The sequence below is a fragment of the Ambystoma mexicanum genome, chromosome 1p, assembly GCF_040938575.1.
Source record: "Ambystoma mexicanum isolate Mex_15411 chromosome 1p, UKY_AmexF1_1, whole genome shotgun sequence".
Classification (NCBI taxonomy): domain Eukaryota; kingdom Metazoa; phylum Chordata; class Amphibia; order Caudata; family Ambystomatidae; genus Ambystoma; species Ambystoma mexicanum.
Window position 1 is genome coordinate 1,464,505,177 of NC_090921.1, and position 72,089 is coordinate 1,464,577,265.

Genomic DNA, 72,089 nt, shown 5'->3' on the forward strand with positions numbered 1-72,089 from the left:
GACTCGGGGGGCCTTACTTGGTCAACTCCCCACACCACGATATGGCTTGCCCTGATTAACATGCCCCAGAGCAGTGCTCAGAACTTGCATGGAAAGCCGGAAAGCCTGAAGATGATGAAACTGGTTTCCCGCTGCAGGATGGGATGAGCAGGCGGACAACAGAATTCAACCTGCTGCAGGGAATGCAGGTGGAATTAGCCAGCCTGGCGATTCTGAAGAAAAAAAACAACAGAAGGCCAGAGAGGACAGGGGAAAAGGAAATCGGAGGCAGGCCAGGGCGGGTGGAAGATACCCAACAGGCACCACAGATAGGAAGGAAAGGGAGAAAAGCAGATGGAATGGCAGAGGGAAATCTGGAGCTGTGAAGACAACCACAAACACGGGTAGACACTAGAATCTGGAGTGTTAAGACACATCTTCCCCATGAAGGCAAGGCCTTTTATAGCCCAGCTGGTGCATAGCGTTGTGGCAAGCCAGCAGGTGTTGTTGCTATGGAGGCCGGGGAAAATGCTTCACACCACAACGGTACCAACACCCTGATGCAGAATTACAAAAATGTTGGAGCCCATGGGTCGTGCCTTCCCCGGACTCATGCCACAGCCTTCAGGCCTCCTCTGCCCTGTCTACCCCCTGCCACAAACAGACCTCCTGTCAGGGAGGTGCCACTGATGACCGAGGCGCCACGTGCATCCAGAGCCAAAAAGTAAGGAACCGGTTGAGCACTGGGCGTATCACATATATCACCTTTTTCATTCAAACATGTGTGGAAGTAATTTCTAATGCATGCATATGAATATTAGAAGATGTGCAGAGTATTTAAAATACATTTTCTCTGCATCTCATGACAGATGGTTTGATAAGCATTAGACATGTGGACAACTGTAGGAAGTTGCTTCTGCTTCTAAAGTAATCCACATTGTGTATCTTAAGGCACTTAAAGGTAGTCCAGTCACCGCCGTGCGTGCGTGCGTGCGTGCGTGCGTGCCCGTGTCCTTTTGGTAACCTGAAGTAACACAGATAAATAATTATGTTTGAATACGTGGCCTTTTGGTCTTATAACTTACATGGCCCGCATACTTTTATGTCAGAATTATGTGATACGATATATATGTGACATGGATCACTTAAAACATACGTTATTTAAGTAATTTTTCATTGTGGCCTCTTGTTCTGCCCTTTGGCTTTATAAAGGAGACTGGGGTGTGACCCCAATATCAATTGATTTCATTGTAGTATTTTAACGTGGTAAAATAATATATTTACACACTGAGCCTTATCTTACTGTAGTTAACAAATGTCTTTTGTGTCGTATAACACACAGGTTTAGTTATTGTCTCAATTGCTGAATAAGACATACGTCAACTCGATGGTCCTGAGGAAGGTGTGTCAAATCAAATTCAGAAACGCTGAAACGTACATGTGCAATGTTTTGCACATTTTTTTAAAAAATAGGCTTCGTTGTACAAAACGTACAAATGTTTGTCATTGATTTCTGCATCGACTATTCATTTTCTTTTCATAAATATTTGTATGCCTGATGCTTTTTTCCCTCTAATAGAGGTCTATTCTTTTTGCTGTATACTTGGGGTTAGTTATATGGAAACCTCTTGTTCATTTTAGTTAGATGGTTAGACCGTTTCCGTTCATTAATTGTGTGTATATTTGTAAGACTCTTGTGCATTTAAATAATTAACTTTAAAATGACACCAACTAAATGGGAATAGGATTTTTTTTAATTAAAACATTCTGAATTTGTCTTTTAAGTATGTTAATGACCGTTTGAACCTTTTTTGCACACACATACAGAGTGAGCTTAATGGTCCGAATAGTATCTTTTTGAAAATATATAAATGTAACACTTCAAAATACATAACCATTTGATTCCAGCAGGGATGCAACTGTTGTCTTTGTGTGTATGAAAGAAATCAGCAAGAACAGGGTGGCTGCAAGCGGGAAGAGAAAGCAATGAGCAGGAGCGGCTACAGCTGCTCTAGGGTGGAGGATGGGAAGGCAGGCCAAGGGCCTCGCAGAGATAGGGGTGGGAAGCAAATGGTACCCGAGAATGGGACAATGGGTCAACTCAGGTTCAGGCTCCATTCTGCCAACATGTCTGTTTCAAGTGAAGCCGCTGGTCTCTGGTGCATGCGCACAGACCACAACACTACATGCTCAGACATGCACTCACCACTGCTGTCTTTCCCCCTTCCTTTGCTTTGTGGGTAGGGGGTCGTTTCCCCAAATGCCAGGCAAAGCTCTATCTTGGAAGCAAGTCCCATCCCCTAGCTAGGTGCAGGATCTTGGTTGCCCCTATGATGATCGACAGTCATCCTGGTTTGGTTTTCTTAGATTTCAGTTTAGACGTAACAGCTGGTAGAGCTTCGTTGTTTCGCTCCAGTACTTAATCATGGTTTTGCTGCTTAGCAGCTGAACAGGAGCCCGAATAAACTGATTTTTCCTTTAAAAGAACTTCAGGTAAAATTAAGAGGTATGCTTCAAAAAGATCCAAAGAACAGTCTGGAACTGTAAAAAATGGTTATAAAAATTAGTGGAACTCTCAGCAGTAAAAGAGAAAAGCAGCAGAACTAATTTCCCCGCTCACTTTAACTTCTGCCAGCCTAGAACCTTCCGAACTCATTATATAGTGGAAAATCTGGACGGTTCTGCAAAATCATCAAAAAAATCTATTTTGTTGACAGACGTTACAGAATGGTGAACATCCATCAAACTTAACCGAGTGCAGGCTCTTGACTTAAAACCAACAGAACGACAGGGGTATGTCTCACCCCGGTTAATGGTTCCACTTTCACTGAGGGGATGCATAACAATAATACTGTCGGTGAGGTTCTGAACCTCATGAGGTGCGTTATTAGCATCGCCCGTGTGCCAGTGACTAATTCAAGGTCTAATTACGGTACCTCTCCAACACACTGAACCCAGTGTAGTATCATACAATTCTAAGCACTGAAAAATATTAAGCATTACATTCGTTTATTGAAATATAGTTAAGCCCAAAAGAATAACAACTTTCTTTGGAAAGTCTATTTTTCTTAACTGGATATTGCAAAGGTCAAAAGGAGAGAAAAATCTCCTTTAGCCCGCCTTAAAAGTCTGCCAACCTGCTCACATGCACAAGCAGCCGGGCACAATGTAAATGCAATACAGCATGTTGAATCCATCAACATTGGAATATGATTTTTGCAACAGAAGAATCAGGGTCGTGGACTTGTCTTGGTTTAAGATGCCCCAGGATGATGCCAACTTGCAACGATGATCTAGACGGGTCCGTAGAAACGCCTATACGCCTCATGAAAGCCAATATGATCGGCCAACTCGTCACAGTCTGGGTTCAGCTCACACACCTCGCGGTGGGATTCCAGAGGCGCCCCGTAGACATCATTAACTCTATAGAATAACAAAAGATGCATAAAAAGTTATAAAATAGTGCTAACCAGGGACCATTAAAAAATATAATTGCGAAAAAAGTCATACGGTTTGGGTGAATGGAGACAATCTATACATGTAATTTCCCCCTCGAATTGTATGTGAGGTTCTTTAGTTCACCAATGGATGAAAATACAAATGCCTAAATGCAAACCACCTAGGTAACTGAAGTTAGGCATGAGGATGGTTTACAGCTTTTAAAATGTCCAGGCGTTTTCACCAGAACATTGCCATTCATTCTAACTACCCAATGCAGAAGGCTTCACTTTCAGTAGATTGCTGAAGACACATCCCATACACATGCTGGCTTGTAAAACTATTTCTTTGAATGTTCAACTAAATCTGTTGATATATAAAATTTGTGATCGATATTTTAGCAAGAGTAAATATGTTTTGTGCCCAAGCTACTTATTGGAGGTGCAAAATGAAGTGTTAAAACAGGTGAAATCGCTCTAGCACATACTTTACACCGTATGGTGCAATTATGAACGTAATGGTTAGAATGGCCTAATTTTTAAGGACAATAAATGGGCTCTTATTGCAACTCATGTCACTCTTAATAAATAGTTACTCAGATACATTTAATATTGTTAGAGGCTGTCGTGTAGTCATGGTGATGCATTATGTTAATTGAAGCTTTTTAGGGGCAGAGTGTGATGTTTGAACAAGGCCTACCCTGCAAATGTGAGATATCAAGGAGGTTGAGTGAGAAGAAGGAGCTTCGGCCAGGTAGGGGAACAAATTTGGAAATTTTGAGGAGTTTGGAGGCTAGGAGGTAAAAAGGAACATCACAAGATCACAAGATTGAAGGGTGAGGGAATCAAATGGTGGTTGTAGGAGATGGCCAAGAGTTTGTAGAAGGAAGTCAACATCAGAAGGAGGAAGGAGTATAGAATCTGAGGGGACTGGGGAGACGAATCAATAGGTGGTGGAAGTAGGTGGATATCAGAAACTGGAAGGAGAGAATCGGGAGGCGGTAGTAGCACACCTAAAGGAGAACCTAACCAGTCAGATAAGGAAGGTTTGAGTGGGTAAGCGTAGCCCATGGCATGGGCTAGAGTTGAGATCCCAAACCAAAGGGGCTCAAATCCTCAGTGGGAGGAAGGAGGAAGGAGGAACAAGGGTGTGTCTTGCTATTGAGGAACAGGAGCAGCACAGGAGTAGAAGGTGCTGAGGAGGGTTAGACTCAGGAACCTAGTGCAGGTAGCTCATCGCGGCCCCCCAAATCCTGCGTCTTTGATAATCCAGATGACACCCCCCTCACCCCCACCACTTTCTCCTTAACCAATTGGAAAGGAGAAGAATGTGGCAATGGCTTTAAACCCGGGAGCAGGAACCAAGGAGAAGAATAACTGAGAGGACCAGGAGAGAAGGGTGCTGGAACCCCTTAAATCCAGGACTAAATTAGAAACCCCAAGATGACGGACGATGAAGGGGACAGCAACACTCCTCCCTCTCACTTAAGCCCTACACTAAGAACTCAAAGAAGAGAAGAACCTGAAGAGTATCAAAAACATAGTGTGAGTAATTATAGCCCAAATTAATATCACGTGGTGAACCCCTGAGGGACAAAGGAAAGGAAGGGTGTGCACATCCCTTTAAGCCTGGAGGAAGACATGGGTACGGGAAGACTCATTGCTTTTCTTTATTTGCATTTTTTGTCTTCCTGTTTGTTAATTTGGCCAATCTGTAAACATTTCCCAGAATAAAAGACACCAAGGTAAACTACACTTTCATCTTGGCCTTCTTAAAGGTCTGGTAACCTTTATGACAATATATTAAACACATTTAAGAAGTTATATGAGCTCATTTTCATAGAGCGGAGGTTTTCGGGATATACAATCTTTGCTTCATAGGTATTCCATCCTTTCTAAGCGAGTATTACTTCACCAGATGTCTGCAGAAGGATACCATAAACATAGTTGGGGCTCATTAAAAGTTTGGCAGTAAACAGTAAAAGTGGCAGTAACAGAATTACTGCCACTTTTACGACAATGCCAAATTACCAACGTGTTGCTAATTCCACTGGCAGAATTACCACTGGCAGAATCACTGCAGTGGAATTACAGCCGACATCCGGCAGGATTAGTGCCAGGGCTAATTCTACCGGTGGAATAACTGCCAGAACCATAAATGGTGTTTCGACTGTATTACAAATTGAAAAACAGCTGAATTACCACTGAAGATCGGCAGTAATTCAGCCAATACCACAGTGCAGTTACAATGCTGTGACTTTCCCTCCACTGAAAAGGTGCATGTAAATGCACATAGGTGATTGAAATCAAGTCACAGGTGCACCCAATCCACTCAGGGGGAGTGTATAAGGCCCACACCTTCCCCAAGCACACATCCAAGCAACATGCAGCCACAAGCAGACGCTGATTATGGGATCCACAACTTGATACCAATCATCCAGCTACAGCAGCATACTGGACCCCAGCAGGGAAGGAGACAGGCACCACAAAGACGCAGGAGACATGTGCTGCACAGGGCACCCATTCCACGTGTCCGCCCAATCCCCTAGGACATTGACAGACAACCAATTAGTGATACTCTATCGTTTGGACCGTACCACCATCACAGACCTGCCCACCCTGATCATGGCTGATCTCCAGAGCACCACCCCAATCAGAACTGCCACCCCCACCCCCGGTAAAGCTTCTGTCCAACCTACACTTCTGTGTCATGGGCAAATTCCATAACACTGTTGGGACGCTGCATGGAATGTCAAAGCCAATTTTCTCAAAGGTGCTGGAACAAGTCCTGGATGCGCTCATGAAGCATGCTCATCAGCACATCTCAATGCCAAAGACCCAGGTGCAGATGCACGTAGCAAATGCACGTTTCGATGCCATTGCACAGTTACCTGACATGACCGCAGCAGTGGATTGCACACATGTGGCATTCGTACCCCCAGGCAATGGAGCAGGCATACCAGAACAGGAAACAGTTCCATTAAATGAATGTCCAAATGACATGTGATGCCGACCTCCCAATCAGCCACTGCCGCGCCCGATGCTGTGGTGCCACACATGATGCCATAATACTGAGGGAAAAAGCCTGCCAGGGTACATGGACACACACAGAGGGCAGCGTACCTGGATTGTGGGTAAGTGGTAGTAGTATATCTGACAAAGACATAGCGCAATGACACACACATAGAGAACAGAATGAGAAGTAATGTGAGCAATCTAAAAGTCCCATAATGTATCACCAAGAAAGCAATGAACAAGCGATGTGCCATGACTGACTTACCCCAGTACACAAAATGACCTCAGGTGACTCCACAGGACATAATCAGTGGCACCAAGCAAGGCACCTGTCAAAGTGATTCCCTGCCAATGCATGGTCATGGGGCGGAAGATGGCCTACCACCATCTCCATAGCGTCAACTGCATGGGTGACGTCAGTGCATAGACGAATACATGATGAACGATGTTGCAAACTCTGTGAATGACTGAAAGTGCACTCTGTAGGCCAATGCCCCTCTAACACAATTGATACAAGGTGCATCATCCACATGCACAGAGGAGCGCACATAGGCCAACGGCACAATAGGCCCATACACATGTATCTCGACAAACAAGTGTCCTTGTTTAACACTGCACATTCAATTTCTTGTAGGTGACTCAGGCTATCCACAGTTACCCTTGCTGGTGACATCTGTGAGGAACCTATAATGCCTATAATGAGGGCCACAGAAGGACCAGGACATGCATTCAGCGCACTGTCGGACTGCTGAAGTCTAGATCCAAATGCATTCACCACACAGGTGGTGCACTCATGTACAGTCCTGAGAAAGTGGGTAAAATCGTAGACATATGCACAATGCTGCACAACATGTGCATACGAAAGAACATACAAAGGCTTCCAGGTGAGGACCCTTCTGCCCCTGGCTCTGATGAGGAAGATGTTGCAGGTGAATACAGGGCTCCTCGGGACATACGTGGGGCGGTGAGGCAAGGACGAATGGCCCGCAAGGACCTCACGGACAACATTATTTGACTTAGCACACACGGACCTCTGACATCACTTATGATTCACTGCATGCACATGTATCACCACCACCATAGAATAAACACTGTACATATTGTCTAGACTCAACTGTGATTTATTTTCAAATCAACACACCATTATCCCCAATTCCATCACCAACCCCCACACCCTGATCCCCAATATCATCACCCACCCCACACGATCAGTCTGTCTCACCTGCTGAACCACTAGCTCTTCCTCTTGTCCCCTTTTTGCGTGGGCAGCGGAGCATGAGACATGCAGCGCTGGGAGCACCTGGGCAGTGTGCTGGTCACTGATCCATCAGTGGGGGTGGCTGACACAGAACTAACTGGCTCACTGCCCCCAGAGGTGTTGCATGGTTACCTTGATGTCCCTGGCCATGTGAGACCGAGATTTGTTCAGCAAGCTCCCCCACCCTCTGGCTGATGAGGGTGTTATGTGCATTTGAGTGCACTGTATTCCGGCACAGCCGGTCAATGCACGTTGCGCATTGCCTGTGAATGGCGCAATTGCTCCTGTGCGATGGCACGCATTTCCACCTCTCATTCCTCGATTCTGTCCAGCCGCTCCTAAATGGCTTGCAATGTGGGGCCCTGCACTCACTCAGGAGATAGTTGGGGGCCCATAGCCTCATTGCTAGATGCCGAGCCTACCTGCTCTTCATGGTCATCCGTGTCCCCTGAGTGCTCGAAGTGGAGGGCACGGCAAGATGACAAGGGGGAGGGGGGAGGACTGCATGGGTGAGAGGCTGTGCAGGGGGGAGGAGTCCAGTGAGACATGTCTCACACGAGACTCTGATTGCATGGTGGCAGTGGGTGTGGTGGGTTGGGCACATGCCTGGATATTGTCAGCACTCAGGTCAGATTGTAGTACTCCTGAGTCCCCTTCAGTGGTGGGGGCAGGGGTTGCCCCTGTTGCAGGTGCAGCTACAGCCCCCATAATGGTCAGAGTAGGCAGTTGAATTGTGGCTGGTGTGCCAGTGGCCATGGAGGTGGATGGTACTGTCCCCTTGGATTTGTTTATTTTTGTGACACTCCTCCTCTTGGCTGGGGCATGCCCTGTGGCCTTTGTAGCGCTTGCTGCCGCCGGTGTGCCAGAGGTACTGACACCTTCAGAGGATTCCTGGGTGTCTTGTGTGCCTGTTGGGAGACATGAAAGTGTGCGTCAATACCTTGGTGGAAATGTGTTAGGTGTGTTGTCATGTAGCGTTGTGTGTGCTATGGTGTTACAGGGGGCTGGGCCACCAGGGGGCATACTTCATGTGACTGACAGTATGGCAGTTTACAGCATTGATGTGCATGCATATGGTCAGTGTGGGGGTCGTGCATTGCTTGGACCATGCAGTCATGTGCATCACTGACATACAGGGCAGGACGGATGCTGCTTGTGTATCCTGTAGTACTGTCATCTGAGGGGTGCCCTGCTAGTTGTGGTGGAGTCATGAAGACATACGGTTGGACATTGTCTCCATGGGGGCCTTGCAGCTATTGTTCAGTTGCAGTGGTTGTTAGCTTTGAGACACATGTCCAGTGATGTTCTTTGCTTGACAGGCGTTACCTGTTTGGTACCATGCTTGCTCTGGTGTCTGTGCATGAGTGACTGCTGTGTGGGCCAGGGGTGGTTGTGATGTGTAATGCAGATGTGTGACAGTCCTTATTACTTGCAGTTCGATGGTGGTTGTTTCGTACGTCTTGCCCGTGCCATCGTACTTGATTGGGGGAGCATGGCTTCCATGACTCATGATGTAATGGCTTGCAGTGTCACATGGATGGTTCATGCATTGCCGTGGTTGCTGCAGCCTGGATGCATGGCAGTTTGTGTTTGTCTACGTACTATTAAGGTTGTTCTGGCAATGGGTCCATCATTCACTCATGTATTCACCAGGCTCTCCCTGGGTGCTGGCTTCGGCATCTGCCAAACCCACACCCTCAAGGCCCACCATGTGGAGCATGCTGCTGACCATCTCCTCCCATGGGGTCAGCTGTAGGGGGTCTACTGCTCCTACACCTGTGGCAGCCATCTCCCTGGAGTGGATGAAAATTATGGTGCAGACTCGTGCCACCTCTTCTTCATGTCATCGTTGTCCCGTGGGATATGGCCTACAGCCACCACCTTGGCCCTTATGTCTGCCCAGATGGCATTCTTACGCTGCTGGGCTGTCTTGTGTTGTTGTGACCCATAGAGCTCCTCCAAAAGGGCCACTACCTGCTCTGCTAGGACTGTTAGCTCCTGATTGATGAATTTGGATTTCCGCACTCTCAAATCAGTTACCTTTCACTTGCCTTTCCCTGCAGACATGATTAGGCTTTCCTCTGGGTATGCATGGCACTTCTACAGTTCGATTTTCAATGGATTGTGTTTTTAAAAGGTGGCCACCGCAGTACTGCCTTTCCCTGCGATGACATTATTTCAGCTGGCAGTAATTCCGCTGGCGGAATTAGTGCTGTTTGGCCCAGCGGTGACAGTTATTCTGCCAAATATGGGCGTATTCACTGTTGGGTACTTAGTTTTCAGCTGTAATTCCGCCAGATGCTACCAACAATGGTGGGTGCGCGCTTCCGCCAAGTTCTAATACAGCATTGATTCAGCCCTGCCAAATTTGCAATGAGCCCCAGTGACTCCTAATCTCAACACCCATTCTTCTGTATTCGCCCTGACAGCAGGCTCGGACAGACCTACAGAGCAATAGACAATGACGGAAGTGCCATCCCATGATTCCAGTACGGGCCAGTTTATTTGGCTAGAATGGACCAATTTTTGGTCAGAGTGGGACAGTTTCATGAGTTACTGTGCAAAAATGTTTTCAAATGTTTTATTTGCAACATATTTTACAAAAAACACACCAATTGGTAGCACTGAATTTGAACTGTAATATGTGATTGTGGGCATGGGCGTAAGACATGGGAGACTGGGGGAAAAATCGCCCCCACAATTTTAAGTAGGGGGGAAACAATGGCATTTATCCCCCCAGAATTTGTCTGTTGTGCACAGTGCCACTATCTGCTGCCTATTCCATTTGTAGCCGTCAGCGTGTAAAAGTACAAGTTCTGCAGGCTAAAAGTACTTCTGCTCGCAGCGTGCCATGCGCCTGCACATTTGCTACATGCTGGGGCATGGGTCGGGGAACAAACTGCATGTGCTCCCGCGCAGTGAACTGCTGCGCAGCCTGCATTTGTCCAGTCAGTGTGTGACTCATTGTCAAAGCGAAGTGGAGCAGCCAGGCAGCGACGTGTGCTGACACTGGGCAGGCAGGCTGGGCCGGCCTCCGCAACAGTGTTTGACTGATTAGCGAGGGAGAGAGACTCGACTCGAGCCAAGGTAAGTGAGTACCAGTGTTTGATGTTTTGTGAAAACAAGGGGGGGCAGCGTGAGTGTGTCATGTCGTGTGAGGACGATGGGGTACAGCGTGGGAAGGCCGCGAGTGGGAGGAGATGAATGGAGCATAGAGATGCCACGGAATTTGCCAGAGTGGTATATAGGTTAAGGGTTCCATTCGAACCTCAGCAGAGGCAAGCATTGGCTGTTTGCATTGGTATTGTATGCAGCGCTGCATTCAAGAGAAAGATACGTAAGTGCACTTGTGTGCATTCAGCATCTCCCACCTGAGATTGTTCGTGTAGGCACAGTGCAGTGTGTCCACGTCTGCCCCTCCCCACCTCCATCTCATGAACCATTGTCTTTGGATAAAGCCCGCCGTGTCGCATTCTTTCTCTTACTCCCCGACATAAAATTAGCAACAATTCATTATGTACTATTGAAATACAGGAGATTTCATAAAAGGACGCTACCTCTTACAAGCGGGTATGTGTGTGGCAGGATCATTCAAATAGCGGGCGTTGCCTGACTCCGATTTTCATCCTTCTAAGGAGGAGGATGTGAGTAAAAGTAAGATGGGTAAATATTAAAAGGTGAGGTTTAATCTTATAAGTCAGAACCTTTACAACTCTGGAAGGGCTGGGGTAGAGTCTGCCACATGTAAGGATTTGCATTGCTCAGGCTTTCATACTTTTAAGCATGATATGACATTTATTACGCGCCTTTACAAAAGTGTTTCTAGGCACAACAAGACAAGGTAGGGAAGACAGAGGGAGGACAAAACCACAGTCTTACTAGGCCTTGTGTCATTTATATATTGTGCAAGTGCGGGGAAGAGGGAGGGTAGAAGTGCCAGGAGGAGAGGGGGATAACATAACAACATTAAAATCAGCACTTGCGAATTTTCATGACAGCCCAGGGTTCCTCAAAAGCCAACAGGACTCAGGTATAGCCATTCTTCATTTTCAGGCCAATGATTAGCCCATTTAAAGGCATTTTACTTCTGGCATCCACTGAAAAGGCCATTCTAACTAAGCCATTTTAATTGCGCCTTTCAACCCTCAGTTGTTGCTGTTGAAATGTGGAGTGCTGGGAGCAGGTAAAACACACTCATGTCTCCCAATATGTGAATACTAGAAAGAAGACCCCTTCATCTATCTTACTGGGGTTGGAACCACACACGCCGACAGGCACAAACACACCTACACACCCACACACCCTGTAGCCAGGGGCCGGCCTCAGCCCTGGTAGTGCACGGGGAAAAACAAAATGTGTGTACACCCCCCCCTCCTCAAGGCTGCAGGGGCACCAAATGTGGGGTTGCGCTGCCACACCAGCACAGGGCCTTTCAAATGTTGCCCTGTGCTGGTGTAGCAGCGAAGTTCTAGTAAAATGAAAAGCCTTGGGGTGACTGGGTGTATTTGAAATCATTGTAGAACGGCATTGGCAGAGCTCTATGGATGTGTCGGCAACCCGATACCAGTGCATACTGCAGGTTAGGCAAGAGGTCCTTTGTGTAAGCCCTGTGGATCTCTCACGACTGTGATAACAGAATGCACTTAAAGGCAGGATATGACGGTATTGCAAACGCTCTGCAGACGTCTCTATACTGGGAGACAGGTGTGGAAAGAAGCACATTGAGGGAGCATGTGCATTTTCATCCAGGGAGCATTTTCTTCTTGTTTTATACAGTGATGATATATGTAATTTAAAACATACTGCTATTTTAATTTTGTAATTTTGTGAAAAGTCAAGTTCTTTGACTAAAACACAATAAATAAATAAATAAAAAGCAAAGTCCCCAAGGAGCCCCCCCAGATTTTATGTGTCTCCTAACCCCCTGATTGTGGGACATTTTTTCATTGGTATCTGGACTGATGTTATGCCTCAGTCCATCGCTGGTAGTTCATCTTCATCCATTACACCTTTCCCCAGCGATAATATATGAAGGGAGACACATTAGCTCAGAGGTTAGAGCGTGGGTTCAATAATGATAAGGATGCAGATTCAGCTACTACTGTCCAAACTAGATGTACGAATAAGGTGGTCCTTTGGCTTGCCACGCACTTCACACACAAGATATGCTCGGTCTTCTATATTTATGAAGATAACAACCTTGGCATATCACAAGGGGGGAACCTGCATTCCTTTGATGTGGCCAGAGTATTATTAATCTACACAGAGTTTATGGCTACCGCCTGGGGTTGTTTAGTGAGCAAGTGAATGGGAATACGGTAAATGCAACTACAATCAGCAGATGGATCAAAGCTGCGATCATGGTGTGCCATGCCAAGGAGCAGCTCAGTGGAAATACACCCGATGGGTGGCGTCATACTGGGTCAAGGAAGAAGGTATTGTAATGATGCCCATCTGTAATGCTGCCACATGGGTATCACCCCCGACTTTTGTGCAACAGTACAGACTTCTCTCAGTGAGGCCTGTCGGCAGAGTTTGGACATGTGTGCTGTCATCCTCTACTTGAGTGAGGTGAGTACATTATTTGTATCTTCTGGCACCAAACTATGAGTCTTAATCATGTGTCACTTGGGGGTGTGTCCTAACAGTGTGTGTTTTGTAAGAGTGTATGTCATAGGAGCATGTGACATAGGAGCACATGACATAGGGGTGTGTGTCATGAGAGTGTGTGTCAAGAGAGTGCATGTCATAAGAGCGTGCGTCGTAAGAGCGTTTGTCGTAAGAGCATGTTTTGTGAAAGCATGTGTTGGTAAGGGTGTGTGTCATAGGAGTGTGTGTCATAGGAGGGGTGTCAGAGAAGCGTTGTTGGAAGAGTGTGTTATAGGAGCGTTGTCTAAGGAGTGCATGTCATAGGAGCATGTGTCTTAGGAGTACATGCAGTAAAAGTATGTATCATTGGAGCGTGTGTCGTTATAGCGTGTGTCATTGAAGTGTGTGTCATAGGAGCATGTATGGTAGGACTGTGTGGTAGAATCACATGTCATAGGGGTGTGTGTCACAGGAGCGTGTGTTGTAGAAGTGTGTGTCGTAGAAGTGTGTGTCGTAGAAGCATGTGTCAAAAGTGTGTGTTGTAGGGGTATGTGTCACAGAAGCACGTGTCAAAGAAGTGTGTGTCATAGGAGCACATGTCTTAAGAGTACATGTCGCAGGAGCATGTGTTGTTAGCCTTTGTGGTGTAAGGTGTATGAGTGGAAGGTCGATAAGTGCATGGCACATAAGTAGCATATGAGTACTAGTTATTAAATCATAAAATGCACCTGTGCTATATGCCTCCTATATGTATCCTATAAAAGTCAGCCATTACTTTAATATGAGGATTCAGGACATGCAAATTGTGCAATGTAGGAACTATGAACCTCATAGACCTCTTTTTGGACAGTTTGTATCAAAGATGCACATTCATGAAATCTCCTGAAAACTGACGTCAAAGTCAGAGTGTGAGTAATCTACTTATCCTCCAAGTACATTTTGTGTAGAAGCAGTACATTGATTCTGAGCATGTGTGATGTACATATTCTACATGTACATGTTCATTTTGTAAAGAAGCTGTACATTGATTATGAGCGTGTCGAAATAGCATAACAGCATGTTGTATAAATGTGTCGTTAGTCTGCGTTTTACAATCATGCGTGGTAATAGTGTGTGCCATTTGTGTGTCGTAGGAGTATGTTATTGGAGTGTGTGACTTAGGAACATGTATCAGAAGAGTGTGTGTCATAGTAGCTTGCGTTATAGGAGCCCATGCCGTAGGAGCACATGTCATAGACGCATGTGTCATAGAAGCATGTGGTGTAGGAGCACATGTTGTAGAAGCTCGTGGTGTTAGGCCACACCAGCACAGGGCCTTTCAAATGTTGCCCCATGCTGGTGTAGCAGCGACGTTCTAGTAAAATGAAAAGCCTTGGGATGACTGGGTGTATTTGAAATCATTGTAGAGGGGCATTGGCAGAGCTCTATGGATGTGTCGGCAACCGGATACCAGTGCATACTGCAGGTTAGGCATGAGGTACTTCGTGTAAGCCCTGTGGATCTTGTAGGAGTATGCAAAATAAGAGTGTATTTTAGGACCATGTGCCATAGGAGCATGTGTTGTAGGAGCTCATATCGTAGGAGCATGTATCATAGAGCGTATGTAGTAATAGTGTGTTTTGTTGAAGCATGTGTCATAGGATGGTGTGTTGTAGGAGCTTGTGTCTCGTTTTACAGTTCGTACATGTAAACAATTTAGTCAGTCCTGACTTTTATGCGAGTTTTCTGATGTATATTAATGTACTGTGAAGGCATCATGAACCAAGACACAGACAACAGATTCAAAGGTCAAAATAAAATGATTTATCAAATCAAATGTCAGGATGGTAAAAGGCCTAACTTGCCCTATGCTAAGGTGGGATTTCCCTACCTGAATGAAACTAAGGAAAGTCTGAGTTAAAGAGTTCAACTTAATAGTCAGTCTGAGTCCAAAACCTATCCTTTCCATCACAACTAAAGCTAACCAATGTGTAAAGATGTTAATAATAAAAGAAATGGTGATTAACACAAAGTTCTGAGCCTCTTCCAGCTCTTGTCTCCTTTTCAGCACTGTGAAGGCATAATGAAGGACACAGACAACAGACCTTAAGTTCAAATAAAAGATATTTATTAAACTTAAATGTCAGGATGGTTGAAAGCCTAATTTGCCCTATGCTATGGTCGGATTTCTCTACCTGAATGAAACTAAGGAAAGTCTGAGTTAAAGAGTTCAACTTAATAGTCAGTCTGAGTCCAAAACCTATCCTTGCCATCGCAACTAGAACCAATAAATGTGTAGGGATATCAAAGTCAAAAGTAACAGTGCCTAACACAAAGTTCTGAGCCTTCTTCCAGCTCACAGCTTTTTTTCAGATCCCCTTCCCCAAGCATATGAAAGTTCTCCACAAGCATATGAAAGTTCCATTAACAAAAAGTCTCAAAGTTTACCTTCTCCAGTTCAAGGTAATATAGTTCAAAAACAATCTTTGGGGTTCCCTTCCCCAAGCTTTAAGTTGCACAATCCAAACAAAAAGGGTCAAGGTACTTTGTTCCCAAGAGAACAAGTTTAATACCTAAAGCCTGAGGACTGCCTTCCCCAAGGCTGCACTTGTTCAGTCTTTTCAAAAGTGTTGCAGTGGTTTTGTTGGGCTTGCTTCATGGTGTCCTTTAGTTTTCACCATTCAGGGCTTTCTGGTCTAGGCGCAGTTATCAGACCGCACGGTCTACCCATCACAAGTCGCACAACCAGCGTCCCTGGGCTCCTTAGCCCAAATGCAGGGGCCTTGGCACAGGCACCTGTGCACCAAGTCACCTTCACTTGACTCCTTTTATTGGCCTCTTGGCTTTAAGGTGTACTTTTATATTCCTCTGGCTTCTCCTTGGTTGCCTCGTGGCTCTGTCACCATGTATCGCACACCCCTTGTCAAGTTGTAGCTTTGCCACACTGCACAGACCTTAAAGTTAATGGTTTGGGCTTCCTTCAGCCTTTAATATATTCAACTTTCAGGTTAAATGTAACTCGTTGTGCAACATAGACTCGTTATGGTTGAATTTCAGGTCAGAGTTCAAAAGTGGTTTTATGTTGCATAATTATATTCTGTTTGAACTGTACACTTGTCCTCTTCAAAGCCAAATTATTAGTGACTTAGATATTCAATGTGTTTCTATGTCTAAATGTTAAGTTTTCATATAGTTATGCATTCAATATATATTTCTTTCAGCTCCAGAAGCCAGGAAATCTACTGGTGCAAGCCTCATTCGCTCACTGCATCGTTTCACCTTTGCGCCAACACCTCCAACGCTTGTTTTCAGCTGCAGACTGAGTCCTCAGGGTTCGACACTCTCCAGCAGCTCCTGCTGCTTGTGCCGAGCTTTGGAGGCTTTAATGCTCAGGGAAATTACAATGCCCGTTCACTTCAGGACCCACAAGTCCTTCGGGTCTTTTTCCAGCATCCTGGTTCTTCCTCCTGGACCACCATGCCTGCCCCCTCACATGGGTCTCCTGCTGCTCCTCCACACTCAGGTCTCCCTATTGCTCCTCTCTTAGCAGCTAAGAGAGGAGCAATAGGGAGACCTGAGTGTGGAGGACAGGCTGCAGGTGTGAAACCCTGATTGGCCCTGCCTGTCCTTGATTAGAGGGACATGCCTGACCCTAACAGTTCCTTGCAGGCATCTTCTTCATCCCAGTACTAAAGTAGTTAAAAGAGGTAATCTTCATCACTCTCAGATGCCTCTGCTTCGTCTCAGTACTGGCAGGTGTTGTATGTGAAGAAATGGGGGAAACTGGCTTGTAATAGCCCATACAAGTTGGGGGTGGGGCTAGGTTGATCATCACTAGGAAAGGAGGGTACCATGTCTCACCCATTTTACATTTAACCCTTTTTGCTCTTTTCCTGGTATGTCTGGACTGGGGGTATTTCATATATTTTTCCTGGCCAATGGGACATGGATAACAATATCCCATAATTGCTCTTGGAGTAGAGGTTTCTTCCTGAAAGGGAAGTGTGGCATATTGCATCTCACCCGAGTATGTCTCACTCCCAACCCCAAAGGACTTTCCACCCAGGTAATCCTTCCCCGCTTCTCCACCCCCAGGGTCAGGATCCAATACCAATGGGTTTTCCCTGGCCACCTGAGAAGAGGACCCAAGGGGAGTAGAAGTGAGAATACCCTCAGGTTTCTCACAGCTCCCGCTCTTCAAGTTCAAGAAAGTTCCACAAAAGTCTCAAGATTACCTTTTTCAAGAAGATTACCTTTTTCACATTCAAGGCAATACAGTTCTGCACAATCCTCAGAGTTCCCTTCCTCAAGTTCCAAGCAACACAGTTCAAAAGAAAAGTGTCTTGAGGCTTCGCTCTCCAGACAACATTTGCAGTTCCTCAAGTCTCAGGGTTCCGTTCCCCAAGAGCTTAACTCAGCCACTTGTCTCTGTCTTTTCAAAAAATATCAACACAACTCTGTCAACCTTACCCTGCGTCTGGATTGCATCACCAGTTCATTTATAGGGCTTCAGGCCACTGGTCTAGGCACAGTTGTCAGACCACATGGTCCACCCATCACAGATTGTGCAACCAGGAACCCTAGGCTCTCCAGCCCACACAGGTTTTTCTGTACTTGGCCCTGTGTACAGAGTCCCATTCACTTAGTTTCTCTTTGTTGGCATCTTGGCTTTATGTGCAGTTGTCCACTCTTCTGGCTTCTCCTGGTTTGCCATAACGTGTCACACACCTCTTGCCAGTCTTTGGCTTTGCTGCACTACATCTATTCATAAAGTTCACTTTTGCTGGTCTTGTCCATGCCCCACCTTTCTATGGCACTCGTTCACACTTGCGCTCTTTTCCATAGTTTGCTTTCACATGGGCACTTTCTCTTTGGCTGTCATCTGCTGTTTGCTTTGCCTATAAAGTTGTATTCAATTCAGTATTCAATATGCTTAATTTCAAGTTTTCATTCAGTTCGGTATTCAATATGCATAATTCAACTTGGTTTCAAGTTTTAATTCAATTCGGTACTTCGTTACTTATGCGCAGCCCGCTAGTAGCGCCCTGATTTTACGTGGCTTTCCATGAAACTCACCAGTCCTCAGCATTCATCTCTGGTGGCTCCTGCTGCTTCCTTTCTGCTCGTAAGGCCGCAGGCTGCCTTGCACACGCCGGCAACTCTGCTGCCTCTGCACGGACATGGAAGGCGTTCTTTCTTCTTTCCTGCTCGCTCGCAGCTCCAGCTGCTCGTTCTCCAACACAGAGGCTCCCAAACCTGCTGCAGCCTAACAGCCCAACTTGCCTTGTGCTCCACAGGTCCTCTGGGATTTCGGCCGGCGTACTGGCTCCCTCAGAGATCCCACCACGGCTGCCTCCTCACGAAAAGAGTCCCCTGCCGGTCTCTCCCACACAACCCTCCCTGTTGCTCTCTCTGCTGTTCTCTGGCTCTTTATACACCTGCACCCATTTTAAAAGTTTGCAGGTGTGATTCTCAATTGAGCTTGTCTGACAATATTTAAAGGCACAATATTTAAAGGGACATGCCTGACCCTCGCAGTACTCTGAAGGCATCTTCCTCGTCCCAGTACTAGAGTGGTAAAATGGGGTTTAAGTGTTCATTCTTCTCAGTCGCCTCTTCCTCATCCCAGTACTGTAAGAGATAAAATTGAGGGAAATGAGGGGAGCTGGCTCACAGTAGCCTTTAAAGGACAGGCGAGAGTGAGGTTGATCTTCAATAGGAAAAGGGGCAGCTATGTAATTTGTGGGTTACATGGGGTCGCAACTGCGACCCCAGAGGTCTCCCTTGCTACCCAAGTGCTCTCCCTAGCTATCCCTGTGGTCTCCCTTGCTACCCCTAAAAAAATGTTTGGTAAAAATGACTTTGTTTTTTTTGTTGTTTTAAGTGTAAGCTTCTGGGCTGTGGCCAGCATCATGTGGCTCTTTGTGTCTGGAGTGGATAGCTTTCTTGTTCAAGCCTCTTAGAAAACATGGGGTTCCACAAGTGTAACACTTTGAGCAGTGACCCTAAATAACAAACAATAGGAATAACAAATAATGTGTCTTTCTAGAATTCTATACAATCGGACGCAGGCATCTCTGGCCAAGTACTGGACTGGTTTCATGCCTTTTTGGCAGACCAGTCTCAGTCAGTATCTCTGCCCCCTTTCTGTTCGCAACCTGTGCTGTTATCGTGCGGGGTCCCTCAGGGATCTGCACTGTCCCCCATCTTATTGAATATGTATATTCGGCCGCTCCTTCTTATTCTGTCACATGGATTCAGATATTACTCCTATGCCGATGACACACAGATCTTCGTCCGTCTCAACCTTACCTGTGCTGACACTGCGATCCGGCTCAGGAGATGTCTGGAAGATCTGGGCTCATGGATGGCGGCTAACTGGCTGAAGCTCAATGGTTCCAAGACTGAGGTGCTGGTCGTAGGCACCCCTAATCCTCTCTCCTTCTGGACATCTGAGTTTTGGCCAGCCTCGCTGAGCCCCTGTCCCGCGCCCTCTGCTTCAGTGAAAAACCTGGGGATCACACTGTCATCTTCTCTTATCTATGGCACACCAAGTGGGTGCCCTATGCAAATCCGGACACTTTAAATTACGCATATTGCGCAAAGTGCTTCCTTTTGTTCCAGCCAAATATCATGCTCCAGTGGTGGCCGTGTTGGTGCTGAGCACCACAGATTACTGTAATTCGCTCTATCTGGGACAGCCACGCTATCTTACAAACAGGCTTCAGTTACTTCAAAACGCTGCTGCCAGATCAGTGCTTCTCCCCCCTTTTTGAACACACATGTCCCCGCTGCTTAGGCAGCTGCGCTGGCTTCCGATTGAGAAGAGGTTCCTTTTTAAATCTATGTGTCGTGCACTGCGCTTTTTATAAGCACGGTGCAGAATACATTCAGGCAAAATGATAATGATGTGTTATTCATATAGCGCCTTAATCCAAAGGGCTTTACAGAGCACATATTTACATAAAATATCACCCAACCAAAATTGGTACTCATTTATCGACCTCGGAAGGATGAAAGGTTGAGTTCGCCTTGCCGGGATTCGAACCTGCGACCTTCAGATCACACGCATATCGCAGCAGCGAGTGCTCAAACCGCTGAGCTATCTTACTGGCATACATGTTCCCTCTCGCCCTTTGCGGTCTCATTCTGCCCTTTTGGTCTCTGTCCCTCGTTTCAGACTCACGCATTGGCGGACATGCATTTTCAGTGACCACTGCAAAAGCCTGGAATGATCTCCCACTTTATCTTCGAGCGTTTGATGATCATCTGACCTTTCGCCAGGCTCTGAAGACCTATTTGTATTAGGCTTTTTCCCACTGCCGCTGTCCTTCCGCTCTACTTAGCGTCATGGTGCCCTTGGGCGTACGTGCGCTTTAGAAATAAATATAACATAGCATAATTGCTAGACTCATTAAAGGTTTATTTCAGGCACACTTCATGGGGTGAGTCACTGATTTAGTCTGTTCTTAAACACCTCAACTCAGCCTTTCATACTTCTGAGGTCGATAAAGGAGTACCAACACAGGTTGGGTGATGTTGTATGTATATTTGTTCTATATAAAGCGCTTAAGCGTAAGTGCTGTATAATAACACATCATTATCATTTGGTCTTGGACGTCTGCTTGCATTCACAGTAATTTGGTAATATGGGCCTATACACACTTATTAATGATACATATGGTGATCCATTCTTGTATGAAATGTGTATCACCTTATATCTTAACCATATTTTTTGTAGTGTCCTTAGGAGCAAGGCTATGTGATGCCACTTCCTGTTTTGTTAAGGGGTGAAAGGTTGTGTTGCATTGCTTCCCATGATGTCACTTTGGGGGAGGGTCAAATGACATCACTTCCTGTGCTGTCATCAGAGGTCAAGGGTTGTGTGATGTCACTTCCGCTACCACTGGCATTTTGGTAAAATGATGTCCCTGAAAAGGGGGATACCATGTCTCACATGTTTTATCCTTGACCCCTGTCTTCTTCACCCTCTTTCTGGTTCTTCTAGAGTGGTAGTATCTTTGGGCATTTTCCGGGTCAGTGGGATAGGGATAGCAATATCCCATAGCTCCCTCTGGTGTATAGGGTTCTCCCTGAAAGGGAAATGCAGAATACTGTGTCTCGCCTGAGGACATCCCACTCCCACTCCCCAAGCACCCTCCACCCAGGTGATCCTCCCTCACTTCTCCACCTCCAGGGTCGGGATCCAAGAGCACAGGTTTTACCCTGGACACCTGAGAAGAGGACCCAAGTGGATTAGACTTGGTTAAGCTCTCTAGTTACTCACAGTACATATACAAAATGTTCATCTCCCACAAGTATGTGTAGCGTTAGTATATACAATGTCACTTCATTTTGCTCATGCACTGTATGCCTCCTATACATATGCAAGCTCACATTAAAGTGAACTCTGTCATGTGATTGATTTTCAATATGTGCAAGAGGCACATATGACTTTTACTCTGGCCTGCTTAGGTTCGGGCTGCCTGTGCCGCTACCAGCAACGTATGCCCCCGACTCGGGGGGGTTATTGATGTGTGTTTCCAGGAGATGTAAATTGCATTATGTACAAACTGTGAAACTCATACACCTCTTTGAACAGTACACATGAAATATGCATAATGCATTATATCTCCTGAAAACTGACATCACAATGAGTCTGGAAAGAGCGGGTGGTACACAGTGTATTCTCGTCGGCTCTTCCAGCCACCTGATTGGCTGGGCTCCCTTCCCCTGGTGCAAATGTACAAACTGTGACACTCATACACCTCTTTCTACAGTTCATATGAAATATGCACATTCATTCTGCGCATGCTTCAAATATAGACATATTTAAATCGTTAATATGGCCAAGGCGAGTTTCAAAATGATCTTTCATGGCACCAATTCCAGACGAAATGTATGTGCATGCAAAATATTGAGAAAATCGATATGGCCCATTTTTAAGATATTTGAGCCGAATTTGTTTTTTCCCTGTGGGAAAACCCCACCTTAAAAGCTGTTCAAAACACGATCAATGAAAAAAAATGTAAAACATGAAGCTGTTCATTAAACATTCTGAAATGTTTCATGCATAAACTGCTACCCTGAAATATTCAGGTGGATTTTTTTTCCAATTTATTCATGGAAGGGTTTAGGCATTAATAGGAAAAACTATTTTACGAAACTCCATAGGCAATTGGCCTTAAACTTAAACTATGCCATGCGCTAGCGTGATGGCGTAATCTATGAGCATGTAGTATAAATTAAACTTTGGGGAAACTGGAGTACAGGTAAGCACTATGGAAATTAAAAAAGGTATTGAGGTGGCATAGTACTGTGATTCCAATACAATTCCCAACCTGGCTCTCATGTCTCGCCATTGAGGAGGACTATCTAGTAAGAAGTGACTTGAATTTTTGATTTGTGTACCCAGACTAGGTTGTTTTCTATACATGTTACAAGATTAGAGTTTAGGCAAATACTCATAGAAGATTTGGTGAGAAAATGTATGTAGCTCCTTATGCACAGACTCGGTGGGAATTTCAGGACTGAAAGCAGTCGAATCGAAAGCACCAACTTGCGAGGCTTTATCTAACCAAAATTGCACCTGCTGTTAATTTGACGTCGAGCAGCTGGACTGATCAGCAAATTGGGCCATTAATATCAGGGACTTAAGGTGTCGAGATTAACATAAAAAGACAAAATAAACAACAGAGGTAAAAATGTTCCAAGGATTACTGCATCGTTTGGAATAGAGATCTAAAGTAGAAATTCAACTGCCAACATTTGGGCCCTTCACCAGTAAGAGGGGCGACCCCAACTTCTTGAAAAGGTTACCTGTTGGGCGCAATGTTCTTCCTCACTCTCTTCGCAAATGCGTTTGCAGAGTCGCTTTTGGAAATGAAAGCTATAACAGAAGATATAGTCATATAAGAAAAGAAGCGCCATCACATTTAAAGTGTTTGCCCATGGTTTAATGCATTCAATACATTTGCTTTCTTGCAAAAAGGAAATGTGGATTCGACTGGAGCTTTGTGCCTCGGTCTATACATATCATTCTTTCCATGATATCTGACACAGAAATTCCAGTCGATGACCATTAGTGTGCTGGTCCTGTAAAAATGCCGGAATAAACGCTGGTAATACCTGCTCTGACATTTTGACCGGAATGGTACACTCTAAGTTTGCCTGTTGGGGCTCTGATCCACCGGCAGGCCTGACCTGCCGGTAGTTCAGGCCCCTACCGGCAAATAGTTGCTGCCATCACCGGCACCGGTAATACCGGTGCCGGTGATGGCAGTAACCCCATTCCATGGAGTCCTCTGGGACTCCATTGAATGGGAATTTACTGCCATTGCCGGCATCCATAATATCCTGGTAATACCAGGAGCCCATAACGGTAAGGCAAGTTTGCCGGTAACTTGACGGAATTACCCGCGGGTTACCGGCAAACTCATAATGAGCCCCTAAGTGTGATTAAGACGACAACCAGACAACAGGATATCTTTCTCATTGTGTAAGGGATTAGGGGAAGGATGCAAGGAATTTGGCCACAATCCCCTAAAATCACTTTTGATGTGCACCTCCCATATCCTTCCACCTTATATGACGTGTCTCTTCCCTCTAATACAAAGTGACCCTTACAGCGTTCCCTTTCTCCCCAGCTAGACTTGTGCTATAAAAATAAAGAATAATAATAACAAAATAATATATTTTATAGCTGCAATTGCCAAAAGGTAGCCTTGGAGTGAGGTGGGCTGCATCCCTCCAGATAATATTACCAAAAAAAAAGGAAGAACGTGGTGCATTTCTAAAGTGCCTCTAGACAAATTCGTCAAAAAGAACAGATTCTACCGAACCAACAACTGCACGAGGGTTTTGTGGTATTGTGCCAAATCATGTTCACGATGAAAAAACAATGTGCACCGAATTCTTAAGAGGATAGCTCGATTTTACAAACCGCTTGCTGATGTGAGGTAAAGTTATTTGTAGCTTCCTCAATGATGCTTTGTTCAACCGGTAACTGATTTGATGGTTGGCATCTAAAGTTACTTAACCATTTCTTTTCATTGCTTGGCATTTAAGTGCACATAAAAAATGCTTCAATTATATCTGAAAATATTTAGCAATTGTTTTATGTGAATAAACGTTCTGAAGCAGCAGGTAAGTGTATGTGAGTTAAAACATGTTTACACATAGATGGATAGGCTTGTTTGCCACATAAGCACAAGGGTGTTCACTATAACGAATGCAAAGGCTTGCATGGCCATATTCAAAATTAATGGCCTTTCTTAAGCGCTGACTAAGCAAGCAAAGCATTTACAGAATGCCCACTTTAAGCATTTACTAAGCTTTACCCAGGCATGAAAAAGGCACGAAAGAATTAAATTACACAACTCATGTGCAATAGTGGTGTAGGGTGAATAAAGAGCATAAAAACCTTTCACGCCTTTCATTCATACCACATTTTTCAATTATTTTCATGGCAGAGAAGTGGGGCAGAATGCAACTTGTGTTTCCACTGCACGCTTCCTGTCCGCCATACAAATGCTCGAGCATTTACGCCGGCATGGATTTTCAGCATAAAGCAGGAGGACCCCATAGGGATCCATTGTAAATGCTACCTGCTATGCCTGCATTTACAATTACAATTCAACACTGCTTGACATGCGACCACATCGGGCAACGTTTAATTGTAAACACTGCTTACAATGCCCACATGGTAAGCAGCGTTTACCCACTTTGCAGGCTGGAGTGTAAAATTGCATGGCAAAAGACAGTGGGCCTCATTACAAGTTTGCTGGTAAGCTTGCCAGTATCATAGTTACCGAACCGGCAAACTACGAGTTGCACTAGCGGGTGCCTTTCTGCCTGCCAGGTCTGACCTGCCGGGCAGAGTGGCACCCGCGAGCACCGCATGTCGGAAGCACCGGCACCATTGTGAATGGTACCGGTGCATCCACCTCCCCATTCCCATTGCGCCCTACTAGGCATAAATGGGAATGGGGAGCATTTTCTTCCGGTGCCCGCAAATGGGCAAATACCGGGTCCAGTGGGGCCGGAATGCCCCAGTAGTTGCCCATTCGCATGGTGCTGGAAAAAATCATAAGTTTGGCGGCAGCATGCCGGTTTTACCAGCGAGGCTACCGCCAAACTTGTAATGAGGCCCAGTGTACACCATTTACTCTGCACGTTTTCACTCAGCCATGCATATGACGAAAATGTGGCTGCTGGGATCTGGCTATCCCAAATTAAAACAAAAAGGAGCTCCATATTGTCTGTATGCTGATTTGAAAATGTCAAGCAAAATTTCAAGCAAATGGATTGAGCTGCTTCTAAAATGCCTATTTAGCTAGTGCTATGCAAGTAAACATTTATTATGACCATATAATTTTAGAATGTATTAAACATTTTCACTGTATGATACATGATAATGAGCAACAGTGAATATTTTAAAAGTTGCCTAGTCAAAGTTTAAGAATATATAAACTGATTGTAGGAGAGAAATACTTCACTGCTTTGGGGACTGTTAATGAAACATTCACCTGCTTGATAAGGACTTAATACATGTTAATCAAGCATTTGGGCCTCATTACGAGTCCAGCGGTAACACTGCCGCTGCTACCTGTGGTGTTGCCGGACTCGTGACATTTTACTGGCACCTAGCTTGCCTGTGCCACTGGGACATTACAAGGCCCATCGGACGGCCAAGCTAGGTGCTGGTAAATGTTGTTCCCCATTCCTGTAGAGTCCCAATAGGACTCCATGGGAATGGATTCACGGAAGTGCTGGCACCGTTGCTACCTGTCTGGTGCAGCGACCCCGGCAGGCAAACTTGTAATTTGCAGGTCTGGAAACAAGGGTGCCAGTGAGCTTACCGGCACCCTTGTTTCCGGACCGGCAAGGTCAGAATGAGGCCCTTTGCCTTTGACTAGGCGGGTAAGGTTATCTGCTCCCTCTGCCTGGTATAGTCTATTGTGTCAGAGGAGTCATCTTAGAGCAGCTGCGCCGTCCTGTCAGGATTCCATAGAAACGGCTCCATTTTGGAGAGGCTTAACAAGACTCCAGTGTACTCACCTTCAGAGCGTTGGGACCCTGCTGTGTTGCTGGCTTCATCTGACACTGCAAAAAAAGTTAGAGAAAAGCACAATTCATAACAGAAAACAAACGTGTCGTTTTTTACATTAATTTATATGCATACTTTCAGCCATGATCCATACCATTAACATCTGACTGCTGTACAACGAAACTAAAGCAAATAAGTCATAAAACATAACACATCTTAAAATACAAATGTTACCCATGACAAATCAAAAATAGCTAGCTCTACCCGGTGTACCATACGTCAATCTGGCACTCAGTCTCACCCTGTCTCGAATGACTTGTTTCATGGGGTAACCTGAATGGTCGGCATGACTTAGTAATGCAGACCATTCAGTTGTTCCCTATGGAGCAATGTCATATGATTGCATGCAGTATTAACGCACGCACTAATAGTGGATAGTGTAATGCTTTTATGAGGTGGTAATTACCTCCATACAAATAGAAACACAATTTGTATATTGGCAGTGCAAGTAAACAGAAATACTGCCTGTTTTACAGTTACCACCAATCTTGTAGTCAGTGACTCAATTTCTTTTGATCAGGTTGAGAGCCGGTTTGTTAGAGCCACCCCAGCCGTTGCTGACAGCCGTGCGACTGGAGAAAAAGCCAGATATCTTGAACAGGGTGGGGACGGAGACTTTGTTTTTTGCATTAGCAACTATTTAAAAAAATAATATTATTTAACTGTACTAACACTGTAAAACGTCTCTCTTTTTAACATTTTATAATGTTTATTTCTAATGGTCCATTCCGGTACATTTTGTAGTCCCATTAGGCATATTACACTTATTATACTGAGCAAATCACATTATCAAAAACTAGAATAACCATATAAATTATTTTCTGAAAGAAGGTTATATTTTCATTATAGACAGTCTGCTACACTCATAGTATATCTTTCAAAATATCTATATGAGCAAGGGGAAGAGGCAAATAGCTCCAGTGTGGGTTCCAGCCTGCATTGTATAAAGGTTTAGGAACAAAAGAAGGACTGCAGAACTTTATATTTGACAAACACATGTGAGGTAAAAGGGGTGAATGAAGTGGTGCAGCTCGAATTTCACAATAGGATGGGCCTAAGGAGTAGTTCCCCTTAACCTAACGTAGATATGCTTAATTCATCACTGATTTCTTTTGCACTTTCCTGGAAACAGGCCAGCGTTTGAGATTTTATAGACAATCTTGATTGAATTTTAAATAGCATATATTAATTTTACCCAACTAAATACTATCCATTTTATCAACTGCCGAAGAATTAATGACGAGAAGAGCTCTGCCAGAATTTGAACATCTCCATGCAGTCTCTTCAAAGATCTCTGAAGAGTTATATCCATGCGAACATTGCCAAATGGGATGACTACTCTAAAATGGCCTATCTTCCCACTGCTCTTCCAGCCAGCCTCCCTCTATTCCCCCTTTTGGGTACAGTGCTGTATTGCTTGCTTGCTTGCTAGGTTTGTGCTACATAAATCCCATACACACATAGAAAAGGTTTTTCGCATCTGCTGCACAACATTGCTCTGCATGTAAAATAAGCACTGCAGGTGACTTTTCTAAAGCTTGTAATGTAGTCAAACCACTGCCCCATTTCATCACACAGCTACTGCAGTCCCACTTTTTTAAAAATACAAATGGGCTGAAACAGACTATTCAATTCATACCATGGAAGTCCTAGCATTGTCAGATCGTGTCCTTTTGGAGTCCTGTGTAGTTTATGAATACAGGACTTCCATAATGAAACAGAACTCCTAAGTCATAAATACAGTATTACAAGTACCAAAATGCAATATGGTAAAAGTCTAAATGCCAGGACTAGTTGATTATTTCAGACGTGGCATGGAACAACTTAAGATCTTTCAGAATGTAGACACACTCCTGAAGAGTCTACGTGATAAAGTCAAATGCTTGTCGTCCTTTTTGATACTGTCATGCAACTTGTTTATATGGAAGGATTCCGTGAAACGGCGGTCTATTTTTTTATGAAAATACAATAAAGATGTTTATCAAGAACATTGCAGCGTTCGTCTTCTTACTGGATCAGGACATGAGTTGATTTAACTTTCTAAGCGTTTGTTTCTTGCTGTGAGTCCCCTACCCTGTCTGACAATTCGCTGTTGAGATGGTCATATTCCCTTAGAAAAAAAGTGTGACTTGTGGGAAGCCACAGCACAAAAAAAGCAAGACAAATTTGGACCAAATAGGAAACAACTTGGGCATGAAGTTTTGATTCGATTTCCAGGATTGATTTGGGGTAAATCCATCTAGTAGTTTTTAAAATATTCGACTGGGAAGGGGATGCCCCCTGCTCCCCCTAAAAATAGCTAGATCTCCAATGCTGCTTTGCAGCACAGGGGCTGAGATGCTTTTCCAGAAATGTTTTACTAAATATCTATTGCTAATCATTTTTGACATACTGGATGGATTTGGATGAAATATTTCCAATGTTTGTAAAGCCCCCCATCCCCCCAAATCATATATTTTGGGAACAATACATAAAAAAATGACGAAGTTATTGAGAAATCAAAAAAGCACAGTTTGTTTTCAGCCTACTCCCATTCATGTTCCAATAGAGAAAAAGTGCAGTTTTTGAACAGCTGTAGCGCGAAAACCACTGGGCAAATTTGGACCAAAAAAGAGACAACTTGGGCACAAAGCATTGACTTAATTTCCTTGACTAATTTGGGGTAAATCTATCTAGTCGTTTTTTAAATATTTGACGGAGAAGGTGGTGCCCCTGCTCCTTAAAATGTTTATATCGGCTTTGGTATTTTGCAAAGCAAAATGTTTGTGTAGGGCCCCCAAACTGGAAATTTTGGGAACAATTCATTAAAAATGTATGTTAATAAGAAATCATAGAAATGCCGTCTCAGCCTATTCCCATTCATTTTCCCTTGAGAAAAAGTGCAGTTTTTTAAAAGCTGTAGCGCCAAAACCGCTGGGCATATTTGGACCAAATAAGAAACAATTGCAGCAGAGAGGCTGAGAGACTTTCAGAAATGAAAACGTGCCATTTGTTTTTTGCTCGATGCAAGCAATTCCCACACTAATACCAGGGAAAACCGAAAATGAAAGAACTCAAAACGCTATTTGGAGAAGGAAAAGGGATGGTATCAAGCTTTAAAATGAACTCTTTCATGACCCTAGAGTCTAATAACCTTTTCGACTTCAGAAAGAGACTCAAAATTCTTCTATTTATGTAGTCGCTCCTAGGGGAACACTGCTTGTTTTGAACAGCAGTGCTTAAATGAACAAGCCGTAGGCGCTATATAAATAGCAATCGCAGTCAAATAAGGCTAGAGGTCGGGAGTGGGAAAGAGGATTTCGGGGTTGGTTCAGGAGCCATTTATGGGTAGAAAATATTCGGTTTATCTGTGGAAGTCTGTTTATCTGTGGAAGTCCGCAGGAACCTCACAAGGTTATCGCAGCAATGCAGCAAGATGCGCCCAGAAAACAATATGCGTCACATTAAGTGATGAGTGATGGTAGTAATGGGAGAGGGTTAGAGAGGGAAAAAGCAAATGTGTGGAGTGATGGGACCTGGAAAAAAAGAAAGGGGACACATGTTGAATGCCTGTAAGTATTTATAATTCCTAGAATTTTTCCCATGATCATGGGAATTGGCAGCAATTTCTGTTATTGGAAATGATTATTGTGAAATTATTGTAGGAATAAGGAGTTAGAAAGAAAGGGTTTAACATCTGCAGTGCCTACATCTACTGGACAGAAGGAAATGTGTGTTTTGTAACAAATTAATGGTGTGCCATGGCTCGTGGCCACAGCTAATGGGCCCAAAAGAAAGCTATTGGAGCCACATGTACAGAGGCCACGGCTGAAGGCCATGGTTACTGAGACATCAAGAAATTATGCAACATGTTCAGCCGTGACCACTGGCCATTGGTGAAGGCCATGGCTAGTTGGCCCAAAAGAAAACTATTGGTGCAACAGGTAGATCAAAGGCCATGGCTAATGGGCCCTGAGGAAACAATGGTATAACAAAACCCTTGAAATTTAGTGAAAAAACATTAGTTAAGATAGAGTTACGTGATCAGATTTAACACAACAAAACCTCTGAAATTCAGCACTCGCATTTCAAGCAAGTACACCTTAATTATGCACCCCCTGTTGCTAAGTGTATGACCACAATGATGACATCACAAATGGCATCACTGGTAATATCCAGAATTACATCACACATGACATCACTAATGGTGTCACTAATGACATTATACATAACATCACTGATTGGATCAATAATTACATCATTTATGACATTATTGAATATATAAGTTAGAATATCTTTGTTCACCGTTTTTTGATACATATTTTTTTACAATTAACAATAATAACTATTGATATGGAACAATGCACTAATACAGAAGCATCATATGATTACGTGAGGAGCATTCATTTGTAGGTACATATCAACTTAAAATGTCAAATAAAAAATATGTAACGTTATACAAATGGTTTGAATTTCATGTATTAGTAAACAATTACAATACTTAATTTCACGGAAAGTACCCGATTCAGTTAAATCTCTTTCAGGTATTTCAAACGTGATATAGTAAGTGTTTGTAGTAGTAAAATAAATAATAGATAGAAGGAGAAACATGTTTAATAGTAACTTATGAAAATAGTAAATGTACACATTTAAATTTACAATCATCCTTACATTAAATAAAAAAATGTTTTTCTAATTTATATGTTTTCTACAATAAATTATCACATATAATAGAAAGCATGTGACGGTGTCCATTGTGGTAGTATAGAATCTAAGAATTCAAACTTTGGTTAATATACAAAATAAATCTGTTAGTTACACTACTTAATTACATTTAAAGATACGAAATGAAGGTTAGAAACTAAATATTTAATTATAGACATGACAAAAATACTAATATTTTTTGTTGTTTCTTTTGAAAACAAATTTCCAATATAGCAGATTACCTTCCAAGTACGTACTACTTATATACTACTCTACAATGTAATAATGTCTGCATGTACGTACAATTGTGCACTGTACACTACATTTAAAGAAACAAGGACGGAATACAATGTACTGTTTAAATACGAAATATGGACATATATGTTATGTAACAAAACAGAGTTGCCATATTCCAAAATGTAATTAATCAAACTAGTGACATCAGTGTTGTCATGTATGAGTGATGTCATTATTGGCCATGGCTAGTGGGCCCCTAAGAAACCTATGAGTGCAATGTGTACAGTGACCAAGGCCGAAGGCTGTGGCCAGTAGCCTAAGGACATGGCTAGTGGGCCTCAAACAAGCTTATTGGAGCAACATGTACAATGGGCACAGCTGGACGTATGTGGTGTGTACAAAAGTAACATGTTTGGTGTTCCTGTCTCCATGTTAAAACACATATTCTCTTCTATAAATGTATTACTGTGAAAAGAGGTAATAGATGGCGTCGTTTCTCCTTCAATAGCTCTCAGATCTCTCTGAAGAGGAAGGTGGTGATCTTGAAGAAGAATATTTCCTCCAATTCATAAATTTTAAGTTAGATTTGGATTGGAATGTATTAATTCATCCCAGTTTGTAGACCTTCTGATCACTTTTAAACTGTCTTTGCTTTTTCATTTTTAGTTATGTTTTAAAGTGTAAAAGCATTTCTTTCATGGTAGTTCAAGAGCTCTGTCTGCCTGATGAAACAGTTTAGCTATCAAATCATTAGATGTGCTCGTTAGTTGTTGTGTTGGGTGTCTTACAGAGCTTCACCCCTTGAGCTATCTTATTGCATATCAAACATTTATGGGATTATTCACTCCTCTCCTAAATTCAGCTAACAACTTGTACATGTTGACAACATTTAGGGTGTAATTAGAATTAATTATTTTTAAAAATATTATTCCGTATTTCTTGACCGGAAAGCATGAAAAACAGTTTGTTAGGTTAAAACATACTAGGACTATGCTATGCTGGTTGCAAGTAGTAAACACAGCCGATGTTTCAATAGCTCCCAGCAAGTGCAAAAACCAGTTTACCACTGAATTGCCCATGGTGGTAAAAGAATACCACCAGTGAAGCCTATTACAAAAAAGTATGATGCCTATAAAACGTGTGACTGAAAATAAGATGGGGTCTGAGCTGGTTTTAAAAATGTCTTATCAATCACCTGCACTGCAAATGGTGTGTCATGTGTTGTTGCATAGGATCATGTAATCACAAGGAAGTACTTTTTTATTTTAGAGGTCCTGCCCTACCTCTAGAATGCATCTTTTGGTTTTGCAGGTGGTGATACATTTTTACAGCTTGTGAAATGCATGGTGTTGCAGGAGATGCTGAAATATATATCTCCTCTGGGGGTGTTTGTACCTCTGGTGGTAGTTATCACTGAGTGATCTATTAAAGGCTGTAATATGGGATCTGCGTGAAATGACTGAATGCAAAAGTCAGACTACAAAAAGTCTGACCTTATTTATTTTTCTTCATGTTTCCGCAAATATATATGTGTGCGGAGACCCTCCACAGCCCCCCACCTTACCCCTATACATTTTTATTAACTTTACCCCCCACATATATATCTGCGGAAAAAACGGTGGTCAGACTTTTGGGGGTCAGACTTTTTGCCCTCGGTCATTTTGTCCTATTCCGTGATATGGCAGTATTTCATACTGCAAACGGTGTACCAGAATACCAAATGTCAGATGTCTTTACCACTGCAGCAGAATTTGCTGCATGAGGCCCATTTTATTTTGCAAGCTTTCAGAAAGGCCTAGATCCGCAAAGGCAGGCGCTTCTCATTCAAATTAAATTGATTGTCCCCAGTGGCAAAGGCAGCTTTTGGTGCAAGGAAGAGCGGCTATCTCCCGAAGTCTAAATGATTCATGGGTAGGGCCTCACATGGGGGTAGATGTTTTCTTGGAGGGTCCTAAACAACGGTCAAGTCCTAAAAATTAAAGTGGTTGGCAGAGGTGTTGCTAGGGAGTAGCGGGGCGGGGGGTGGTCTATATCACCAGGTCTTTTGGTTGTAGCCCCGGATAGAAGCTCTGGGGCTACAACCAAAAGGCCAGCTAGCCCCGAGTCCCGTTGGTCCTGACATTAGTGCAGCCCCAGATCTTTTCCAGACCTAGCAACACCCCTGGTGGGGGGGGACTAATCAACAAACGCAATGGGATGTGACGTCAACAGAAATTAGCATATCAAGGCGAAATATGCACATTTAATTAAATTGGCTTTGCATAACCACCCAAATTGAACAGGACGAACGGCATTTGACTTTCATAAAATCAACACACACACAAAAGCAAGACAGGACATTTTCTTCTAGTAGTGTTTTTGAAAACGTTAAAAGGTGTGCATGTTTTAAATTCCAAGAACCAATACAAATGTTTTCCCTGGAACATGCAGTACCGAAATGGGACATTTCACATTTAGTTGTTAGTTATTTTTCATCAGGTTATATAGTGCAGTGGTGAAGTGTCGGGCCTAAGGTTTCATCGCTGAGGTCGACTTTAATTCATAAATTCAAAGAGGACATCCAATGTTTCTCTTTTAGCTAGGGGGGACTGAGTCCACTCTCTGAATAAAGTGACTGGACTCTGACACCCCTCCCCCCCGCCCCGCCCCTTGTGCACCCTTGCCTTGAGTCCTGGCATTAAATATTTCCACAAATGTGCGTGTCAAATCTGCGCAAAGTCACGTGTTTGGGCCTTGAACGCTGGTCCACTGAGGTGGGCCTGGAAGCCATGCCCCTTTCTCTCACCACCGCAGCCCAGCCCCTTAAGCCACCCAGGCGTTCCACCCAGGCGTTCCTCCAGTGAAACAGCAACAACTGGTTTTCTCACCCATGACTATTGCTTTGATCGACCGCACTGGCCTAGCACGGAGCCGCGAGTAGGGCAAGTGAATCTTTTACTGAAGGCCTCTTTCTCACATTGAATCCAAGCCCAACAGGACTTTGATATGCTTGATTTCAACCTGTATTTTGATGTCCCCTTGTTTTAATTTGAATGTTTAATGGGCTACTATGAATTGCCATGTTTTAACACACTCACTAAGCATATACATTGCATCGAACCTGACAAGATAATAGATATCTGTCGTGGCCTAATAGCTAGTATCGTTCTTTTGCACTTTTGTACGCCTTGCACTTTAAGCACTACAAGCACCCTGAAGCCTGGGTAAAAGTCTGTGCAGACAGACACCTGTGGTGATTTAACCACTAGCATTGCTTTTTGCACTTATGCATCTTTGCATCTTAAGCACTACAATAACTTTAAACCCAGGCCAAAGCTTGTCAAGCTAGATTCTGTGGGGGGTATAATAGTTTTACGATCTTGTACTTTAAACACCATAAGCACCTCAATCCTGGGCCAAAGTCTGCTCAGCTGGGTGGGGTTAACCCAAGGACCCATTTCAAGTTTGCTGGAGGAAGCCCGCTGGAGCCTGTGTTGAGGCAGTTTGGTGCTAGAGTTGGTGATGGCGATTGGAAGTAAGTGTTGAAACAGAGCAGAACGACACAATTCACACCAGCCAGGGGCCCGAGAAGAACAGGGTGAATGACGCCCCGATTCAGGAGGTCAACATTCTGATCAATGAGATTGAGGTCCTCCTGGATGATATCGACCAGGTGGAAAGGGAGAAACAGGGGAAGCCACCTGGTATGAGGAGGGGCAGGTCAATAGAGGAGGGGGCGACTGCGAAAAAGGAGGTGACTAGGGCGAAACTGCAGCAAAGTGCCACTGCCACTTGCCAAATCCAAACCAGCGGGGAGAGAGGGGGTGCCAAACCAAATTTTTTCCCCTTTGAATTGCACCCAGCAACAAGTGTAGGGAGCGTTCCATTATCCCAACAACTGGATGAGGTTGGAAACAATATCCCCGGTCAGCAACCTGAAACCTCCCCACCCCTATATTTGCTATTGATGAAGCCGGCCCCACTGCAACCCGCTTTCTGCCCTTCGTGGAGCCATCACCAACAGAGGCGACTAGCAATGAGAGGGCTGAGCCTTCCACCTTGCGGGACAGTGATGCCACAATCATCGAAAATGGGGGAAAAAAAATCAGGTATATGCAAGACCATTGAAATGCCTATCACATCAGAGGTGCCTCATGGTTGCGGTCGATACTTTTGCCAAGACTGCCAGTTGGTGAGGCAAGAAATGGCTTAAAAAAAGTTTTAGATATGAAAGCCGAGATGGAACTAATGATCCAGAAGCTAGTGGAATTGAGTGATGCATGCACACCAAAAAACACCATAGCCTGTCCAGTGGAGACAGGACAACCACCATCCAACACGCATCTCACATCAATTAAACAGGTGATAGAGAGACATGTCAAAACCCACCCATACCTTCATGACCAGCCATCATATGCAGGCGAGCCTATCACAAGAGACCAATGCCAACCTAGTAAAAGATGACCAGAATGACCACAAACATCTAACGCGCCAGGCTGAGGTCAGTAGATATCCTGTTAATAAGGCCACACGTCGCGAGGCAAATCATTTAGTTTATATGACCGAGATTAAATAGGGGAAGCATGGAAGACAGAGAGAGCCTATTAAACAAGCACATACATTGGATATGGCATAGAAAACATTGCATCTCATTGGTTAGAGCACATATAGTTGATATGTGTCTCATTAATTCTGAAAACCCTGAAGACCCGGATTATATAAAGATCACCTTGATCAATGGGCACCTAAAATCAGGCTTGTTGTAAATCAATTTTCGGGTTACATCAGGTATCAGATTTACAGATTAAACTAAGGGGATCCACCGCAAAATACTCCATTGATAGGCAAGTGCAATATGGCCCCCTACAAATGCAACTCCAGTTAACTCTACAGGGGAACTCCTAACCCCCAGGATTCCTACTTGCCACCCCTCGCCTTAATTATCTGGCCAAGTAGATATTGCAAACCACTGGGCCAAGCCAGCTCCAGCCCCAAAGATATTAATGTGGCATCATGGAACATTGCGGGACTAGCCAAACATATGGATGATCAGGAGTGGGCGACATTTATAATAAGTTTCGATATAATATATCTCCAAGAAACAAGGGCCACAAAACAACACACTTTGGAGGGGTATTCCACCTTTATGGTTCCTGCTTCTGGGCCTTAGAGCAAAGTGGGGCATCCAAGTGGAGGGCTATGTACATGGGTCAGCAAAGGTCTGAATGCCCAGGTTAAAATACTGGATTCGGACTCTCCTCATCTTCAATGCCTCCTTACTGAGATAAAAAAAGAGCAGTACATTATTAATTTGTAATGTCTATAATAGACCATATGGTCAAGAAGGCATGGATATTCTTAACAAACTGGAGTGGCTAATGGAGGAAGGGGAGCGTGAAAATAGTTGTAAACCTCTGGTGATAACCCTGGGGGACATGACCCTCCCATTTGAACCATCCAATGAGCTGATTGAATTAATGGAAGAAGAGGATGCCATGTGGGTCATCCCACAAATAGTAGGGCCAACGAAGAAAACATCTTAGGAATATGCCAAACAGATGGCATAATTGTTCTTTAAATTAGGTTGCAGGTGTAATGGGCCTTTACCACCAGATATCCCTCTATCCCTGACCTTTCTCAGTGGGGATAGAAATAGCCCCACTGATTAGATACTAGAGGATATGGCAAATTGGAAAACTACGAAATTCCTGGAAATCTTTATGAGTGGGGGGGGGCAACCATGACTATTGCTATTGAATCTGTGACTCATATATCCCCTATACAGACGCAGGCCCGGTGCCCTTCCAACAACAAGAGAAGATAAACATGGGAGGATTGTCCGCTAAAAACTACCTTCTCATCAGCATACTGGGAAATATTACCAATCTTAGGAACTGTAATGTCCCCAGATGTGGTGAACAACTGTATTATAACAACGGCTACAACAATCCCTGCTGCTCTTGCTCCTTTCTTCTCTAAATCTGCTGATCTTGTGGTGGGGGTACAAAGTGCCAGAGTTAGTTGGTATCACCATGAGTGCAGAATAACAAAGACCAACCTAGTGAAGGCCCTCAAAGACCGAGGCGGGTGGATAGAGAAAGTAATAAAATAAAGAAAGAAATATAAGTCAATAGAACAGAGGAAAAACAGAATGAAAGTGATGGAATTATGGGAATCCCTCAATAAAGCTTCAATTGAGAAAAAAAAACAAAAGAATTTTGGAGGATAGTGTCAAAATCATTCAAACCAGAACCCGATCCAAGTGGCCATCACTGAAAATACCTGGCTTGACCATTTTTCAGGTCTTTATCATGAACCAAGGTCGGATTTCCCGGCCTGGGGGAGCGATTTTACCAATCTTGTGGCCAATGGCTTTGATCCATCATTGTTAGAATTATGACAGGAGGAGGTATTCAAAGCAATTTGTCCTGACAGGGGAAGGGCACGACGTGAGGAAGTACGAAGAATACCGAGCCAAATGGAGTCGTAGTCCCACAAGAGGAGACCAGACACGAACGACCGTCGCAAATACTCGGCTGACGAACCAGAGGTCTTCTCACCGCGAGGTCCCCATAATAGAACCAGGTATAGCCCGTCGGTCCACTCTACCTCAAGACACCACGGGCAGCAATGAAGCGAAAGGAAACGAGACAACTCCCAGCCACAAAGAAGACTTAACAGCTACACAAATAGCATGAATCAACTGACAGCTACCGGATCTCTGGGTGCTCCGGTTAATCTCAACAAAGACCCGTCTTCAACTGGCCCATGGCACTGGCTAAAAGGAGCCCTTTCCACGAGCAGGAGTAAATAGCAATCATCTAACGGAGCCAGACCTCCATCTCTCAAAAAGTCGTTGTCACTAGCCTCATGGAACACCAGAGGGCACGCCCACTTAACGGATCCCAACAGTGAGGACTTGGGCCGCTTTGATATTCTATGTCTGCAAGAGACGTGGCTCCTAGAGAAACCATCCATGGATGGATTTGAGATTGAGACTTCCCCGGCGGTTAGGGGCCTTCAAGGGCGCCCCTTGGCAGACTTACTCATCGCCGTGAAAACAGGCCACAATTTAAGGATTGTCAGTACCATTGTGAGATCCTACGGGCTACTGGCATGTGTCATCGAATGGACACACCTTATGGAACCATCAAACCAATGGTCGGTGACCAACTTGGCAATCGTAACTGTATACTGGAACCCGCAAAGGACGTCGTCTACCGCCTTCTGCCAATCCATGGTTGAAACTATCGACACAATTGTTATCGAGTGGAAAATTGACCATTTCATAATTTGAGGAGACTTGAACGCCAATTGTCCCCACCCAAAAGGAGCTTTGCCGAAACCAGCAGCTGCTGTATCAACGGAAATGAGAGGAGAGGCCTGGATGAAACTGATGTCGGCCAGGAACATACAAAACGCGGCATGGATCAAAGACTGGCATCCGCAAATTCCAACCTGGGAAAGAGGTTCTTCAACGGCTACGTTGGACTATATCTTTATTTCCGAACTTATGTCCACAGAGATCGAAAGCTTTGAGGTGATCAAAACGTTCCCTAGTGACCATAACATGTTCACCCTTACCTGGTCCTCCATTTCTCAAGAAAACCCCTCCTATACATTGTCAGTGGAAGCAAATCCCCAGCATACGCGCCTTCGCCTGACGGCTGCCAGCGTCAGAGCGATGACTCGACAATATATCACCAGTGTGGACGATACAACACCGGACGACCTACTCCGGAGACCCAACTACATCCCCCTTCTAACTAAATACAAGTCTAGCCAGAAGAAGGGTCAGAAGCCTAACGGTACCTTCAACCACTCCTATGACAAAGTCATAGCAGAAAAGAAGAAGGATCTGAGAAAAATGAAGCGTGCTGCCAAAGCCGAGAACACCATCCTGGGCTGGGAAATGTGGGCAAAAGAAAAGAAAAGCTACAAATCATGGATAAGACTACAGAGGGCCACATTATACCAAATCGACGCAGAAACCATGATGAGAACGATGGCGTCTAAAAAATCTGCTGACTTCTGGGCCCTGATCAACACCTCGCAAGGCGATACAAGAGCCAACATGATCAATGCCGTTCCGGCAGCCACCTGGGTTGATTTCTTCACTAAGCTCTTTGCTACTCCACCTACAACTGCAACCCCAGACCCAGAACCGAACCAAAGCCCATGGGTTGATGTCTCGAAAAAAGCTGACATCTTTGACTGTATTCAAAAGCTCAAAACATCGAGAGCTCTGGGACCTGATGGGCTTACAAATACGGACTTAAAAAAACATACTGCGGAGTGGACAGATTTCATCAGTCTCCTGTTCGCGCATTGCAGAGCAACCAGACTGATACCATCGTCATGGACGGAAGCTGTTGTGATTCCGATCTTCAAAAAGGGAAGCAGAGAAGATCCTGCCAACTATAGGCCGATAGCCCTACTAGATATCATGGGCAAACTTTTCGCTACGCTTCTTCTCGACCACTTTCGGCGCTGGGCCAAAACCGCCCCTTGTGAAGACCGATTCCAGACGGGCTTCAAGAAGAACGGCGGGACGGGAGTGAACATCCTCATTCTCAGCATTCTTAAGGCCAAGATAAAGCGGGGGGCACCAACTACCTACGTAGCCTTTATAGACCTGTCGCAGGCTTTCGACAGAGTCGACAGAACGTGTCTATGGAAAAAGCTACAGGGATGGAGCTGCCCAGATAACATCCTTCAACCGATCATAGCTCTCCACTCAAAGACCACTCTATGTGTCCGCTTGAACAAACAAGGCTCTCTTACAAACGAAATTCCAGCAGAAAGAGGAGTGAAACAGGGCTGCCCGTTGGCGCCTGCACTCTTCGTAGCTTTTCTGGGAGACTTCCAAGAATCCGAAACAACGGTTCGCAGCTTTCCGCCAAAGCTGGGCAGCATCGAGCTGTCCCGGATCCTCTACGCTGACGACATGATCCTCTTGGACCAGACGCAAATAGGCCTTCAACGCCAACTCGACAACTTGGCAGACTACATGGCCGTCAACAACCTCACGATAAACAACGCTAAGACAAAAATGATGATCTTTGCCAAGAATCCAAGAGCGAAAAAAACACAGTATTCTTGGTCAGTGAACAATTGCCGTATTGAAGTTGTTCCCCATTTTAAATACTTGGGAACTTACATCGATGTGTCATCCAAGGAAACTAAAATGCAACTGCATCTTTGGGAGAAAGCGAAAAATCTAACCTCGCAAATGAAGATGATCGATCGCAAGTTCGGCAAATTTTCCTGGAATCCCACAATCAACTTCTATAAGGGGAAAGTAGTCCCGGCACTCACATATGGTATGGAGGCCACGATCAACATGCCCAGCTCAATTTGGCCTAAGCTAGAGGGCTACATTTGGAAAACAACTTTGTCTCCCGAACTCTATTCCTATTGCAGCCCTCAGAAGAGAGTTGGGATTACTCTCGCTGGAAGCAACGGTCGCCGTCGCCTCTCTGGATATCTTCAGAAAGACTCTCATCCAAAACGGTCTCCCAATTTTCAATATTATCAATAAGGAGCTGGAATCGACAAAATGCCCGGAGATCAAGAAGTGGATCTCCTCTCAAGAAAAAAATCTACATGAAGTGGCTTGCTCTACAGAGGGCCTGAAAAACAACCTACAAAGAGTGTCACAAAAATTGAAAAACCAAGACTGGATCTCTACAGGTGAGCAAGCCAGAGCGATCACATTTTTAAATCACCTGCCACCGACATACAGCAGCCTCAAATCGCCTCTGGCCTACTGTGAAAAATTTCCAAACAGAAAGCTACGAACCTTCTTCCTAAGAGCAAGACTGAATCTGCTCCACACAAGAGAAATCATGAGGCTAAGAAACCAGGCCGCGGTAACCACGTGCAGGTTGTGTCAGGTTGAGGGTGTTACGGAGTAAATTCGTCATCTCCTACTAAACTGTCACATTCTCAAAGCTGAACGCCTGGCTTACTTGGAACCCCTATGGGGCAACTCTGTTCTGGTGGAAGAAGACACATGGTGGTGCCGCCTCATCTCGGGCGAAAAAACACTCTGTGCTGTAGCTACCTCCAAACTCTTGGAAGTGGCCTTTACAAAAATAAATGCTAAAGAGCATGCTTATCCAGCGGATCACATCTCGGCCCTCCCGAGTATGCAAGAAATATCCGAGATGTAACGCACCAGGGCGGCTAAAGATGACAAGTCACACACCTAGACCCTGTGGACCTCAACAGTACGACTTAAACGCAATCAACTTTGAACACTCTGTTAATGATTGCACGAACTACCTTACTTGCAAGATAGTAGCAGTATACGTGGTGAGTTCTGCGTTGACTCATCCTTGTAAAAATCATTTCCTTTGATTTTACACAAGTAACAAAAAAAAAAAAGCAATTTGTAGCCAGTCCGGTGGAAAAGCCCCAGGTCCCGACCTTGTGCCAGTGAACCGGTTTATGAGCAAAACAGCAATATGGATACCATATATATGGTCATGATTCAATGCCATGCTTAAGACAGGCCACAAAACCCCTAATGGCAAGTGGCAGAGATCGTACCCATTTTCAAAAAACTGGGCCCGTGTGACCCTGGGAAATATAGGTTGATCTCCCTACTAGATGCTAGTAGCAAAATCTTCGGCAAAACCCTCCAAAAGAACAAGAAAAGTGGGTAACGGAAGCTAATGCCTTAAGCCACCTCCAGCCAGGCTTTATCAAAGGTGTGAGTACTATGGACCAGGTCTTTAGACTTGTACTATCACCATGTACATAAGTGGCCATTAAAGGTGGCAACCTGCACTTACTCTACATTGATTTAAGAGCTTCTGTTCATAGCATACCCAGATCGGCACTATGGGGACCGTTCCTAGCCAAAGACGTACCTCTTCCTCTATTGAAGGCATAATGGATTTGTCTGAAGGGCCATTGGCAAAGGTGAGAAGGGGTCTTGCTGGGGAGACCACGGGGAACTTTCTAGTTGAGACGGGAGTTAGGCGATGCTGTATACTTGCTCCACTCCTTTTCCACCTCATCTTTGATGGTTTATTGACGGAATTCCCCATGAATGCCTCGGATGCACCATCCATTGGGGGTGTAAAGATTGGCATCCTTTGTTTTGCCGACGACGTGGTCATCATGTCTCGAACCCCATCAGGTCTAAGAAAACATGCAGACCATTTTGTTACACTCCGCACAGAGAAAGGCTACTTACCTGGCCATTGCCTGGAGGAGAAGAGAAATGTGTCTGTATACTATGCCTTAATTAGGAAACTTCTAAAAACTAAAATAGTCTAAGATGCTGATTACACTAGTTCAACTTTTATGCATCAGGAATGAAATCTAAATGCTTTTAGGAGTTGGTTTTGTAAAAAGTATCGCCTTAGTGTAATCTGGAATGGGTTGAGTCAGAAATACTTGATGACTAATTTGTAATTATTCTGTGATTGTACTCGGTACATTTTTATGATTTTGATATATGCTTGTGTTTCAAATTGGCAATTTTTTATCTTTTTTTGTAATACTTTTATGGCTAACCGCGGAAATAAAGTAATATTGATTGAAATTAGCACGACCGACCGATCATAGCCAAAAAAGATTGGGGTACCAAGAACATTATCTGTAATATATGTGCTGAATGATGAACTTCAGCAAACGGGATAAAGCGCCATACAATTGTCTAGGGAAACATGATTAGCAGTGCTGGCACAGATGGGTTGTGGCATCAGCTTCATGCGTGTGGTTTAAAGTGGCCATTGCTGGCAGAAATACGATGTGGCAGCAGCTTCACCCATGAGATTTAAAGTTGATGGTCACTTTAAAGCACATGCAGGAAGCTGATGCTACAACCTATCTATGCTAGAAATGGTCTCTATGAATCACATGCAGTAAGCTGGTGGCACAACCTATTACTGCCAGCAGTCTGTGGAAGGGATTTAAAGCGACCGTTCACCAAACCTGCACACACACATGCACTGCACTTATATATGCAGACACACCCTCACACACTGATTCTAACATACATACACGCATGCACAGCTACAGACTCTCACTCAACTAATTTTACACACACACGCACACACGCAGAATGCATTACATTCAACCACACACACACAAGCATTCATACACAACACACAACCACAAAACACATACATTTACCTTAGGTCTTCTCCTTCTCTTCTGTCACTGCACGCCACCAAAATTAGGCAAATTTGGGCTTGCGTGCCAAAGAAGGACTTGGAAACCTGAAGCCGCAGGGTATTGAAGTCCTTTGGGGGTACACAGGTGCCGCAATGCACACTGCGGTGCACCACTAACAGGTTTATTTTTTACATTTCATGATTGGCGCTCAATCACTGATATTTTAAAAAGAAAACAACCCTGTGAGTGGAGTGCCAACGTGTGCATGCAGCGAACCACTCAAAGTGTTTTTTTTGTCTGTGTTTTTTAAATATCAGGGATGCCACCCAACTCTGAGTGCCAGCTCTGCAGGAAGGATGGAGGTGCATCAGGGAGCAGCCAGGGGGGTGGCCAACCCTCCTGCCCTACCTGGCTTTACCCCAATTACCCCTTTAAAAAGAAATTAAACAATTGTCCATTTCATCTCTACCTTGCCTGCGCTTGCAGATGCTCTTCTTCCTTCTTCACTGTGAGCACGAGGCGGTATCCTTAAACGGAGCTCCCAGCATCACCAGGTAAGCACAGTGGGCTCTGCTGTTGTATATTGCGCAATTTTTCATGCGCACCGACGATGACTGCACACGTGGCCCTAATTTGTCCATCAGGCTTTTTTCATCAATTTGTGTGCAGCTAAGATCATTTTGGAGTCAGTGCTGCAGTCAGATTACCCTTATTGCCCAGTGGGGCTGTTCACTATTGAGGCCTTTTTTCACTCTTAAATATGTCTGCCGCCATTGTAGTGCTTGCAGGCAGCAGAGTGCCTCATCTACCATCATCTGTGGCTGCTGTCTCATTGGCTGATCTGCATCCTATATCCAAATGGAGAGCCAGCAGGTGAGAGCCGGCTCACCTATCAAGGCCCTCTCTCTAAGGCCCCTGCCTGGCCCTGTCTGGCACCGGAAGGAGCCTCCTAACCCTGTGCCTCTAGCCAATCTCTCCCAAAATGAAAACACAAGGACTGAGACCACTGCACACCTTTGCCAATGATCAATATCTTGACTCTGAATGTGCTTGCGTAAGCAACTTGCTTTCACATTGGCCTTGACCACACACACCCTTTTTGCTTCCTGCTCCTCTCCCACCTGCCTAACTGTAACCTCCATTCATAGCATCATTTGTAATAGACATCCCGTTATGCCACCTACTAATGCTCCCTGCGGTTTGGTACTGTTATCTTAAGGCCCTACTTCAAAAAATATTACTTCCATTTGGACTCTCAGGTGTGCTTTTCCAACTGTGCATCCTCCATTTTCTACTGCTTTTTAGTACTCCCTGGCAAATTCAAATTTAGATGTGCTTTTCCAACTGCATCCTCCATCTTGTACTGCTTTTTAGTGCTCTATCGCAAATTCGAATTTAGGTTTGCTTTTCCAATCTGTTAATGATCTTTCAACCTGGACATTCCAGGGTGCCCATTGCTATTGCTTACTTGACCGCCTAGGGAGTTTCTACAGTTGCATAGTGCCTCTATCCCTCTCCCCTGCAATTCCCCTATTTCCGCCTACCCTATCGGTCTCTGCCCCTCTGGTGCTCTCTGTCTCCCCTATCTTTTCAAATTGCTTCTCCATCACCTATGCTCCTTCTCTCACGAAGTCTGGATGGAATACATTTAAAAAGGCACTCCTGAGATTCAACCCTGGTCTGCCCATTGCAGACACCTACATCAATGCTTCCTCAAGAAAGACTATCACTGACATTCTCTTTGCTGTTCCTTCTTCTGACTCATGGATTCTGCCCTCTGCCCTTTCTCTTCCTCACCCATTACTAGTGGTACCAGATGGGAAGTGCTCTTGGCTCACTTTGCATCTTCCAAATGCACCATTAATGTCCATCACAATGGCACTATCATGGCCAGGGCTCTCAGCCCAACCTCCTCCTTCTTGACAGGAGTCGTCCAACTCCCTTTAACCTCTCCCCCTCTCCGGCCACCCCTCCATCCCACATCACAAGTATCCCACCCCCCCAGTGGTGTCCCCCCATCCCTGTGCCCCCCTTGCAAATCATTTAAAAGGGGCAACCAGCTTCACTTAGTTACTCTCAATTTACGATCTGCTATCAAACACTCCTCTGACATATGTCACCTCCTTGAAGACCTTGACGTCCTTACTCTCACTTAGAAGTGGTTCAAGGCGAGCTCTGTCAATGCTTTTGACACTCTTCTCCCTGAGGGCTACAAGATCCTGTCCAATCCCATGCCGTCCAGACCTGGTGGTGGAGTGGCTCTGATCTTCCCTGAGTGGGTTCCTGTCTCTATCATCCCTACTCAATCCTACTCCTCCCTTGAAAGCCTATGCAGGATTTGTGTCTCACCTAATTCTCTCATACTTTCCTACCATCTACAGGTCCATGGGCCGACCTCCCTCTTCCTCTCAGAATGGACGGACCTGTCCTCCTCTCTTCTTGCCTCCTCCCCCAAACGTATCTTCCTTGGAGACTTTAACATCCATCTCGACTCCCCTGATGTTGCTACTGCACCTTTTCCAGACCTCTGCGACTCCCTTTCCCTCACTATCCTTCTCTCTGGCCCAACCCACTCTGTCGGACACACATTGGATGCTCTCATCTCATCAAACATCTCCCTCTCCAACCCTCTTACTACCCCTCTCTCCTCGTCGGACCACTCTCTCCTCTCTTCCCACTTTGACCTCCCCTGTCTTTTGATGATGCCTACACCTGCTCTGCCAGTGTCCTCCTCTGTCATTCGACCGATGAGGCGTGTGTCAGTTGTTGCATTTGCCTCTTCCTTCTTCCTGCCTCCTCCCCTTTCTTTTCACTCTCCTGACTCTGTTCTTGCTAACCTCCATCACCAACACCCTGGACATACTTGCCCCTGTCATGAGGATCCGCAGGAAGCCTGCCTCCAAATGCAACTCTTGGTATGATTCCAACCTGGCAGCTTTGAAACACAAGTGCAAGGCTGCAGAGCGGAAGTGGCAGGCATCTAACTCATCCACTGACAAACTGGCCTGCCGCCTACTCCAAAGGCAATATCATCTCACATCTACTCTAACAAAAGGGCTCATGTCCAAGCCCACATCTCTGGAGCCTTCAATAACACAGCTGAACTTTTTAAAATATGCCAGGAGCTTGCCAATCCTACTTCAGTCTCCACCACCCCTTCTCCCTCTCAGGCCTTCTGCACTGTGCTGGCCTCCCACTTCTCCTCCAAAACTCTGGATATTCTGTCCTCTCTGATCTCTGCTCCCCCCCTAAACAACCCATCTCTTGACTCCCTTGGCCCCTTCTCTCACCCATACTCTCCTCCTTCTCTCCCATTGCACCAGACAAGATCTCTAGAGTTGCCCGTTCTATGAAACTCTCCTCCAAACGGGTGCTCCCCTGCTCCTCCAGAACCATCAAGGACAGTATTGCCTCTCTTGCCCCAGTCTTGGCTGACCTCTGCAACCATTCCTTCACCACTGGCTCCTTCAGACAACCCTTTAAGCACTCTCTTGTGTACCCTCTCATAAAAAGCTGTCTGAAGACCCTTCCTGCCCGGCTAACTATCGCCATATTTCCTTCACCCCTTTTTGGGCAAATTCATGAAGAAGCTGCTTATCCCACAACTGACCCTCCACACCAAATTGGCTGGCTGCCTCCATGACCACCAGTCTGGTTTCTGGGCATCCAGAGGCACGAAACTGCTCTCCTGAAAACCAGTGAAGACCTGCTCTCTAACCTGGACTCTAACACACTGTCTGTTCTGAACCTCCTTAATCTGTCTTCTGCCTTTGACACAGTCAACCACTCCATCCTCATCAACCTTCTCCATGATACCCTAGGCATCACAGACCAGACACTGGCGTGGTTGACCTCTTTCCTTTCAAACAGACCCTCCCAAATGCAAATGGGTCCTTTTCTCTCCTCCACCTCACTCTCTACCTGTGGCGTTCCTCGGGCCTCTATCCTATTGCCATGGCTCTTCAACATCTACTTGCCCCTCTGGCACACTTGATCTCCACCTTCTCCCCTCATTTCCAGTATTTCAAAGTTGACGCATAACTCTCCTTCAAGCTGCCATCATCTACATCCTGCCCTCTCATACCTGAAGGCCTGGCTGCTACTCAGGCATGTTGCTCTGCCAATGATCTCTGCCTTAATGCCAGTAAGACAGAGCTCCTCCTCCTCCTCCTCCCTTTCCTCACCTTGCCCCAGAAGCTCAACATCTCCAGAGCCCTGGTTCACTTTAGGCTGGACTACTGCAACATCTTCCTCAATCTGCCTCTTCCCTCCCTTCACACCCTTCAACTAATCCATAGTAGACTCTGAGACTTATCCTTGGCCTCAAGCCCAGGGCTGTATCTCTCCAACCCTAAAATCTCTCCACTGGCACCCGGTGACTTCAAGGATCAAATTTGAGACGCTTTGCATCATCCACAAGGCTGTCTGGGGCCTGGGACCTCTCTATATCCAGCTTTCCCTCCCTAAATACTTCCCTGCCAGAGTCCTTCAGTCCTCTGGCTCCAGCTCTCTGCAGGTCAAATGTTTTTACAAACAGAGAGTGGGAGAGTGGGAGGTAAATCCCTTTCCTAGCCTGGTTCCGCCCTCTCGAACGGCCTTCCTGCCCGCCTCAGACTTAAGCCGGATCTTCTTAAGTTCCGGAAACTTCTCAAGACTTAACTTTTCGCCTATTCCTTTCCTCTCCCCTGCCCGTACTAACATTCCATCTGCATCTGCAACTGGGGCCTGGTCTCTTCAGAGTTATACAGGGGCTAGACCACCCCCCTACCAGTCCGCCCAGCATCCCTTGCCAGCACTGCCCTCAGACTTCCTTCCCCAGACTAGCCCTAACCTCGTCCACCCTGCCCCCCGCACTTACCCTCCTTTCCCTCTCCCTTTTTCCCCTGACACTTGCCTTCTTGCCCCCCCCACACTTGCCCTATGTCCCTCTCCCTTGGGCAGCTCACTCCTGCACTTCTCCCTCTACTCCGAACCCCTGCACTTACCACCTTGTTCTTGCACTTGCACGGTAGGATTGCCACAAGTCCAATTTAACCGTTTGTTGTTGTTCTTCCTATGTTCCCCTCCCCCATTTTATCTTGTGTTGCCTGGAAACACTTGTGTATAGGCGCCATACAACTGTCCAATAAAACAAAGTGCGGAAGCTCCTCTACTGAGAAGGAACATGGGTCATATACCCTATTCTATGGAATGTATTCCACTCAGGAAATGCAAATGGATATTTTTCCTCTGTGAAAGGTACAGTGAGCTAAAGCATGGTTGTAGACCCTCCCGAGTGGGCACCTTCCCATAGAACAGGTTATTTAGCCGTGCTTGTTCTCACTAGAGGGGCTCCCAGTCTTTTTTGTGAATGTTTGGGACTTGGGTTTTTACTCTAGGTTACACAGGTTAATCTAGATATGATCCACTGTGCTTAGAGAGGTGCTGCTTCACCTCACTGAGCAGGCCCAATAAAGCTGAAACACGTGTCTGGGGTTGCTGTTGGTACTCTTGTTCAGAAGGGAATTGCCTAGCATTTCGGTGCTGCACTGCCCAAGTGGGTGGGACCAGCCTGATCTGAAAGGGGATATTGTTCCTCTGTGAAAGGCATAGTGAGCTAAAGCATGGTTGTAGATACCCCCCCATCCTCCCGAATGGGCGGCTTCCCATAAAACAGGTTATTTGTCCATGTTCGTTCTCAGTAGAGGGGCTCTGGAATGGACGGTGCTGGGGGAGAATCAGCCAGTAGCAAAGGGAACTTATGTGAGGGTGAAGGCTGGTGAGGTCAGAACTAGCCAGAGGAGGATGAGGGTACTAGGTGGCACTCATTGCTAAAGGCAGAGGTTTGGCGTGAAGCCTCGATATGAGGGGTTGTGCCCACGGCGGGAGGAGGAACAAATGTATGGTGGGGCTATGAGGTGAGCCTTGACCAGAACAGGAACAGAGGGGGCAAGGGGTAGACATCAGGACACCAAACAAGGGAGGTGATAAAACCCTTAACAGTCCTCTGAGGAAGCTAAACCCAAACACCAGGATGCTTCCCTGCCCGTGGACATAAAGCTTCAGCTACTGTTATACCTTGTGGAAAGATGTTGCAACAATTACAGAGCCTGGAGCTAGTGACCTCTTAACAGTAGCAGTTGAGAGCACAGGGAGAAATTGATGGGAAACAAGATTTTAAAAGACAGTGGTAGCAAACCTTCGACTTGTGACCATTTAAGAGATTCCCTTTTGTATGTTTTGAACTGATCCAACTGTGGAGAGATGATGATTGCCATGTATTTCAATCTCAGAGGAAGTTTGGGGACAGATATGGAGTAGGGGACATAAGGCTTCTAAATGGTCACGATCAAAGAATCAGTCTATAAGATCTGCGTTAGATCGTACCTTACCCCACAGTGCATCCATAGAAAAACCAAGCAATCCTCGTCTTTATGCTAGAGAAATTGTGCTAGGGAAGGGGACTTGAGCCACATGTGGTGGTTCTGCCCGAAGACTCAACTATTTTGAAATGAGATACTAGGATACGTTAAAGAAATAACTGCGGTACTATTGCCTATGGACCCATTGGTAGTGGCGCTGTGGCGTAACGGAGTTATGCAGCCAGCGAGCCCGAACGACTTTGCTCACATACCTACTGACCGCAGCTAGAATGGTTTTGGCCCAGTGCTGGAAATCTGTAGTAGGGATGATTGTCGCACTATGGTTGGTGAAAATATGGGGGTCTTGGCCATGGAGAAAGGTTGGGCCTTATCCAATGGTAATTATCATAAATGTCTTAAAGTGTGGTTGCCTCTTCACGAAATGGGGGTGGAAAGAGAACCCCATTTCTATAAACCATTGCTTACGACGGATTTCTCAATACCTTGATATGCAATAGAGCTAGGGGGAAAGGGTATGGTTAAAGAGGGGAAAGGATTGCTAAATAAAAGGAGATATAAAACATTCTGGATGAAAGCATAATGGAAGGGGAAATCATGAAATATTGGAGATTGTGAGCCACCGCCAGGCCAGCTAAGTTGTTTTTGTTCTAATGTAGTTAAATTGTTTAAATTCTGGGATCACCGAAAGTTCAAGATACATGATGTGACGACTTGTATTACCATCACTAATTATGTGATACCTGGAACATAAATAAAGCTTTCCAAAAAACAAGATGGTCACTCTGCAAAGGGATGCAAGGAGAGATGTCTTCAGGGGTGGCAACTGCGGCCCCTGAGGTCTCCCTTGCTACCCTAAAAGAAAAAATGTTTTCTCTTTTATTTTACTGCAAGGTCCTGGGCTGTGGTCAGCGGCATGGAGCTCATTGCTTCTGGAGTGGCTGGCTTTCTTTTTCTGGCCTCTTTAATAAAAAATAAAAAAAAAAAGTTTAAAAAAAGAACAGGGGTTCCACAAGTCTAAGACAAGTCTAAGACTTTCAGCAGTGACCCTAAATAAGAAACAATGGGAATACCAAATAATTTGTCTTTCTAGAATTCTATACAATAATTGGTAGACTCATTAAAGGTTTATTTCAGGCACACTTCAGGGGGTGAGTCACTGATTTAGTCTGTTCTTAAACACCTCAACTCAGCCTTTCATCCTTCTGAGGTTGATAAATGAGTACCAACTCAGGCTGGGTGCTATTGTATGTATATTTTTTCTATATGAAGCGCTTAAGCATAAATGCTATATAATAGCACATCATTATCATTTGGCCATGGACGTATGCTTGCATTCACAGTTATTTGGTAATATGGGCCTGTACGCACTGATCTTAACGATACATATGGCGATCCATTCTTGTATGAAATGCATATCACATTATAGTGATATTGTAACCATATTTGTCGCAGTGTGCTTAGGAACAATGCTATGTGATGGCACTTCCTGTTTTGTCAAGGGTCGAAAGGTCGTGTTCCATCGCTTCCCGCGATATCACTTTGCGTGGAGATGGAGAAGTAGGGGTTGGGAGGGAGCAGGATAGGCCCCAGACGGCAAAAAAACAATAAGCATTGGCAGAGTGGTACAGAGGCTGCATACGAATGCAGGCTAATACGGTAGATGTAATCCCACTTTCCGAGGCTCCTGGGTGTTCGTGCAATTTGGGTTTGGGTCTATTAGACCTAAAACATTTGATCGAATTTATTTGACCCCTCAACCTAATCTATACCCTTAGCCACCCCCATATATATATTTAATTAAATTTCACCGGATAAAAGGTCAAAGGAATTCGATCAAATGTTTAGGTCAAATGTTTTTAGGTTAATTATGCTAATCCCACATTTGATATGTTGTTTCTCTTGTTGAAAGTGTAGTCACGATTGGGATTGCTTCTCGATCTGTGATATCTTGCCAGGGTCAATGCTGTGAGATGTGCGAGGCCGCCGTTCGTGGGACTGTTGCGCGTGTGCACCACAAGGCCTTCCCTGCTTTTAGGCTCAGCAGACTCCTTTTTGCCACCCTCCCCCCACGGTATGGTTCAGCAGTGTGTACAAACATCATAACAGGGAAGGTGGTGGTACAAGTTCACACATCTGCTGGCACCAACTCCTCCAGAAATGGCAAAGCTCTATTTTGGTTGCCTACTAGGGGTCAACCCGTTCGGCAAACCCGAACACCAAGGAACTTAGGATATGCACCTCAGGGAAGTCTGACGGGGTGGCCTGCCACTCGTACCTGACCGGTAAAAGGTGTGTGCATTGCCTTGCACTTAAGTAAAAAGAAATCTCGGCGCGTCCATCGAGGTGTGGCGGCATCTTGCAGGTATTCGCTTAATATGGATACATATGGCCAAAGTCCCCACAGGTTTGACCCTCTACTGTGGCACAGGCCAGCTGTGGCGTCTTTATTGCCTATGTGCGCCATTACTGTGTCTGCGTATTGAATCTGTGTGTATTATGTAGGGGGGACGAGGCCCTTCACCCACTCACTCCACAAAGATTGTGAAGGTCTTCCACAACTCACACACACTGTATTCATTTTGCTAGATTACTCCTCAGGTGCCACAGTACCCAGGAGCCCGCAGGCAACTGTACCCCACTTGTAAAGAGCTCGGGCTAATGTCCAGTGTGTGTCAGTGGAGCAACCAGTAGAATGTATACATCTGCCATCACTGTACAGACCAGGCAATGAGCCGCGCCTCTTCAGTAAAGGGCTCTGACCTTCGCAGACGCACCTGCTGTATTGGCAGCATGGGATTGGCTGTTGTAGACTGATCTACAATAGAAAGGGAAGAGTACTTCGGCTGGGCAAGGTGAAATGGCGGAGATGGAGGCGGGCAGCCAGTGGCTCCGTCCATGTTCTACATGCAATGTCAAGCCAGCAGCTTTCACACAGCCTAATGGCGTGCAGGGCTGGGGGCTAGGGGAGGCTGTGCCCTGGCCCCACTACACTGGCTATGCCATCCATGTGGATGAAAGGTGGATTTCTTTCTCTAAGCAAGAGGGCGGGAATTTTAGTCATTTAGGGAAGGGCCGTGCGTTGGGGTGAAGTGGAGGATAAAAGAAAAGATGGACGACCCTCTGGTCTGTGTGACTTGGTCAGAGTCCTGACCATGTCAGTGGGTTCACGGACCCCTCTCAACCTGGGGTAGATGCCTAGCTGGGTGTAAGCCCAAGCGCACCATCCCTCAAAGGTGGGGATGGGTAGTTGGGGGTACGCGGGGGGGGCGGGTCAGTCCCACCGCAGCCTCATGTGTCATGCATGTTAACAATGATACCACCCATTGTTGCACTATACCGCCAAACTAGTTTTCTGGCTCGAGTTCTCGTTTGCTGCTTTCAGAACTGCATCTCCCAAAATGCAATTGGGTGCCACCAAGAAAACCCAAACTGGAATCCGGAGAATTGAGTCAAGAACGGAAATGGAATTAACTGGGATTTCTCTTTCCAAACAGGCATGACACCCAACACCAGCCACACCAACCCCAGATGTACCACAGGCGAATGGAGTGGGAACAGAAAACAGAGTGAGAAGAGACTGCAGGGGAGAGTGAGAGATGCAGAGATCCTCCCCAAACCGAATTGGCAGCATAACTCACCATCACAAGAAGAAAACCATGAGAAAAGCAAGCATCCTGAGCACCAGGCTATTGAGATTGAAAAAGAGGCTGAGCTAAGAGGGGTTTTCACAGCTGTGCTCTGGTGTAGCCCAGCCCCTATTTAAAGACTAGGCACAGTTTGTGGTGAGCACCAAGGGGAGATGATTCAAACCAAGAGGAGAGCATTATAAAAGCAGTGAATGAGAGACAGAGTGAGGTTGCTGGGGTGAAGTCAAAGAGGGAATGGAGGCGGACAGAGAGACCAGGCGAGGCCAGACAGTGCAGTGGAATGATGAAGAGTTGGTGGAGAAGTTGGAGCAGATTAAAGGTTCAGGTATTGGTTCTGATGGTGAGTTGCGCTGTTTTGGTAAGAGTAAAGCAGTGAGTGAGAGTGTGTTTTCGGGGGTGCTTGTATAAGTAAGTGGAGTGTATGAGATAGGAGTGAGGGTAGTAGGTAGTGTGAAAGGGCTTGGGTATTTGGAGAGTGGGAGGTTAGTAGAGCAGGGTGAGCAAGGCACCATATCCCTTGGTATGGAGTGAGAGGAGAGGTGAGAGTAGTGGAGCGAGGAAAGGTGAGAGAGTAGGAGAGTGAGGAAGGGCGAGAGTAGCAGAGTGAGGAGGAGTGAGAGTAGCAGAGTGAGGAGGAGTGAGAGTAGCAGAGTGAGGAAGGGTGAGAGAAGCAGAGTGAGGTGGAGTGAGAGCAGCAGAGCGAGGAGAGGTGGGAAAAGCAAAGTGAGGAGTGTTGAGTGTAGAGGAGTGAGGAAAGGTGAGAGAGTAGCAGAGTGGGGAGTCGCGGGGGAGTAGCAGAGTGAGGAGAGGAGGGAGAAGCAAAGTGAGGAGGGTTGAGTGTGGAAGAGTGAGGACGGGTGAGAGTGAGTGCGGATTGTGAAAGTGACAGGAGAGAGGGACAAAAGGTGAGAAAGAGGAGAGGGGATATTGGAGCAGAGTAGGAGAGGAAGAAGAGAGGAGTTGTAAGATTAGGGACAGGACAGAAAGAGCAAGTGTGGGAGCGAGTGCAAGGGGAAGGGTGTCTGTTGACAGCACAAATCAGAACACTGATACTCCTGTCGAGAAGCTTTTCTGATTATCTCAGCTGACATCCGAGACGATGAAATAGACCATCTATCAAGCCCTTGGTAGAGATGGGGGTTATGTGCTCTGAGCTTGCCTGCCAACTCTCCGCTTGTGTAGCGCAGATATACATCACTGCAAAAGAACAGCCCCCTTTACGGAAAACACATGCAGTAAATACCCGTATGCCACAATGAGCCGGCGGTGAAAAGAGGCAGTATTTGCAAATACCTTCTGCTTTTTACGACGAGTATTGCCACAATCATAATCAGGTCTTAGTAGTCACTCACTTAATAGTCTTCACAGACCAAACATGTATTGTCTACCTGCAACAGACATTTGTTTTCAGTCCTGGATATGTCAAAGTTTTAAACTTTAATGTTAGATGAATTGTGAAAACGTATCACTTTTATGTTTCGGGGTATATAATCCTGTTTGCTATCTGGTTATATGGTCTCTATTGAAATCGTTTACCTACAAAGAGAACATAAACCACATAAACTGCCACCGCATACTTGTGACACAGCCTGCACTCCGCTTCCTCCATACTCAATGTTGGAAGACACGAGTACTGAGGCCTAGAGAGGAGCACGCATGTTCCCAGGACTGCACAATTTGGTGAAGTGGAGAAGCTGCGATTAGAATTCAGTGGCCCAATTACACAAGCTACTGCTGTGCTTCTGCTGCCATAGCAACATAATGGCAACACGTTATATCTCGCCGATGGCTTAGGGGGCAGGTGTATTGCCTTAGCAGACGAGTACCACCAGGGGTCCCCCTGTTAAGGCGTGAGTGCTTCCCAGCAGAGCCCCCTCATGCCACGCCAGGACAGCACAGCTGCACAGCCGCCCTGCATCTGATCTAAGAACAGACTGCCTCGGTAATCTAAGGGGCAGGCTAATGGAGTGCTTTGCAGAGGATCTCACTTATTCTTCAAGTGCAGAAGTGAAGATTAGAATCCTGGTCCCCAGGGAACAGAACTGACAGCTTGCCTGCTACAGCACATTTCTTGATTATGAGAAAGTAAGCTGGTCGGATAATAAAGAAGGAAGCCTGGGCAGCAGAAAAGCACAAGGGAGAGCGTGATGGTGTCCTGCTGCCCCCTCGCTATGGCTTGGGGGACTGCCGCTCCTGAAGCAATTCTTACCTGCTTGGCAGAGACTCAGGGCAGCAAGCGCCAACACGGTTGCCAGGATCAGAACCTTCATCTCGCCTCCTACTCGTCTTTTCCAGCCTCTTAAGGTTGTTGCCCCGGCACCGGCTGGAACCTAGCTGCCATTTATATAATCTGCTGTCCATCCTAGCTTGGCAGATCCGGGCCAAGACCCGCCCATACTCCCGTGATTGCAGAGGCTGGACGCGCCAGGAGCAGCACTAGGGCCAAACGCCTACCACTCCAACTGCCACATAAAAGTGGGAACACGAATTCGTCAATTTCATGGAAATGTATCTTGCAAAGCTAGCCAAGAATGATTGCTGGAAATAGAAATGGTGTGGAGATGTTCCAATACAGTGTTGTGGCAACACCACTATACTTAAGGTCACGTGAGGCTTTACATAAGACGACTATGAACAAAAAGTCATCTGGAACCTTTGACCTCGTCCATGAAACTTTACCAAAGTTGTCAAGCAAGTAATCTGGGCACGTTCGAATACTCAAGCTAAGGTTAGGGATTTTTTGGGGATGTTTTCATTTCAAAAGAAAGGAATATTGATAAATGTGATTTTTTGCACTGGGTTTTCTATAGACCTTAAAAACGCCCCATTTCATTACACATGTCAAAAACGTGTTAATTTCTGTGATTTTCAGCATACATCAAGCCCTTCCCAAAATCAGAGCATACAAATTTAAGATATTCTTTTTTTCAAATCTCAAAAATGTACCTATGATTCAAACTTGCACGCTAAACTCTGAATAAAAAAAGGAATACGCACATTTGTAGATGACACATGTGCATGCAATCCCATACAACCACCACCACCACCACCACCACCACCACCACCACAACGCTTTGCGGAGAGTAGGCAACCACAATCCACTCAGAATACAAGTGAGCACAATGGGCACAGACAACACGCACAGGCAGTAGGCCCTGAAGGAGTTTGTGCAAACATGTAAGCACACACACCTGCTAACACAAGTACTATGCATCCGCAAAGACAAAGCGCAATACACACAAATCTGGGTTAAGGAATGCACACAAGCACAAATCACTCAGTCGGAATATGCAGACGCACATTACTTGAAAGCACAGAGGAAGCTCATTTTCTATTAAACGTAAATTGCCTGAAGGGGACAGCTTCGTTTGCACTTATGTGCAAACAGGTCCCTCCCGGGCAATTGTCATCATATGCACGTCAGAGAATAAAGAGACAGCGCCAAACTCTCTACACATTTCTCTGTTTGCACTCCGCAGCGCAAATAGAGCAAACGCTGCCTGCCATTTACGCACAGTAGGCAGCATTTACACGGATCTGGTGCAAAAAGCAGGCAGTTTCCATAGGAAATCCTTGGTTTCACGTCAGCATGAAAATCTCATGCTGGCGTGAAAGCGAGTTGTTTTTGAAGTCGGAGTGCAAACGGGAGGCGGAAACGTAACTCCTGTTATGCCCCCACCCGCCACCTTCAGAAACAATGAAGATCTCCAGAGTGTGAATGGAGGTGTGAAGACAGGCGTAACTGAACTGCGTTATGCCCGTCTTCAGTCCCTCCAATTACCCTTCGGGTAATTGACCTCCAATATGTACACACAGTATATACATGCCACACACACTTACATGATCTGCCCATGGCATTTAAGTACAGGTATGACGCTCAGAATATCCATAGGCACATGCATGATTGGAATACAAAGGAGACCAACAGAACATAAGGTCACAATAAGTAAATGTAATCAGATCACTGTACAACATGTGAGGAGTCAACAAATGCGAGGCAGAGAACTGTTTGATATTTGTTCAAAATATGCCATTTTAGTAGAACAGAAATAATATCAAAACACCTCACTTGCCCTACTCTTCTGTGGGTTTCCCTACCTAACAGAACTAAGGGAAAACATTCTAACACAGAAGTTCTGCCATCAAATACAAAAGAAAATATAAGGCACTACAATTAGCATCAATAATGACATTCACAAGATACTGGTAACCTTTTAGCAATCTGGGTGAACTTCCTTTGCCAGGACAATGTTCAAAAGAATATAAGGACAATCCACATCGGTAGTAAATTCTCAGATCAGTTCTTGGAAAGTCAACATCCAGGTAAAGATGTGTCAACCGCAGTTCCATAGAATAACAAGTTCTTCTTCTAATGGACTAAAGACCTTCCACTCTTTCAGAATAGCATCAATGCTTTTCTTTGGCCACAATGCCCTTTGACCAATTCCATTTATCCAAGAAGACTTGACACAGTTCAAAAAGAAATATAACTTTCAGAATGTTAATGGAGAAAAAGTCTTGGTTAACAATTATTATTTGTCTATTCAGGTTAGAAAGAATGGTAGATATATTTGTCAGGATGACTTCTCAGTTCTGTAGCTTCTGCTTCAACAACTTCCCTTCTACCACTGTTTACTATGTGGACATTCTCCTTGGTCCCATAGCATTCCACTTCACTTGGGCTACTGCAGTCCTGCATCTACTGACAACCCAAATATACCACCACAGCTTCAGTACTTTATGTTTTAAAGACCGGTTTGGACAAGATTCACTTTAAGGCACTGCAACACCTTAAAATAGGCAAGGCACTTTTACTCTGAACATCTCTTCAAAAGACGCAGCCTCTTTGCCTCTCGTCTATCTACAACTGTGACCATTTCAGTATGGTATACAAGCAGCAGGGTTTCCCTTCCCCAACTTTGCCTTCACTTCTTTGCCGATGTCAACCACACAATTACCCAGAAGGCTTGTTGTCACTCTTGGCTTCTGATAATGCTTGCACACTTGCATCTTAGGCAAGTTTGATCTTCTATTGGGTTTACAATAATTATTAGAACAGTTTCTGGCTTTGAGGAAGGCTGCTTCACTCTCAATAGGGGAATACCCTACATTTGGAAAATACTTGCACTCTCTCCAACTTCAGATATAGAATTAAACACTTGAATTCTTCTAGGAACAATGATGGTTTGTTTAAAAAAAGAGGTAAAGTTCACTCTTCACTTTGAAAACGAAACTAGGCACTCACAACCACTTCTTAATGAAGTTTAAAGACTTTAAGTGTTTAACAATGGTGTTTCACAAGGAAAGTTCTGCTTAACGAGAGACACGCGACCAATCATGTTCACACTTCATTTGGGGAACAGAATTAGGTACACACGACCACTCCTTCATGAAGTTAAAAGGCTTCAAGGGTTTAACAATGGTTTTTTGTAACATTCAGCTTCTACGCAAGTAAAATAAACCTTTCCATTCACACACGGGTGCTATTTTCCACTGTTCTCTTGTTAGAAAATGCATCAAACATTTTCAGCTCCCTTCTACTTCTACGCAAATGAAGAATAGATGGGATACTCTTGCCGGCAATGCTCGTGTGCATGGAATCAGAATGCCAGGTTTGACTCACTAGCTTCTGCCATCCGTGTTTTGCAGGTTGCTTGACTTCCACAACTTCGGGCAAAACTTCTACTGCTTCTGAATTCACAGGGACTCACACCATTCTTCTGCTCAGGTGTCTCTGGTCCGGCCACTCAATCAAGGATTCCCTCTCGGTCTTGAGACATGCGACTCATCCACAGCTCCTTGCATTGGTCTCTGACACACCTGCCGCCCAGCAACCACGGCAATCAGGCTCACATGTGGAAAGACAGCCTCGGTGCACGCCTTCCGCTGCACAGCCTCTGCACTTCAGAGTTTGGGGGAACAGGACCCTCTCAGAACAAGCATGAGACATCTGCTGCATCCACCTTGCAGCGTCCCTCTGATTCTCTCACTTCTAAAAGGTTTGCCAGCTCTGTGCCGTCTTCCTTCAGTTTCTGCTACTACTGCACACACTGCAGTCACAGTTTCAGCTCCTTCCTATTGCCTGCACATGAAGGGGCCTTTATGCCTCCTGGATTCCTTCAGGTGTGGGCTGTTAGGTTTAATTGCCTGACTACTACTGCAATATGCCTCTTCATGTAGTGCCCTACAGCAATGTTAATTCTTGTAGGTGTTTGCTTGACTTTAAGGGCATGTATACTTCCCTTAAGGTCATTCAAAATTAAACCTTTAGAATTTGTTGTTACAGGGGACGACAATGTATTCAAGGCAACATTTCTAGATTCCTTTACATCATACCATTGGGAGTAAGGAGGATGTTTATCCTGAAATACTTAAAAGGCTCTTTCTATTTGTAAGGTTTTCTAAGATTTTCTTATACTTGTGTCAAGAACCCCAGATTTTATATGTGGGTCAAGGACGTTATAATGACAATGAGCCATTACCTGTTTTGGTAACCTGGAAATGTTTTCCTTACCAAAGGACAGATATTGTATCTCATCCCACGGGATCTCCTCACCACACTGGGTCTTGTCTACTCCCAGGTGATCCTTCCGCACCACTCCCAAGGTCAGGATCAGGAAGAGTCTGCTTTCCCCTGGACATCTGGGAGGAGACGTTAGGCAGGGTTTCAGTAAGGGATCCATAGGATTCTTCACAAAAATATGTACACACACAATTTAACTCTGCACAGCCAATAGTCTTGCAATGTGCACATAGAAGACAAAGACTCTGCAATGCCAACATACAACATGCTCCCAATTTACATTAGCATGGAAATTACCCTTGCAGTGAGCAATTATAAATGAACACAGATGTACTATCAGGAAGACAACACAAAGACACAAAATTAAAAGAGGAAAAAACATTCTTTCAAAAGAGATCTCCAAATGGGAATGTCAATGTTAATGTATACAACATCAAAATTAACTGTTTCCCTGTGAAGTCAGACATTGGACGCTGGAAAATGGGACTGGGATGGCCCACGGGACCTTGTAGCCACCACCCGCTCTGTGATGCAGCTCCTAAAGGGTATATTTGCAGAGGGTCCCTTAGGCGCCACAGTCCACCTCCAGTCTACTATTTATGGTCACCTCCATGGACCTTAAACTACCAGGGACAGCATGAGACTGACCAGAAGAGAGGGGTGACCCCTGTAGAAAATATAAGTCAAGGCACTGAGTCGTTATAGCACATGTCTGATATGCAATTATTAATGATCTTCAGGGGTACAGGGATGAGCAATGAATAAGGCTCCTATACAGAAGTGATTCCAATGAAAAGTGTGAAGCAGGCACCGTCTGATAGTTATAGCTCCTTCCCGTCTCAGGAAAGCGCACGCCAAGGGCAGGCTAGTCTCTTCAGGAGGTGTGTGCGCTAGTACAGAAGCAGACCAAACAAAAAGTACTGTGGTACCAACATTTTAAAAATGTTTGACCACGGTTCTATAAAAATATGGCACTTTAATCAATCTAACAAACTAATCAAAAATCCTGCAACCCACTCTTATAAATGAAAACACAGAGAATCCAGGCTTAAGCATAAAATGGGAAATCTCATTGGAAGACACGGGTGGACAGGCAATATCCTCAGCAGTAATGTCAAAGTCACTGATGTCTTTAAAAAGATAGAGAGTTGGGTCCTAAAAGTCACTAGCACCCTTTAAGGCAGGAATGGGGACAACACCACTTCAAATGCTTTACTTTGGGTTTAACAGTCACAAGACAGGCTTCTAGGTACTTTTGATGGGAAGAGTCAGCAGCATTGAGACATTTCGAGTTAGCAATTCCCACTGAATTGTAGTGTCCAGACAGTCGAGTCAGCTCAACATGGTTCAACGATGCACTGCAGTAGTGTAGCTGTTATCAGCTCAAATCGGATGAAGAAACCAAGTGGTAATGGGTCATGTCAGTGCCCTGAATCAGTCAAGTCAGCTCGTAGGGGTTCTTAAATGGTGATCATCTGGAAGACGCTGGAGTGCAGGTAGGCGATAGGTTGAGTCAAAGGCTTGACAGCGGATCAAAAAAGTGAGGATTGTGAAAGACAACGCCAGGTGCTTGCAGTGGCTCAAAAAGCACCTCAAAGTGGTCAGGCTGGTTCGAGAACATGCTTTACTTCTAAGTGCTTGGATGACCCCATCTAGGTTTCACAAAGGCACAAAGTAAGTACTTTCTTCTGCACCTCTCAGCCAAGAAATTATGTAGAGAGCACTTGCAGGGCTCTGTCACCTCCTATTCTGGGTAACACTGGTTCCAGATGCAGTAGGCCTTGTCAAGCCAGCTAGTCATTCCAAATATTCCTTTGGGGTGGTTATGAGGAAGAAATTGCCTCTTCCATGGATAGATTGGTCTTCATCTCTATAGCAGAAAACATTGAAACAACTGTATTTCCAAACATGATGCAGATTAACCCTTTGGTTGTTTCTGTTACTTTGCTTTACCTACTGACTGACTGTGAAACTGCGAGAACCAGAATTTTCACGGCAGTGACTGCGGGTATTTGCCTCGGAGCCGCCCACCATGCCCAACTTAAAAACAGGGAGGTGCTGAAGCAGTGCTTCAGCGGCACGACACAGCATGACTGCAGAGCTTTGGCGGCGGGAAATCGCTGCTCGCCCTGCACGCATAGCACGTCGCCATCATGCCGTCAGGCAGAAAGGCAATGGAAGGCATTGGATTTGCAACAGGATTACCTGGAGGAAACAAATCAGCACCATCGGTAGATCAGGGGGAGGCAGCTTTGGTGGAAGAGATCAAACCTTCTTTGGAAGCAGGTTGTAGCTATCCTTTTCGACATCTGCAAACTTGTCCTGCCAAGGTAAATAAGGGACAAATGAAGATTAAATTTGCAGATGATTCAGGTATAACATCTAATACAATCAGTAACTTCTTTGCGGTTGATGGAAAAGATAAATATTTAAAATCCAAACCTTTGAATTTCTCTTCTTCGCTGGCCTGTCATGGAAGTAAAATGACTGAGAACTTGGAAAAAGTTTTAAATCTACCAGAAGATGAGGTGGTTAACAAAGTGTGCAACTCTTCTATTATGAAAATGCCCTCAGCCAAGTCTCAGTCAGGAGAAGAGAGTCAAATGAAAAAGATAAGCGATGAATTGGAACATTTGCTGGTTGGAATTGATTCTAATATCAACGATGTTCAGACAACAGACTCCAATGTCTCAACTGTTATGTACATAGGTCGCCGGGAGCGAATCTCTCAGTTGATCATGATAAGGATGTTCCTTTACTATCTCAGGAATTATTCTTTGAGTCAAATCTAACTTTAGAATCTTTGACTGTCTGGGGAAATCTAATTAATATAACAAATAGTTATAGAGCAAATGACATCTTGCCACTACTAAATTCTCAGGCAGTTAATAGAAAAGTGTCAATATATAATAATTTAGAAAATAATGTACATAGTAGAAATGAATCGTGGGTCAGCAATCAGGAGAGTGAAATAATCCTAACGCAAAACCTGGCTTTGGAACAATTGCTGGCAGCGGTTATTGAAAAATGTGATAATATTGAGGTAAACCTTAACACACAAGCTGAAGAATTGAGAGAACATAGTGGGAAATAAGTACATGGAATGAACCTAGGGAGAAATGTGTCCTATTGGAGAATAAACTAGACAATCATATGAGGGGCTCACGCAGATGTGCCTGGGTATCTCAACTGGCACATCCAAAATTGTTGCCCATGTGGAAAACTCAGTTCAATTTGTAAATGATGATAATTGGGACACAATGACAATGAGAATAAGTAATGATGCTAGAGCAATTGAGAGGGAGCACATTTTCTGTTAGAGGGGGGAAAAGAGGAAACCGAGAAAAAGGCTCGTTGTCCACCAAGCTATTAAGTACAACAACCCTAAAGAAGGGAAAAAGATGGAAGATATCATTGCATCCAACTGTGATAAAATGATTCTGATGGAAGACATTGTTGGGAAATATGTGGTGGTGGATCTGAGGACAATGAAAGAGGGGGTTGATAGTTGTTGAATGGCTAAAAAAAATGTGTCTCAAAATGCGATAATGTGAATAATCTTGTTATTGAGGAAGAAAATTGACCGGGTATTGAAATGTTAGAAGATGACATGATCTATGATGACAGAGAGAGTATAACGGAAAATAAAGAGGGGAAGAGCAAAGATATTACAACATATATGACTAAGATGGTTGTGACAGATTCCCTAGTGAAATCGATGGATAATACAAGGGCTGATAAGGAGCAGGGAGGTGGAGGTAATGGAGTATCATGTAATGATAAATTGAACACCCGTGAGGAGGAGAAAGGTCAAAGCCCAGCTAAGTATTTGATTAAAGTGACAGTGGGAAAGATGACGGTAGGAAATAGAGAAGTCGAAGAAGTAGAACATTCAGCTCTTCAACGTAGCCACATTTTGACTGCTAGAACCCATCCCATGATTAATTAGAGGGCGTGTTGGTGAATATATTTTAGAGCATCATACCTTTAAGAATGGTTTCTAGTAATGATATACAGTGGCGCCCCCAGATATTTCGACAAGGGGTGGCTCACGGGAAATCTTGGGTTAGCAAACCAAACAAACAAATGGGCAGGTGGGTGCTGGTAGGCTGGCCGGAGGCGGGTGGGCAATGTTTTTATAAGGGTGCTGTGGCTCCCCCTGGTGGCACCACTGATGATATACTAGTTTTTGATCAAGTGGAGGATAGTTTAATGCCCATTTCTTTTTTATTTTTTTATGGAACGCTTCACGAATTTGCCTGTCATCCTTGCGCAGGGGCCATGCTAATCTTCTCTGTATCGTTCCAATTTTAGTATATGTGCTGGCGAAGCAAGAACTAGTGCCCATTTCCAATATCGTGTTTAGGCCTAGTGAAATACTAGACTTTGTTATTATGTATGAAGATGATCATTTATACAAGGTTATGGTTGCAGGTTGGTACCATCCCCATTAAAAAACAGAAATGTACCAAATTTATGGGGGATAAAGAGATAAAAGCCTCAAAAGGTTTCAACCAAAATGTTGAACAAAGGGATAACGTAAGTACTGGGGATAGCTTGCATCTTGTGGGATTTTGGGAATGGATTTCAAAAGCTTTTGAAGCTTACCTATCTACAGCCCTGACACCTGTATGCTGCTGTACTCTTGGGATACCAGAGGTTTTAGTCATTATTGGGATGTAGAAGGACTTGGCGAGTCTTATAGATATATTGCCATACTGTTACTGCAGGAAACGTGGCTGGTGGACAAGCTTGAGTTTGATGGAAGGCAATCGATCAACGTGTCTGCTACAAAAGGGGTTAAAGGAAGCCGAAGGGGGGGCGTGGCTTGGCGCCGACAGGAATGGCCACTTGAATGCATTGCTCCCGCCCGTACTCTTTCTTTTACTTATCCTAATGCGGAATATCTATTAATTCTATCCACAACTCACCGGGCAACTGCTCCTGTGCTCAAGAAAGCGGTGCTACTTCTTTTTTGCCCAGCTCCATCTCATCGAAGGGCAGCCCTGAACATTGCTCTCCACCAGCTGCAGCTGTCTTCACAAGCCATCAGAAGTGAGGAAACAGCGGGGTCCCGATCTTCGCAACACTGTGCTCCAGCTGATACAAGGGTTCTCACCAGCCTTTATCGCCACCTAATGTTTAAAAAACAGGTTACGCTTTGGAAGTCATTTTGAAACACAGGTACTTTATACTACTGCTCATTTGCTTTATTTGAGTGAACTTTTTCTTGCTGAACGCATTTCATTTGCTGGTGACCGAAAGCAGGAATCCCCCTCTTACTCACACCTCGGCTATATCATATTTACTGATATACCATTTACTACCCGTTATCATCACCTCAACAAGGAATGGTAAAAAGAAATCCTCAGGTATTAAGGAACAACAAGGACCGAATCAAACTACCGCTTTGAAACACCCCAAAAGTGACTCTCCTCCACCAATCACCAATGAAGATCCTAACATGGTGGCACTTCTACATTCAAACCATTTATCGAGAACACAAATCAGAAACTTCAACAATTTGATGATAGGTGGTGTGCATTTGAAAACAGTGAAGTGGAAAACAGAACCCGTGCAGTAGAGGATGTCTCACCACGGGTACTTAAGATTGAAAAAAACGTAATGAGCTACAAAAACATAATGAAGACCTAGAAAATAGTGCGAGATGGAACAACCTGCGAATATCAGGCCTTGCAGAAAGTTGTGAAGGGAATGATGCCATCTAGTTGCTCCAAAAAATGCTTCCAGCATTAATTCATGTCCCATCTGACATTAGGATTAATATCCAACGTGCACATCACATTGGTCCCATGAAAAACTTCCAAGCATCACAACTGTCACCACATACTATGATATTCGTAATTTTAGAATGCACTCAGCTTCAACTTATCATATCCAAAGCAAGAGAAAAAACCTCCCTTGTCTGACACGGTAATAGGGTACACATTACGCAAGATGTGGCAAAGCAAACTGCCCAGCAAAGAAAATAATTCCTAACCTACCTTCCAGCGCTCAAACAATTGAACGCAAGATATGTACTTTTTCATCCATGCTCTTTCAAAGTTACCATAAACGGCAAAAAATCTGTCTTCGACGATCCAGCGGACCTAAAGGCCTTCATCAGCAACTTGAAAAATTACAATATAGACACTTCATCTCCTCTCTCTTCAGAAACCCCTGGAACTTGACTCTTCAGACATCTTCTCTTAAACTCCAGCCCGACTGTAGCATCTACATTATGATTCAATGTATTAATATATAGTCTTATAGCCATGGTGGCCATTTGGTTGCCCTTCTCGCTGTAGGACCTCTTGTTGGTCCTTCCTGTTGCCACCCTGCTCTCCAATTTTAATAGGCTTCTGTTATTTTGGGTAAACCTGACATTTTCTTATTCTTTCCTCTGTACAATTCTCTGTGAACTCTCATATTCTATATATGTCTCAATATTATATATGTCAATTGTTTACCACCTTGACCACCCCTTCATGTTCTCCCCTCATGTCTCTTGCTCACTATGGCTTGGTGCATCATCCACATTTGTTGTCTAGTACCTTTTTGAACAACTATTACATGTTACTGTATTATGCCTTGTAATAATCCTTGACTTGTAATAATGGCGTTTTGCTGTGTTTCATGGAATGTTAAAGGTATAAATAATAATAATATCAAAAGACACAGGATTAAATCACATGTCAAAGAATTCAGGCCTTCTCTGGCATGTATTCAAGAAACTCACCTTTCCTTGGACGAATCCTTGAAACTCAAAGCATCCTGGGTTAAAGAAGTTATCCCCAGCCTCCTATTGGCAAGAAAAATGTTGTTGCTATTCTCATTAATAAAAATGTACCCCATAAGATATTACCCTCTGGTAATGATGACATAGGAAGATGGGTGTGGGTCAAACTACAATTGGGCTCTGACATTGTCTCTATTATGAATATACACGGCCCCACCCAACCAGATCCATACTTTTTTTTAATACAATTCGACATAGAGTTCTTCAATTGTCCCTTAGAAACCTCATTTTGTGTGATGATTTCAATAATGTAATAGACCCCTTTTTGTACAGGAGATCCAAATGCGTCTTCAGACATTCTAGAACCCATGATTCATTCACTTGCTGCATTTCGGAAATTGGTCTTATAGATACTTGGAGGTATAGAATTTACTTTTCATTCCCACCTCACGACACTTTCTCACAAATTGATTATATATTGGCAGTTAAATCACTATCACACACAATCACTGAATCCAGGATAGATAGCAATATTATATCAGACCATGCCCCTATCATCACTACCTTTCACCTGTATGACATACGTAAACAATGTCCAAAATTGAGATTTAACAACATTTGACAAAATGATAAGCAGTTTACCCAATCCTTTCCCACATTTCTCCACCAGTTCTTTCAAGATAATATGGATGCAAACACTTCAATACCCAATAACGGGGACGCTTTCAAAGCTGCCCTGCGTGGCCATCTTATAGCATTTATAAGCAAAAGGAAGAAGGAATATAAAAAAGACCTAGATAATCTTTTTACACAGCTTAACCTTGCTGAGAAACAATATTATTTCTCCCTTTCTAAGAGAGGAAACTGTGATGTTTTATCTCTGCACTTCAAAATCAATAATTAACTGAACTAGCATCCAGAACCATTTTAAAATTCAAGTCCAAGATTTATCAAACTTCTAACAGAGTGGCCAAAGCCCTTGCCTCCTACCGCAAAGCTCGCAAAGAAAAAACATTTGTATCCCACATTAAAAATGCACAAGGGATTACTGTCACTAACCCACATGATAGTCTAGATGTCTTCAAAACATTCTACTGTAATCTATACACACCAGAATCTGATAGTCCCTCAAGATCAATTTTTTGAAAATATTAAGACACTCATATCCCAGTGTAGATCTTAGTAGCCTGAATGGGCTCATTACAATTCAAGAAATGAATAGCGCGATTTATGAATTACAAAAGGTAAAGCTCCTGGCCCGGATAGCTTATCTATCAAATTCTTTAATAATGTTTCCTCATACTTCTCCCCTAAATTAGAAGCCCTACACACTTGTTTTGCAAAGAGACATTTTTGATCCAGCTCATTTGCCGAGGCACTACTAATTTTTTTCCCCAAAGCACAAAAAGATGCAGATCTTCCCAAAATGTATTGCCTTATTTCGCTAATCAATGTAGAGTGTAAGATCTTTGCCAAGGTTTTGGCCAATAGGATTGAATCATTTCTTCCTAATCAAATCTGACCAGGTTGGTTATGTTAAAAATAGAAATATCTCCTCTAATGCAAGACTTTTAGTTAATACTATACATTATATTTCTAAAAACAAAGCTAACAAACATGCATATATGCACCTATAGCTCTCAATGCCGAAAAAGTTTTCGATCAAGTTAGCTGGAATTATCTCATTCGGGCTCTGCAGTGGCATGGATGTGGCGATGTCTTTATCTCCTGTGTCCAATTACTATACTCCAATCCCCAATCCTCCATTGTCATGAATGACCAATCATCATCATGTTTTCCACTTAAAAGGGGTACAAGACAAGGTTGTCCCTTCTCCCCAATTCTCTATGTCTTGTCCTTAGAACCACTATTAAAATACATCAGACTGGATTCTCGTATCTCGTGCATTTGTTGCAGTAAATATGAAGTCAAAACAGCTGTGTACGCTGACAATATTCTTATTTGTTTGAAAGACCCTAAAGAACATCTCCCCTCCTTACTGTCAGCACTAGATGCCTTCTCCCTTGCATCAGGTTACAAACTTAAAGACAAATCCGAAATTCTCCCATTAAACCCTTATCATCTTAAATATGAAATAGACTTGTATGGTTTCAAAAGGTGCAATAAATCCATTGAATATTTCATCCTTCAGTTCTCCTCCTCAATTAACACCACCATTAAACTTAACACAGATGCCCTTCTACATAGATGAAATGATCTAACCTCCATATGGTCCCCGCTGTAATTATCCTGGTGGGGACGACTTGAAACAATTAAAATGATGCTGTCGCCCATTGTACTTTTTTATTTACAAATGCTCCCGTTCCCTCTCCTTACACTTTTTGAAAATCTGTGAACTCTGTATCAATTACCTTCCTCGGGGGTAAAGGCAAATGAAAAAGAATCTCTATCAATAAGTTGAAAGCTCCCTTTAATGAAGGGGGGGTCAAGGTCCCCGACTTTAAGCACTACCACAATGCTTTTTTAACCAAGCAGGCTCGCACATGGTTCACCTCTCAAGAGGACACTGATCCTCCCACCTGGTATTACTTTGAGAAAGAACTAGTACACCCTATTAACATGTGTGATTTGATTTACATTTTTAGCCCCACGCTCCCAAAATTCTCATGTACTGTCAAAGCCTCCATAAGTGCCGTTCACTTATTTCTGTTTCCAAATGTAAAGACTCCATCAAAGTTGTTCTCCCCGTTTATGTGGCACAACAAAGATATCACTCCAAGTGGCAGGCCATTTAATAAGAGTTCTTGGTTGGATAAAGGTATTAAGTTTATTCATCAAATGTATAGGGCTTCCTATTGGATATCCTACCACGATCTGAAAAGGGACTTCTCTCTACCATTATCAGACTTTAATTTCTACAATAAATTGGTGAATGAGTGCTTGGATACATTTGAGAATTTTACAAGCTATGAACTCACTCCAGATCCCACAAGATTGCTTTGTCTAAGCAAGGCTTCTGCTGCTAAAGCATCACAATATTAAAGAAAATGTATGTTTATTAGTCCCGCCAATATTAAGAGGTCCTCAGAACTTCAATGGGAAGCTTCTTGAGGGGTTTCATTTGATGGCACTGTGTGGGGTAAATGTGGTCCAGGGTCAAAAACATTTCTCCATCTGCCAATGTCACACAGAGTATGCTCTTCTTCTTCTATTGGGCATGTATAACGCAAATGAAACTCTGTAAGTGTTCACATGACAATGATGGGTATTGCTAGTCCTGTGGGAAAGAAAGCAGTACCTATGCACATATGTTTTTCAAATGTTCGTTTGTATTTGAATTCTGGAAGAAAATTTTGAATTTTTGGAAAACGTATTCAAAGTTGAGACACCCTGGTCACTCACTAATGTTCTATTGGACAGCACTGCGTGGCGATGACAGTCTTAACAGCTCATCCACTCTTCTGTATGATCTTTTTATTGCCCTTGCAATTAAATTAATTACAGCCAACTGGAAACATTTTCAGAATCTGAATGCTACAAGCTGGTGGAATAATGTACGTCAAGTCCATAGACAAGAACAATGTATGGCCATTTGTCTGCATCAAATGACCAAATATGACAGAAAATTGGCCTGCTTCACCAATTAATTATCATATTATACTATGTCTACTCTTGGCTCTTGAACTGTATATCTTCATTTGCATTTTAATCACCAATATTCGCATGAAACTGGTCTGTTGCTCAATCTAATTCTAAAACACCACTTTTATCTTGGTTCTCTCTATTTGGTGGATGCCTGCACCTGCTCATCATCATATATCCCTCTTCCTTCACCTTCTCCCTATTGTATCTTGTATGTCCTTCATCTCTTGTCCTCTCACCTTGTCTGTATTGTTCATCGTATTAAATACTTGGATCATCCTCTTTGCTCGCAGAGTATGGATTAACTCATCATTGTCTTTTGTACATCTAATGAACTCGGAGCACTCCTTACCTCATGATTTTTATTAGTATCAGTATGATCTAATGTTTTGTTGTCATATCACAAAATCTTAATAAAAATCATTTACCTTAAAAAAAGGAAGCCGAAGGGTGGCCTACACATTTCTCTTGACAAAACTTGGATTATACACAAGCACTTGTTGAACACTGAATTTGTGCTGGGAGGCAAAATTGGAAATGTTAAGGGAGATCTGCTTGTAGTTTTATAATTAATGTGTATGACCCCCAAAGTATTAATAGGTATAATGCTATATTACACTCAGTTAAATCCATTTTGGATCAAGTAGATGACCATATAATGGTCATAATAGGAGGGGATTTTAATTCTAGTATCCCCTTGGTGGTAGAAGATATTGGGAATTATGGTAATAATGCTCCTTGTCATAATACTAAATACACCCAAAATAGTCTCACATGGGCAACATTTCTTGCATTAAATGGTTTAAAAATGTTAAATGGTTTTTGTATGTGGGAGTTACATAGAGGAGATACGCGCATGGACACGATATCTTCCTCAACAATAGATTGTTTGTAAACCTCCTATACATTGATAAAGCTGTTGATATGGCCATTGCCACAAGGGAAGAAAGCGACCATATGCCACTCTGTTCATTATTACAGTACACACAGTCCAAAGCAGAGGTAATTTCCGGGCGTGATGTGTGCGTGAATAATGGTCAAAAAGAGGATTTTATGGAATCAAAGAAACGTAGAAGGCTAGATCGGTTGTAAGTTCAGAGTTAAATTCGTATTTGATGCAGTTGGAAGACACTACACATGGACATAGTGGGGATTATGCAATTGAAGAATTTGTAAAATTGCTCAATGGTATTCAAGCAAATGTGATCCGGACGAAAATGAGTGAGGGTATGTCGGCCCAATTTAAGGTTAAGCCCATGCATATGAGACAAGAGTATGATGCCATGGTGCAGGAGGAAAAAAGATAATTAAGAAAGGACCTGCAGGCATTACTGTGTCATTATAAAAACCATATGCAACATGAGGGTGCTATAGGTCTAGTAAGTGCAATCACCTCTATGAAGCATAAATATAAGCGGCGGCTGCGATTCCATCAAAGGAACAAGAAAAAAGAATTGAGGATGGGAATGGTGGAAGCTTTACTTGAAAATAATGATAGATTGTTCTGGAGTTATATAAATAATAATAATCTTCCTGGGGTTTTATTGAATGGTGTATCGGGTGTAGTTTGGGAACAACATATTACTTCTACATTAGGACAGCAACTAGAGAATAATAATTTAGGTACCCGGATAGATAGTAAATGGTCTTGCAGCCTGACCATTAGAAGACTTATAGTTATTATCAGCAAAGTGAATGCTTCTAGGGAAGTATGGCCCGATGGGACATGTAACACACCTTTTAAAGTTAGATTCTTCACTATGGGCTAAAGCATTTTTAAGGTTGTTCAGGGCTAATACTGAGACGGGAATAATACTGG

At 44.3% G+C, this 72,089-nt stretch overlaps 1 protein-coding gene and 1 non-coding gene across 2 annotated transcripts; both read right to left on the reverse strand.

Moving 5' to 3' along the window:
* Nucleotides 1–2,971: 2,971 nt before the first annotated feature.
* Nucleotides 2,972–55,768, reverse strand: BGLAP (bone gamma-carboxyglutamate protein). Its single transcript, XM_069650065.1, has 4 exons — nt 55,615–55,768; nt 26,317–26,361; nt 23,077–23,146; nt 2,972–3,402 (listed from the first exon to the last, which is right to left on the reverse strand). Exons 1-4 carry the CDS (start codon nt 55,673–55,675, stop codon nt 3,273–3,275), a joined length of 306 nt encoding a protein of 101 aa, XP_069506166.1. The 5' UTR covers nt 55,676–55,768; the 3' UTR covers nt 2,972–3,272.
* Nucleotides 55,769–64,159: 8,391 nt separating this feature from the next.
* On the reverse strand, nt 64,160–64,266 carry LOC138461491 (U6 spliceosomal RNA). Its single transcript, XR_011264111.1, has one exon. It is a non-coding gene; the product is annotated as a U6 spliceosomal RNA (small nuclear RNA).
* Nucleotides 64,267–72,089: the final 7,823 nt, after the last annotated feature.

Excerpts from the sequence above, each read along its gene's own strand:
- BGLAP (XM_069650065.1), bottom strand. The coding sequence starts at position 55,675 with ATGAAGGTTCTGATCCTGGCAACCGTGTTGGCGCTTGCTGCCCTGAGT. Across the intron at positions 26,362-55,614 it reads CCTGAGTCTCTGCCAAGCAG|TGTCAGATGAAGCCAGCAAC; the intron begins GTAAGAATTGCT and ends CTTTTTTTGCAG. Across the intron at positions 23,147-26,316 it reads AGGGTCCCAACGCTCTGAAG|CTTTCATTTCCAAAAGCGAC; the intron begins GTGAGTACACTG and ends CTTCTGTTATAG.